General features: G+C 55.7%; 5 protein-coding genes and 1 long non-coding RNA gene across 31 annotated transcripts; 3 read left to right on the forward strand and 3 right to left on the reverse strand.

Moving 5' to 3' along the window:
- Window positions 1-1,498: 1,498 nt before the first annotated feature.
- GJC2 (gap junction protein gamma 2) lies at window positions 1,499-11,919 on the reverse strand. 8 transcript variants are annotated; one of them, XM_067732490.1, is made up of 3 exons: window positions 10,956-11,919; window positions 3,717-3,809; window positions 1,499-3,542 (listed from the first exon to the last, which is right to left on the reverse strand). In XM_067732490.1, the coding sequence occupies exons 1-3, from the start codon at window positions 11,238-11,240 to the stop codon at window positions 2,508-2,510; spliced, it is 1,413 nt and encodes a 470-aa protein (XP_067588591.1). In that variant the 5' UTR covers window positions 11,241-11,919; the 3' UTR covers window positions 1,499-2,507. The 8 variants fall into 8 exon arrangements, with proteins under 8 accessions (XP_067588591.1, XP_067588596.1, XP_067588592.1 ...); XM_067732495.1 differs by lacking the exon at window positions 10,956-11,919 and adding an exon at window positions 10,292-10,949; XM_067732491.1 differs by lacking the exon at window positions 3,717-3,809.
- Window positions 11,920-12,052: 133 nt separating this feature from the next.
- On the reverse strand, window positions 12,053-21,317 carry GUK1 (guanylate kinase 1). Of its 8 annotated transcripts, none has more exons than XM_067732503.1 (9): window positions 21,103-21,244; window positions 20,487-20,639; window positions 14,812-14,925; window positions 14,521-14,562; window positions 14,312-14,408; window positions 12,937-13,075; window positions 12,778-12,862; window positions 12,508-12,623; window positions 12,053-12,367 (listed from the first exon to the last, which is right to left on the reverse strand). In XM_067732503.1, exons 2-9 carry the CDS (start codon window positions 20,551-20,553, stop codon window positions 12,332-12,334), a joined length of 696 nt encoding a protein of 231 aa, XP_067588604.1. In that variant the 5' UTR covers window positions 20,554-20,639; window positions 21,103-21,244; the 3' UTR covers window positions 12,053-12,331. The 8 variants fall into 8 exon arrangements, with proteins under 8 accessions (XP_067588604.1, XP_067588612.1, XP_067588610.1 ...); XM_067732511.1 differs by lacking the exon at window positions 12,937-13,075 and adding an exon at window positions 15,534-15,585 and having other exon boundaries at window positions 12,508-12,593; XM_067732509.1 differs by lacking the exon at window positions 12,937-13,075 and adding an exon at window positions 15,534-15,585.
- Window positions 21,272-25,366, forward strand: MRPL55 (mitochondrial ribosomal protein L55). 9 transcript variants are annotated; one of them, XM_067732519.1, is made up of 4 exons: window positions 21,272-21,410; window positions 22,249-22,326; window positions 24,528-24,732; window positions 25,136-25,366. In XM_067732519.1, exons 2-4 carry the CDS (start codon window positions 22,301-22,303, stop codon window positions 25,283-25,285), a joined length of 381 nt encoding a protein of 126 aa, XP_067588620.1. In that variant the 5' UTR covers window positions 21,272-21,410; window positions 22,249-22,300; the 3' UTR covers window positions 25,286-25,366. The 9 variants fall into 9 exon arrangements, with proteins under 9 accessions (XP_067588620.1, XP_067588623.1, XP_067588617.1 ...); XM_067732522.1 differs by having other exon boundaries at window positions 21,345-21,410; window positions 22,246-22,326; XM_067732516.1 differs by having other exon boundaries at window positions 21,358-21,497.
- A 1,825-nt stretch (window positions 25,367-27,191) lies between these two features.
- On the forward strand, window positions 27,192-29,480 carry C3H1orf35 (chromosome 3 C1orf35 homolog). 2 transcript variants are annotated; one of them, XM_067732501.1, is made up of 8 exons: window positions 27,193-27,384; window positions 27,475-27,625; window positions 27,783-27,828; window positions 27,921-28,000; window positions 28,211-28,283; window positions 28,476-28,564; window positions 29,074-29,199; window positions 29,282-29,480. In XM_067732501.1, exons 1-8 carry the CDS (start codon window positions 27,291-27,293, stop codon window positions 29,337-29,339), a joined length of 717 nt encoding a protein of 238 aa, XP_067588602.1. In that variant the 5' UTR covers window positions 27,193-27,290; the 3' UTR covers window positions 29,340-29,480. The 2 variants fall into 2 exon arrangements, with proteins under 2 accessions (XP_067588603.1, XP_067588602.1); XM_067732502.1 differs by lacking the exon at window positions 27,783-27,828 and having other exon boundaries at window positions 27,192-27,384.
- A 1,293-nt stretch (window positions 29,481-30,773) lies between these two features.
- ARF1 (ADP ribosylation factor 1) lies at window positions 30,774-48,911 on the reverse strand. Of its 3 annotated transcripts, XM_067732513.1 has the most exons (6): window positions 48,754-48,887; window positions 40,421-40,558; window positions 32,675-32,859; window positions 32,489-32,599; window positions 32,256-32,380; window positions 30,774-32,095 (listed from the first exon to the last, which is right to left on the reverse strand). In XM_067732513.1, exons 3-6 carry the CDS (start codon window positions 32,820-32,822, stop codon window positions 31,934-31,936), a joined length of 546 nt encoding a protein of 181 aa, XP_067588614.1. In that variant the 5' UTR covers window positions 32,823-32,859; window positions 40,421-40,558; window positions 48,754-48,887; the 3' UTR covers window positions 30,774-31,933. The 3 variants fall into 3 exon arrangements, with proteins under 3 accessions (XP_067588614.1, XP_067588613.1, XP_067588615.1); XM_067732512.1 differs by lacking the exon at window positions 40,421-40,558 and having other exon boundaries at window positions 48,754-48,911; XM_067732514.1 differs by lacking the exons at window positions 40,421-40,558; window positions 48,754-48,887 and adding an exon at window positions 48,592-48,734.
- Window positions 48,912-50,392: 1,481 nt separating this feature from the next.
- On the forward strand, window positions 50,393-52,560 carry LOC137220859 (uncharacterized). Its single transcript, XR_010941815.1, has 3 exons — window positions 50,393-51,198; window positions 51,849-52,047; window positions 52,166-52,560. It is a non-coding gene; the product is annotated as an uncharacterized lncRNA (long non-coding RNA).
- The last annotated feature ends 12,424 nt before the right edge of the window (window positions 52,561-64,984 follow it).

The following is a 64,984-nucleotide window of genomic DNA, read 5'->3' on the forward strand; positions in this document are numbered from 1 at the left end:
AGCCCAACCCGAGTTATAGAGGGTGAGATCCTGATGTTACTCCACAGAGAGGATGGGGGAAGGCTTCCCTGGACACTGTCACAGTGAAATCCAGAATGTTCTTCCCCAAACACAAAGCCGCCCAGGGTCTCCCTGTCTGCTGGCTTAAGGCTTCTTTTCAGGCAGATGCTGAGGGCCCATGCCCCACCTTCCACCCCTTGTGGGACCCTGTCACCATCAAGTGTGCCTCATGGCCTTGAGATGTGGGAGCACTGACCATCAGGATCGAGGCCAACCTCTGGGTCCTGCTCGGAGTGGACACCTGCCTTCCTCACCAGCCCTCTCCAGCCACTAGGGTGGTTCTGAACCCTAAAGCCTCCCACTATTCCCCACCTGGAATGCCCACTTAACTCCCTGAGGTCCTGATGTCCTCCAGGCCCTCCACTGGCTGCAGGAGGCTGCTCTCAGGGACACGGTGGGCAGGGAGGCTACGGAGGGGCCACGGCAAGGGTGTCAGCCAACAATAGTGCCTTGCAGATATCCTTCACCAGCTCTGCTGCACCCAGTCACACTGATGGGAGCCAGGCATGGCTGGACAGACAGCGTGTTCCCCACCACAGAAACCCAGTATTCCTCATGACGACACTGCCAGCAGCACAGCCCCAAATGCAGGGATGCCAGTCCCATGGGCTTTCCTCTCTTGGAGAGGCGAGTGGCGAGTCCCTGCTCTGGGTCTGGATTGGCTTTCCTTCTGAGGCTCTGCTTCCAGCATTGACATCTGGGACTTCATGGGGGTGGGGCTTACCTGGGGGTGGGGTCACCTGGAACCCGGGATCAGCCAGTCAGACCCCACAAAGGAAAGGGACTCAGCCTGCATTTGGCATCTGACCAGAGGCAGGCTGGGTTGGGGTCCACCCAGGCTTGGGGCTTGGCCCTGGGACCCCAGAGAGGATTTGCAATCTGGGAGAAGCTCTCAGGGCCTGCCTTGGGCCTGAGGGAGGCTGGTAGACAGCAGGATCACTGAAGTCTAGACCAAGGTGGCTCCTTGACAGCAGCAGCTGTTTCCCCAACTGTGCTCACCTTTGCTCCCCACCAAAAGCTACCACTGCAGGCTTTGGCCAGCATCTGGATAATGCCGGGGCCTGAGACAGGACTGCCTCTCTATCCTTTGAGCTACCACCTTGGGCTCTAAACGTGCAGGCCCGGCTGTTCTTTGTTCTCATTCAGCCATATCCCTCCCCTCTGGGCAGAGCCTGTTGCCTGGCACAGAGAGGCACCAGAGTGTCTCCAAGGAGCTGCAGGGGCTCAACCTGGGCCTTGCTCCCCAGATGGTCCCTGCAAAGTGGTTTCCTCTCCCAGCCATCCTAGAGCTGAGCCATGTGTCCCCAGAGGCCAGCGGTGGACACGTACACACACGCATATATGTGTACTCACACATATGTGCACACACCACACTCCCACATACATACACAAGCACACACACACATTTATGCGGACATTCATACACATACACATGTGGTTGTAAACAAAAGTTAGTTTTATTTCACTCCCTTTGGAGGCTGTGTCTGAATTGGACAGGGGGCTGGAGGGAAGAGGCTGTGGTGGGAGCCTCAGAGCGCCTTCCCCTAGCATGGGCAAAGCCATAGCCCCTCACCACCATCCTGTTGGTCTGAGTGGTAAGGGGGACCGATGTCTTTTCAGAACTTGAAGTATGTCCCAGAGGAAGGGGCCACGCCAGGCCAGCACAGGAGCTGGAGAGGGCATGGTCCCATCCACCCTGGGGCCCATGCAGGGCCTGAGCCCCAGATCTGCCTGGGCAGGGAACAGGAAGCAGGGTGCAGGTCCACTGGCACTCGAGGCAGCTCATGCTTGGGGCCTAGTGGGGGTGAGGCAGGAGGTGGTACAGACCAGGGCTGGGCGCAGGGGCCTCTGCCCACTGTGGTCTCTGTTTTCCCTTCTGTATAAGGAAGACCTGGCATTGCTTCCATCTCTGCAAGAACAAGAACCTGGGCTAGAAGAGTGTGGGTGCTAGGAAAAGAGCCCCATTTGCTGGGCAGGGAGTACTGTGGACAAGCACAGTACTCCCCAAGACCCAGGCCAAGCATCCCTGGGCAGTCGCACATGGGCTACTGCCGGGAAAGCGGGGCAGGAGCGGGTGGAGCTCTCTCCTGGAGGGCAGCCTTGTCCTGAGGTGGCCAGGGTGGCTCTGGGAGGGTGGAAATGCCCCAGCCACAGTCCCACCTACCCATCAGGGCTTATGGACCAGAGCTGGGGACCATTCGTGATTCCCAGGCCTACCTTCCCCACCCTATCCTGGATGAAGATGGGGCTCAGGCAGGGAGGGGCAGTGATGCAGAGCAGGCTGGTGCCCTCCGCCCCCTCTCGAGGTGGAGAGCAGCCACCTGAGGGGGAGGAGGAGGGTAGGTTGTGCTCTGCCCCTTAGGCGGTGTCCAGACCCTAGACTTCCTCCAGAGCCCTCCACCTCGGCCCTGGTGCGGAGGGAGGAGGAACAGCAACCAATGCAGGCCTCAGATCCACACGGTGGTCTTACCCTCCCTGCTGCTGCTCGCACTGCCCTTCTCAGAGCCCATCCTGGGTTTGGCCCCTGGCCGGCCCTGGCCCCCGGCAGTGCCCCCCGACGTGGCACTGCCCGACCCGGAGGCAGGGGCACCGGCCCTCGGGGGCCCCCGGGCGGTTGCTGGAAGGCCAGGGCCTGGTGGGCTGTCGAGGTCCCCAAGTGACCGCCGGTCCTGCAGCGCCTGCAGCGCCAGGTTGGCCAGGTCCTGATCGTGGGTGCGTGCGCGCTCAGCCGCGCGCACCACCAGGCTGTAGTCTGGCGGGCAGGCCAGGCCCGAAGGCGCGGCGGGGAGACCACAGGGCTGCTGGCGAGGCATGGGGCCAGGGGTGGTGGGCAGGGGGTGGCGGCTGCGCACAGCGTCTTGCGCGCTGCCCAGGCCCAGGTGCGCCATCTCACAGAGGTTGAGCACCAGGCAGAGGCAGCTGACCACGTACATGACCAGCAGGAAGACCGTCTTCTCAGTGGGTCTCGACACGAAGCAGTCGACCACGTGCGGGCAGGGCTGGCGGCTGCACGCGAAGAAGGGCCGCACCTCGAAACCATACAGCAGGTACTGGCCCACCAGGAAGGCCACCTCGAAGGCGGCCCGCGCCACCAGCTGGGCAACGTACACGCGCATTAGCCCCTCGCGCTGGATGCGCCGCCGCCCGTCATGCTGACCTGCCGGGCCTGGGACCCCGGTCGCCTTTGTGTCCCCTCCTGCGCCCTTGGCGGCACCCACGTCCTCAGCCTCATCATCTTCGCCCAGGCCCTCGGCCGCGCCCGGATCCTCGTCCTCTTCACCCAGGCCCAGCATGGGCTCCTCTTCGCCCAGGTCTGTTGGCTCGGGCCAGCCTGGGTGGGGCGGTGGGGGCAGGGGTGCACGGGGCGCGAGGCGGCCTTGTCGGCGGCGTGAGGCGCGGCGGCGCTCGTCCTGTGAGGCGCGGGCCAGGCGGTGCACAGCATAGCCCAGGTACATTACGGAGGGCGTGGAGATGACCACAATCTGGAAAACCCAGAAGCGCACGTGGGACAAGGGTGCAAAGGCGTCGTAGCAGACGTTGTCGCAGCCCGGCTGCCGCGTGTTGCACGTGAACTTGGTCTGCTCGTCGGAGTAGATGGACTCACCGCCCACCGCCGTGAGCACGATGCGGAAGACCACGAGCACCGTGAGCCATACCTTGCCCACGAACGTGGAGTGGTTGTGGATCTCTTCCAGCAGCCGCGTCAGGAAGCTCCAGCTCATGTTGGTCATAGGGGCGGGGGATGGGACCTGCAGGCCATGAGCAGGAGCTCAACCTGGGGCGAGGGTAATGGGGGCAAGGGCTGGTGGGTTGGGAGGGTGTACAGTGGCACCTGGAGCGCCACCCTCACCTAGGGTCCTGACCCTGCCCTAGGAGGGATCAGCAAGAGGCCGGGGCCTCTGCAGCCAGAGGATAGACCCTACAAGGACAGACAAGGGGCCTCCTTCTCTGGCTGAGCACATACCCTTGCTCCCCCCAAAACCCGACTCTAGGTCCCTGTGGCCTGGAGCAGGGCCAGCCCTCCTGCCCTCCCCCAGCTCTCTAGGAAAGCCCAGTGCCGTGCAAGCTGTGTCCCTTACCCAGCCTCTGGGGACCTCACCCCAGGCCCTGAGAGCCACAGGGAGTCCACTGGGTGAGCTGCCTTCGTAAGGTCAACCAGAAAACGGACCAGCCTCGCTCAGAGTCTGGGCCTCACCTCAGATGCCTGCTCCCACCTTGCAGCACCCAGGTTGCTGGATTCCTATTGCCAGCATGCCAGGGGCCCACCAAGGGCTGGGCCTGCAGCCTGCCTGGCCCCCCAGCTCCTCAGCCACTCCATTCCCCATCAGCCCACAGTTCTCCAGGCCCCTAGACCCAGTGGCCCTCAGCCCCCAGCCTCCTAGTCTAGCCTTCTCATCACCCCCTAATCCCATCCATCCCCAGACCCAACGGCTCTGTCAGCCTCCAGCCCCTGTAGCCCCCAGCCCCACCAGTTCCAGACGCCCCAACAGTGGGCCCCCCTTCCTCCACATCCTGGACAGGGGCTCTGGTCCCCATCTCCACAAAGGACCACTGCCGTGCTGTTTGCGCCCCCCCACCCCCGCCACTGGTCCAGCTGTACCAGGGGCTGAGGCCTACCCTCCAGGCTGCTCCTCCCTCTTGTTCCAGCACTCCCATGTCCTCTGCACATCCTGGCTGGGGGGTGAGGGGGTGAGCCCAGGTGTCTGTTCAGCGTGGCACCATGTGCAGCGAGGCCCACAGACACTGTAAGGCACACACACAACCACACTCGGGCACCTGTGACACTCGGAGACAGCCATGTGGCCACTTACCACGTCCCAGACCAGTGCTCCTTCTAGATCAGCTACCCCTGAGTGAGCCTGTACCTAGAAGGGGCTCAGTGGGCAGGACCAGACACCCCTGTACCCCTGCACCTCTAGGGAGGGGGCTGCAGCCTCCTAATGCCCACCCTCCCTCCTCCACACCAGTACCTGCTCCTGGGTAGTTTGGAGGCAGAAGACCCTTGAGTATCTGATGCTTTTGGCCCCCTCCTTCTGGAACAGGCCTGGGAGGCAGCGTGGGCAGGTGTGGAATGGAACAACAGGGGCATTCAGGGCTCCGGGCCCTCTTTATGGAGCTGGGGCCTCTCCCGGGGCAGGAGGTGGGGGCAGGAAGAGGGGGCAGCCGGGGTTCCTGGGGAAGTGACCCTATTTCCTCACATCTGTGTGCAGCGCCCCCTCATAGCCACACACATGCAAACACTCACAAGTGCACATGCAAATACGTTCACTCAGACACACATGTGCATACATATATATACACACACTCACATGTGCAATGCACTCATGCACAGGCACACACATTTACAGGTACACAGACTGGCACATGCCCAGCCCTTCAGGGCCATCTTTGATATACCTCTGCCTCAAGGAGGAATGAGCATGAGGGTCTTGATGTCCTCAGCTGGCTGTGTTTCCTCAGCTCTAACTTCAGCTCTCCTTCAGGACCTGTCCCCAACCCTGACCTCAACAGTCCCACACCCCAGGAGGCTGAGGCCTATAGTCCCACCACGCAGGAACCCAGAAAAGGGATGGCAGAGCATCCCCCACTTCTCTCCCCTCCAAGATGGAGCCCAGTGGAGAAATGGGAGGGAGGGTGGGGGTGCCAGGGCAGTCCTGATCCCTTCTGTGTGGTATTTAACAACTGGCCCTCGGTGGAAAAGCCTTGGTGTAGTGTTTGCTGACTCCCGTGGTGTAAATGCGCCCACCAGGCCCATGAAAAGCTCGAGGAGACACTCACGGGGGCGGGGAGTGGGGGGTGAGGGCAGGGTTCTTGAGACCAGCTCTAGCATGGCACTGGGTGGACCCTGCCCTGGGGTGTGAAGGATGGCACTTTGCCCTGGGGGGCTGACCTGGGTGCACTCAGAGCCCCCCCAGAGATAAGTCGTGTGGAGGAAAGAGGGTGCAGGCCCTGCAGGCTGTCAGCAGAAGGGGACAGCCTGGGCAGCAGGAAGGGTGAGCAAACCTCCTCTCTTCCTTCCCCCTGTGCCAGTGGGGGAGCTCAGGCACCCTCTGGGTGTGGAGCAGAGGCTCTGGCTCTTCAGACCCAAGGGCCCGTGCCTGCGTGCTGTGTACATGTGTGTGCAGGGCCTGTGTCACACACGCAGTCACGGCGGGGTCATTCCATGGTCAGGGGGCTGATGCTGACCAGCTATGGCCTGGAGGAGCCCAGGCCCTCAGTGCCATGCGCAGGGGTCCCCCAAATCCAGACTTCTGGTGCCAGCTGCTGGATCGGCACACGGATGCCAGCAGGCACAGCAAACCGCAGAAGACCAGACCCAAAAACTTCCCTCCAAAGCGTCTTCCTCTCAGATGGGCTTATCCTGGACGGCTCTCCGCTCAGCACCCCCTCCGCTTCATCAGCAAAAACCCTGAACCGGACTCCGCCGGGTCCTGCCGCTCCCTGGGCCTGCCTCGCTTCTGCCAAGCACCTTAGGAAGCCCATCGACCTGTGCTCCTGAGACTCCCCCCGACTTTGCAGTAAAATGCCAAGCGCACCTGGTCCCAACGCACCAGCACCCGCATTCTGCTCCCACACAGGCGGAAACCACCCCTGCTGGGGCTTCTGCTACGCCGCAGTCCCAGGAGCGTCCACGCCCCGCCCACACTCCCGCTCCACCCCACTCCACGCTGAGCCTTGCCCCCGGTCCTGTCTCTCCACCCGATTGCCTCTGAGGCCAGCCCACCACCCTGCTATTATAGATTGGTTTATAGATTGTTGCCCAAGGTAGAAAATGTATGAGACCCCACTGATACAAATGATACAATAACTAACTAAATGGGGGAGAAGGGAATTCTGAATAATTCATGTAGTCACTGTGACCTCAAGGAGGGTGCTCTTCCAGAGAGCACAGCAAGGAGGGAGGGAGGAGTACAACCTGACAGACATCACCTCAGGCAGGTGGCCGAGGTCCCCACCTGCAGGGAGGAGCCAAGTTGAGAGCACAGACCTTGCTGCCCCAGAGGCTTCTTCCCAAACCCTCACCCCAGGCGATCATGAGATACATTGACACAAGTTCCAGCAGGGGCTTTTACAAACTACCTGACCTTCAAAATGCCAAGGGCATCAGTAACTAGTGAAGTCTGAGGGAGTCACCCCCAAGAGGGACCAAGGAGACACGAGGACAGTCACCCCTCCCCCTGGGGACCTTGGGACAGCAAAAGGACACATGGAAAAGTGAGGAATCTTTGGCTAATGGCAATGTATCAATATTGGTGCACCAGTTGTGACAAGCACATCACTGCGAACTGAGTTTGGGGGCAAATGAGAACTCTCCCTGGTCTCTTTATAGCTTCTCTGTAAATCACACGTGTTGTAAAATTAAAAACCTTATTTAAAATGGTTTCCTACTCCATCACTTCAAGTTCCCTCTCCCTGTCTTGTCCCATCTGGAACGTATTTCTCTATGTCTGGAAGCTTCAAGCACAGAGCTGGGAGTTTTGCTTGTGACCTGTCCTGGGGCTGTGGGATGCAAGAAGGACCCCAACACAGAGATGGGGCAGTGGGAGGCAAAGGCCAGGCCCATGGCTGCCCAGTGCTGATGGCAGGCAGCCAGTGGGAGCTTGGCTCTGGGCTGGGCCAGCAGGAGAGGAGGGTGTGTGAGGGGGTGCTGGCCCCTCAGGGAACAAGGCCCTGGCATTTGCTGGGACCTTTGTTCAGAGGGAATCTCATCCAAAGCTACATATTAGAGCAAGTGCGGATGGGGGCCACTCAAGTGGGATCCAGGACGAGGTTTGGGGAGAAGGGGCCCAGGTGCACCTGGGTGTCAAGGTCTGGGAGGGGGCAGGCCTGGGAGTGTTCAGTAAAGGGTGTGGGGTCGGGGGAGGGAGGGGTGACTGGGCAGGGTGCAGGGCACACATGGGGGATCCCCATGAAGGGGGCTGGGGTCATCTTCACCAAGTTGCCCAAGGAGGCACCCTATTGGGAGGAGAGTGATAGGCAGGCACCATGGGCTCCAGTGGGCATCAGGATGACTTGTGCTGGGGTGAGCTGGGCCCTGCACACCTGGTTCTGGCACCAATGGAGTGGCTCCTGCAGGGGTGGGCAGCTGGGCTCTCCCCGCTTCAAGCCCCTTTCACCCCTGGGTCTGAACAAAGGTCCTGGGCTGGTGGTGGGGGGAGTGGTCAGAGGCTGAGAACCAGAGATGCCCAGTGCCTCCTCCTGTAGTAGTGAGGTCAGGGCCTGCCCAGCCATTTCCTTTCCATCCCTGGCCCAGCTTCCTCCCATGTGCCCCCTCTCATGGTGGGTGGACTTCCTCTGGCTGAGGTGGGGCTGCCTGGCTGCCCCACCCCCACCCCCCCAGAGTGGAGTGCTCAGCTCACTAAGAGGACTGGTGGAACCCTTCCCTGGGAATCTGGGCATCTCAGATAACCTCTTTCCCTTCTTGAGGACTCAGATTCCTGCACGTACCTGGCACTGGGTGGTCCCTCCTCTACACGAGTACCTACAAGTAGCCCAAGGCGGACTCAGCCCTGGGAGACTTGAGGCCTTACATCAGGGACCAGGGGCTGCTCCTGCACTCCACCCACCTCCCAGGCTAAGGTCTCCCTCCTGCTGCTTGCCTACCCACCCACTGAAGTGCCCTGTGGGGGAGAGTTCTTACTCAGAGAGTGGGGCTGCAGCACTTGCCTTGCTCAGTCCCCAGTGCTGTATGCCTGAAGAAATCTGATTTCTCTCCACCTCCACTAGTCCCCAGGCCTCCCAATGGTGGCCTCCCTCACAGCCTGGCCTTAGGATGCCCACGAGGTCTCCCCCTTGTCAGTTTGGTAGTGGTTCTGTGGGTTGTCTTCCATGTCCCTCCCTCCCTGTGCCCCTGTCCCAGATGCCCCAGTTGTGTCCTGCCTGAACCCCCTGGCCACTGAGAGGTGTGCACCCGCCCCCAACCCAGGTGCCCAAAACCCAGACCCCAGGCCTGGGGACCCTCTGCCACATCCATCCACCCCCAGCAACTCCAGTGCACACCACAGCCTCCCACAGTGTAGACACCAGCTAGTGACCAGGTTCCCTTCCCAGTCCCCTACCCCCATCTCCCCTCCTGCAGGCACCCCAAGGTGGGGACACAGGCCCCACTGGGTTGGGTCCCAGGGAGCCTGGGGCTCTCAGCACAAAACCCATATCCTCAGAGGTCCTCAGGAACTTCCTGACCTGCTCCTGCCCACCTCAGAGCTGACCATGTCTGGACTCCCTCCCTCTAACAACTGCATACCCACACTTATACACGCATTTGCACGCCCACACACTTCATCCTCACGCTCAGGCACACACACGCACTGCCTTCTGCCTTGTACTGCTCCAATGGCCTTCCTGTGGGAAGCTCCCTCCACAGCCAGAAGAGTGAGGTGTCCCTACTGCATGCTCAGTGCCCCCAATCACACAAACGCTCAGCAAATGCCAGTGGGATGATTCAACGTCTGAGGCAATGGAGCCCTGCCTGGAAGCTCTGGGGAGGGTTGGTGTAAACCTGAGGTGGGAGGGCCCTCCTCCCTCCCAGGGCCTCTGGAGGTGCAGGTGGCTGGGCTGGTAACCACGTCCCATGGTGACCTTAGGACATGGCACTCTGGGTCTGTGGAGGAACGAGGGGGCCCCCTCTCTTCTCTGCTCCAGCCTGGAACCTGGGAAGTGAGGGGCCTCCTGCAGGAGTGGAGGGTGCGGTGGGGACAGGCCTAGGGAGTGAGTCATGGTGGCGCAGCCTGTACCGCTCCTGCAGCCAGGCCAGGAACTGCTGCTACAGGGTGGCCTGGGCCGTAGAACCCTGGGCTTTGGCAGCGGGAGGTGTCAGGAGGAGCAAGGGTGTGAGGCTGAACCAGGACCCCTGCCCAAGCTCGGTGCCCCCTCAAGGACCTCCCCAGGCATTGCTGGCCAAGGGCAGGACACTGTGCCCCTCGGACTCCATGGGGTGCCCACATTTTCAACCCCTCCTTCAACCCTCCACCCTGATGCAGCCCAAAACACCGCGTTAAAGCCACTGCAGGCTCTGCCCCCTCAGTGTGTGGCAGTGCCACTCTCTCTGCCCTGCATACCCCCCTCCTGCCCTGAACACCTGTTGTGTCCACCTGCTCCTCCAACAGCCGGGCATACCACAGGACCAGCTGCCGCCCGTCAGCCGTGCTGCCCCTTGTCGGGACCCCAGCCCAGTCCCGCTCCCCATTCATGTCCAGCCACCCTGCACGCAATCCACATCCAGACAACTCACATCTGTGGCGCAATGGGTGCTGCTCCTGGAGAACAGGAGTCTGTTCTGCTCTGCTAACCTCCAGGACCCAGATCTGAGGACGCAAGACCTAGCAGGTGGCCACAAGGGTTTAGGAGGTGCCCGTGGCCACATAAAGGCTAAACCAAGAGCAGTGTGGACAGCAGGCAGGTGTACCAACTACAGCTTGTCTGCCCATGTGGAAGAGTTGGGGCTCCCCAACCTCCCCCCAGGGCTGAATAGCTCAAGGCATCAGCCTCTGGATACACTGCAGCTGCCTAGCTGGCAGGGGCTGGCCAGTCCCACATGGCCTGAGGGGTCCCAGCTGCTCTGAGGCCCACCCCCTTCCCCCCTTGCTCATCAGCTGGCCTGAGCAGCTTCTGGGGGAGGGGGAGGGGCAGACTTCTGCCTCTACCTCCTCCTACCCTTGAGTCTTACTGCAGCTGAATCACCACCCAGACTGATGGCCCTGTGAGGGCAGTGGGCCTGAGATGGACAGACCCCCAGAATGGAGGGCCACCCGACCAGGCTCAGCACCCGTTATCTCCTGGGGTTGGCTGTTCCAAGAGAGTTGAGTCCAGGCCCCTGAGACCCTGGGCCCAGAGTAAACAGGGTGCTGCTCAGCCCCAAAGGGCACCCCAAACCTGGTCCCCTGGTGGTACCCTACCTTTTCCAGGCCAGGAAACAAGTCCTTCTGAGCCCTTCCACCTGCTGGCCGGCTGGACACCAGCCCTCCTGAGGGTGTGCACCCGGCTAAGTCCAGGGCCCGACCCGACCCAGGGCCACCTCTCACCACCAAGCACAATGTGGGGGGAGGGCCTTCAAGGGCTCCATTGTTCCCCCTGAGGCTCGGGGTCTGAATCCCTGATTGTCCCTGGGGCTGGATGGGTCCCAGAGAGGGAACCAGTCTCTCCCAGGCTGTACAGTAGGTCAGGAGGCAGCCCAGTCCCATTTCACTTGCCCCCAGGCCTAGGGGCTGCCCAGCGCCCCTCTGCCCACCGTCCAGTGTCCAGGCCCAGCTCCCGCCTGCCCTCCGCTGTTCATCTGGACTTTTGGATGGAGCCCAGCCTTTCTATTTGTCTGGGTTCCCTGCCTCCTCCAGGTCTGCATCCACCATCTGTCTGGGTTCCACCATAGGAGCATGGCCTGGGCATGGACCAGGGCTCAGGCGAGTGCCTCCTGTGCCTAGTACAACTCAGCTGCCCCAACTTGAGATGGGCAGCTTTTGGAGGTATCTTCTGAGACTCCACAGAGCCTGGAACCCTAACAGAGGCCCCCAGGTGTCTTCCCTGGGCAGGCCTCTCCAGGAACATTACGGCCGGCCAGAGCCCCAGTGGGCCATGCACAAGGCCCCCAGATGCAGAGGTCCATCCTCTGTAGTCTCAGTCCCTCCTCAGGTATGCAATGTCTGTCCCTCTGCCACCATCAGCCCAGCTCAGGGACCAGGAGGAGTGGTTCATGCAGGATGAGCCCCCAGGACCTTCTGACCCCGGCCTCAATGGCAACTCAAAGAGACAGTGGGGGATGAGGCCCCGCACCCACCTGGTGGGAGCCCTGGGCAAGTAGCGTGCAGCGGCTCAGGGGCAGCCCTCTCTAGGGGCCGGCAGCCCAGAGCAGCAGATGTCAGATGGATGCTGCTGCCCAAGGACCTCCAGGGGCTGGCCAGTTAGGGCGTGGTTGCCAAGAGCAGGGTGGGGTGGGGGGTGGGTCTGGAGTGGTATACCGTGGCCCCACCCACCCAGGGCCATGATCCAAGGGCTCAAGGACACTCTAACCCAGCAGTTTTTTATTTGGATGTTGGCCCAGCTTCCATGGGAGGGGGGTTGATAGGGCAGGGTGGGGAGGAAGCCTAGAAATGGACATGGGGAGAGGGGGTGAGAGCAAACTCCTCCAGTCACGGTGGGGGAGTGAGGGAAGATAGGCAGCACCCCAAACCCTGGGTGCTAGCTGAGGTGAGCAGAGCCACCGCCGGAGATCCTGGCCCGCTGCGGGTGGGTGCCAGGCCCTAGGCCCCACCTGAGGAGTTATAGCCGGTGGACCTGCTCAGGAGTGACCAGTTGCTTGAGCCTTCTTTATTTCCTGCCGGGGAGAAAGGAAGAGAGGCTGGGAAAAGGAAGAGGGTCTCGCCCAGGGCCTGGGGCCGCCATATCACCTGTCCCAGCCTATTTTCCCCGTTTGCCAGACAGAGGTCTGAGGCCCCACCTCCACCCCCAGCCCACCTCGGAGAGCGCCTCCTTCAGGGCCCAGTAGGCCTTGTCCAGACTGTCGTTGACGATGATCAGGTCAAACAGGCCGGGCTCCTCGCCTGAGGGTGGGGGCAGGGTCAGTGGAGGCTCTGGTGACAGAGGAGGGGGTCCGGGGACCCTTCACGTGGACCACAGTGCTGGGTGATGGCTCCAGCCCTCCTCTGCCCCTTGCTGGGTGGGACTGTTCTACTGTGGGGGTTGGAGAGGGTCCAGGGACACGGAGGGATAGGTGCCCACACTCACTGCTCTCCATGTCAGCCCGGGCAGCAGCCAGACGCTTAGCCAGGCTCTCCTCCGTCTCTGTGTTCCGCTGCCGCAGCCGCTGCTCCTGAGATGAAGTATGAAAGTCAGAAGGTCAGAGCCTCCAGGGTTGCCCCCCCGCCCTCCTCCCTCAGCCCCCACCAGGACATCCAGTGAGGGTGGCTGCACAAAGATGTAGACGGGCTGCAGGTCGGTCTTCTTGATGTTGCGCACGCCCTGCAGGTCCACATCCAGCACGCAGATGCGGTTCATGGCCTGCACGGCCCGCACAGCTGCTTTGCTGGGGGATGATAGGAGGGGGTTGCTCAGCTGTGGGCTCCTGAGGCCCTAGCAGACCCCACGGCCTCGAAGAGCCTCAGTGGGACCATCTACTGCCCATCCCTTGCTCTGGGCCTCTCTGGGGGTGCCCACAGGGGCCCACCCTAACTGTGGCATCTGTTCCCTCTTTCTGGAAGTACTCCCTGAGCAACCCTTGCACAAGGGGGCCCTCTGCTGGTCTGGTGTGGCAGTAGGGAGGGGCGCCTTCAGACCCTGGCCCAGGGCCTCTCCTTCTCCTGGCACCTGCTCCCAGGCCCCACACCACTCCATCACCCCAATCAGTCCCACCCGCCAATCATGCCTCCAGAAGTTTCTGGCATCACCCCCTGGATCGTGCCCTCAGGCTAGCGATGGCGACCACCCTCCCATATCCTGCATGCTGGGGCCCTGCTTGGAGACGGATGCCCTGGCTATGGCCCCCACAGAACTACACGGCACGCCCTTGGGCTTCCTCATCCCCGGCCACCCTTTGTAGGCCTTGGCCCCTCACCCTAGGGTCACCACGTGCCACGTGCTCCTCATCCACTGGGGGCACTGCCCCTCAGCAGGCATTGAGTGTCCCAACAGTGGCCAAATGACCCCACTTGGCAGCCCACCACTCTTCCCATCTGCACCTGGGGCAGAGTATGCTGGGTCCTGTGGGGTCCCTGCCTCACCCAGCTAGGTGGCTGAGGGACAGGCTATGCACAGAGGCACGCCTGCCTGTGTCAAGGCACTGCTTCCAGGCCTTGCAAGCCAGGTGCGAGGAGCCAGCAAAGACCCCGCTCTGGTGGGTTGTTGGAAGGGGCAGCTGCTGTTGTGCCAGGGACCCTCTCAGGCTACCCCAGGGGCTGGAGGTGGTGGTGGGGAAAAGTGCAACCTGTCGACCTATGAGACCCAGGTCCTCCAAGTCCTCATTGCATACCAGGCCCTCGTGTGGCCCACTGTTCTCACAGCAGCCTGGCCAGGTAGACACAAGTGGGGCTGGGCCAGGAGGGAGTGGCCCAGAGAGCCCTGACTGTGGCTCCATCCTGACCCCTGGGGGGCTGGGTCCCTTGCCCCAACTGCCCAGACAGCCCATAGAAAGAAACCCCCCACCTGGGGCCCAGTCAAGGGGACACCCGCTGCTCAGTGCCCACAGAGAGATACCCCTGCCTGGGCTGCCCACTCTAGGTTCCTGAGAGAACTGGAGGAAGGGAGGGCCCCAAGCATGGCTCACCTGGTCCCATACAAGTTCCCTGAGAACTCGGCATGCTCGATGAAGTCTCCAGAGGCAATGTCCCGCTGCATCACCTCCCTGGTCACAAAGTAGTAATCTGCAAAGGAGGAGGAGCTGATGGGGAGGGAGACTGAGGCCTCATGCATCACTCTGACAAAGGGAGGGCTGCTCCATTCCTGTGCTGGAGCACTGAGGCTGGCCAAGCTCACCTTTGCCGTTCTCCTCTCCTGGCCTCGGGTCCCTTGTGGTGTCTAGGAACAAGTACCAGTGACTGACTTGGGACAACACCTGGAGCCCCAGGCATCCCATCCCCAGGGCCTTGCCCACAGGGCCTGGCTCAGCCCATCTGGGGGTGTGGGAGAGGAGGCTCCAGGTTAGGGTCAGCAGTGTGGGGGCTTCCGCCCCACCGTGTGGGAGTGTGGGGGGCTTCAGAGCATGTCAGCAGGGGTCCCCGCCCCCAGCTTCCTTGAGACCCTCCCCCACCTCCCCTGGGGCCTCACGGGACACGCTGAAGCCGAAGATGCTGCTGTGTTCCTGCAGGAGTCTCTTCAGTAGGGTGCTCTTCCCAGCCCCTGAGGGTCCGCTCAGGACAACGGGCCTTGGTCCTGACATCCCTGTAGCGGGGGACGGGGGAGACAAATATCAGCAGGACCTTGCTCCCTATGGAAGTGGGCGAGGTGGCTGCAGTGCCCCCACCTCTGCCCCAAGTGAATTCACCCCAGAAACTGGGCAGAGCTGTGGGCAGTCACTCAGAGCCATGCTCAAACCCTGGCTATGCCTCCCTTTGGGCGTGCTACCTGGTAATACATGCACTGACCACAAATGTGTGGCCTCCCCAGCTGTCCACTCCTATCCCACCGTCAAGGAGCTCCTGGGAGGGGCATGTCCGGGTCCCAATTCCTGTGTCTCCTGGCACCACACCCCAGAGGTGCCCTTGGTCAAGGTCAGCGGAACCCAAGCTCTCTTCTGGGAACTTCCACTGAAAAGCAAGGGGCTGACCACAAACGACCACAGCTTCCTGACTCCCCTTCTCTGATCCTTGGGTCTCATGAAGCCAGCAGGAGAGCAATGGGTGCCACCCTCCCAGCTCATAGCACAGGGCTCAGACACCTGCCACAGGTGAACACGCCGAGGGCAGGAATAGTGGGGGAGCTCTGGAAGCATCAGCTTAGCCTGCTCTGTGCCCATCGGATCACCCCAGCACCCCTCATACAGGACCTACCTTCTGCGTGGGGTGCAGCCTCCGTGCTCACCTTGGGGCTGCTCGGGATGAGCTGAGAGGAGAGTGGTAATCCTTGCCTGCTCCCCACCCTCTAAGCACTAAATCCCTCCCAGGGCAGCCAGCACCACCTGCTCAGCAGAGGGCAAAGGCTGCTCCTCACCCTAGAGATGCGCACTTGCCCACCCAGCCACATGAACAAGACGGGCTGAGGAAGGTCAGGTGCATCTGGAGCCTCAGAAGACAGGAATTGAGGCAGGCACTGAGCTAGGGGGCTGGGAGGCTATGTGTTGCTCTGGAGGGAGACCCTGGGAGGGCGTGTGGTGAGCTGGCCTACACCAGCAGGGCTCTGTCTGTGGGGTGCCTGGTAAGGTGTGGAGGAGCAGTCAGTGGCCAGCAGACCAGCGATGAGGCCCAGGAGGGACAGGCCACTCTGCTTGGGGACACCCAGTCATCTAGCCCAGGGCAGCTCTCCAGCCGGGCCCCAGGTGGTCACTGCTTCCCTAATCCGCAATGAGGCCAACCTGGGTAATCTGGCTAAAGCATAGCTAGCTATTCTGGGACCATCATGCCATATGCAAACACCCCGGAGAAGGAGTCGGGAAACAGATACGTTCCCCTGCTGAAGAGAGATAGAAGAAATGGACCCAGAGGAGCTCATCAATTACCTGTCACTTCTAAGTGACCCGTTCTTAGTTCCCTTGTCTCTTCCAAGTTTCCTATGACAACAGTACACCGTTTTTATCTAGCAACGGTCCCACTGGACTCCCAATTCCTTTCTGGTGTCTTGACTTTCCCACCCAGACACAGTGCCACCATACAAATGCCCACATGTGTGTGTGTCCGACTCTAAGCCCACTGCTGTTGCTGCCCAATAGACCGCAGCCCCCGCCCTACCCTAAGGACTGGTGCATGGGAAGGTCTCATCTCTGGCTCACTGTTGGCCTTCACAAAGTTCCTTCCTTTGCAGAATGAATGTCCTGTGGGCAACCCAGCCCACCCCCCTGGGTCTGTCCTGACTTGACAGTGAGTGACCACGGTTGTGGAGAGAGCTACGTCGGGGTGGAGGGGCATAGGAGGACAGAGGAGATATTGGGGGCCAGTCAGCCCCTGAGTAAGGTTGCTGCTCCTAGAGGAGCCCTGGCAAGAGAAAGGCAATGGAGGCTGGGGTCTGCCACCACACTGCCTGGCCTCTGGACTGGGCCGAGTCACCGCCGCACACACACTGCCTCCCCACCTTGCAAGCAGGAGGGCTGTGGTTGTTCAGCAGTGTAGGTCTTCCCAGGACCCGGCAGCATGTAGGCGCCACAGGAATGTGAGTTTCTCCAGGGCGGGGGCAACATCAAGTGGACACATGGCAATGCTCACAAGAGATGGACCAGAAAGCCTACCTGGGCCTTGCTCACAGCAACAAATCCTCAACTCAGTGGATGCAGCTGGTGCCTTCTGGATCCAACTTGGGGTATCCACCTCCAGGGAGGGGAGGACCCATCCTGCTTATCTATGAAGAAGCCCCTCAGGAACACTATGCTCCTTTGCCAACTTGAACAGGTGCCCCGCCCTCACGTCCCACAGCCCTCAACTGTAAACCTGCCAGCAACACCCAGAGGCTACATGGTCTTGACCTGCCCTGTGCCTCCAGGCCAGCACACAGGCCCCTAACATGTTTCCCTGGCAGTTCCTGCCCTGTTCCCCATGCCTGCAATCATGGCCAGATGTTGTGGTCATAAGCTCTAACATCTGGACACTGCAAACCTGCATAGGGAAGACATGTCTTCAATCAGGACCAAACACTACACGTGGAAGTCCCAGCGCCTGAAACCCTCAAGGAGCATGCTGTGCACAAGTCTTACTCATCATCTTACCTGGCTTCTATCTGGCTTTCTACCCCATGTTGTGAACCCTGGGGGCATGGGCACGGCACCTGCATCCCACTGAGACATCCCATCCCCAGCCCAACAACCACTGGCAGTAAGCAGCAGGTATGTATGCACGCATGGGGATTGGCTGATGGCTGCAAAGTTCACTCCCTGCCTGGGTCCAAATCATCACCCTACCCTGCCAGCCCACTCCTCACAGGGTATCCTCCTGAGCCCCAACCTGCCCCTCAAGTCCAGGCCCCAGGCCTTCCCAGTGCTGGCCATCCATCGTGCCCTCCTTCAAAGGTTACACTACTGATGACAAGGGGAGGGGGCACCCACCTAGCACCACTGCCTTGAGGTGGGTGGGATCCAGAGCCCTTCCTCTCGTGGGGCTCCTCCCTGAGGTCACCTCCTCTTAGCACAAGGGCCCGAGCCACAGTGACCACATTGGAGTGAACTAGCCCTGCAGAAGGCACTTGGGGAGTCGCTGGGTACTGGGCTCCACCCAGTGATCATGGTGATAGAGTGCTCACTAAAGCCACCTTTGACAGGAGCACACTCAGTGTGGGACAGACCTCAGGGCCTCTCAGTCCCAGTGATCAAATGTGCCAGATACCCCTGAGCCTGATTTTGGCCCCAGCAGCTGGTAGAACTGATTGGCAGTTAGGAATGCTCTGTATCCTCTACTCCTTGACTATTCCACCATTCTGAACCCCAGCTTCCTGGAAAGAAACTGGAAATTTCACAAGGACAGCAATAAGGATCAGGGATGCAATTTCTGTAGGAGTCGCTGGTGCAAGCCTGTGCATTCTGGAATGCTCTCTGCTGGAACCCCTCACGAGGAGCTCCTCAGGCAGCCCTGGAAGGCTTGCCTCGAGAAGCATTTCCTGCTCTCCTTCTTGCTTCCACCTGCCTTCCCGCCCTGTCCCAAGGGCTGGGCATGGCCACCACCCCACGTCCCTCCCCACTCCTCCATGAGACACTAAGACAAGGTGCAACCCTCTGAGGATACACAGAAGAGAAAGTCAAACCCCATCAGCCCTCTTGCGAAACACAAGCCACAAGACATGAGTTGATCTGGGTTAGGATAGCTGGTCATGCCCTATCCCCCAAAAAGGCTGTGTGGGACAGGAGGACTACACTGGCCTTGGCCTCAGATGCTCCGTGTGTGGGACATGTCCTGGCCCAATGACCTTAAGAAACCACTTAACCTTCAAGAACCTGACTTGAAGTGGGAGAGCCACAACGCAGCCAGCGATTTTCTTCTCACCTCCTCTCCCGGCAGTGGGGTGAGCCCATGCCTTCCCTGAGAGGAAGCCTGTCCTTCAAAAGTGTTGGCAAGAAGCCACACTATGGAGGACTCAGGCCTGTCATGGCACTACACAGCTGCATCTGGATCTCTTTCCATCAAGGAGAAGAACCGGGATTCAGTCCCACATGAGATCCTCAGTTCTAGCCCTAAGGGAAGGCAGAGGGAGCATGAAAGGGAAAGGGGTCCAGGACATACAAATCGTGGAGCAAGAAAAAGCCCAAGCCCTTCTGGTTGGGGCAGCGTTCACTCTCACAGAGAGGGGAACAAAGGTCAAGCACACCCAGGGTCAGCCAGGGACCAGGGAAAAACAAGGCCTGGAACATGCAGGCTCAGGCAGGGACCAGGGGAAATCAAGGCCCAGCACGCACAGGATCAGACACGGACCCAGGGGGAACAGAGGCCTGGTACACAGGTTCAGCCAGGGGTCAGAGCCCGACTGAAGAGCACCTGCCTCCATACCAGTGCCCCAACAGCTCACCCTCTGTGCTTCCCCTTTTCTCCTTGAGAACTGGGGTCACTTCCTTCCACCCCCAACCACATCATAATACCTTCCTTCTTGCTCTTCCTCAAATCCTCTGAACGTGTTTCTTGGGCTATGCTAAATGTGACGCAAACGATGGAGATCAACAGTTCAAGTGTTTAAAAAAAAAAGTTTGGGTGTGGCTGAAGAAAAATGTACAACTTCAGAACTTGCAGAATGTGCTCCTCAAATAAACTGCTGATCTTACCAGTTCCAGACAAAGGTCAAGGGCTGGATCAACGTGTTCTCAGAGTCTAAAGGAAAGCCCAAGCAAACTACACCTATCACTGGTGTGGCACCAACCCAGATCACAAGCTGGCCTGGTGTGTGCAGGCAAGTGTGTGGAATTCTTACAAGAAAAGGGCAGGGTGGGGGCTCACGTGGCAGGAAATTCAGCTTGTCAATGATAAGACAGGAAGCCACACCCACCCCACATCCGTCCTGGTGGCGAAGGTGAAGGTTTTCCTGGGTCCCTCACAAGTCATGGTCTGGGAAGTGAAAGAGTGACAGAAAAGTCCAGAAAAGTCCACATTTGGCCAGGCATGCTGCCAAGGGGCACTCACAGGGGACTCGTGCAAGGCTGACCATGAGAAGCACATCTTGGCCTCCCTCCTCCTGTCCCCGTGGGCCTCATCCCACACTGGCCAATCATCACCTGAGCTTCCACCTCCTCCACCCCCTATCAAAAGACATTGATAACATGTGAGGTGGCACCCCTCACTGCTCCTCCTCAAACCAACATCTGGGTGGAGACTCACTCCCTCTCACTGCTCCCAAAACAATGTCTAAAATCAGCAGATGGGCAGCTCCAGCAACCTAGACTTGAGGTGTCTTGTCCTGAGGGAAGCTGAACCCCAGCTACCATGCCCACGAGTCAGGAAGGCCTGCCACCAATAACCTGCTCCTGCGTGGAGTACCCATATCTGCAATGTCCAGCAGCGCTGGGCTGTGGGGCTGGCCAGGAACCTGTAGCAGTCCCAGGGGCCCTCCTGGCTGGGAGTCCTTGGAGCAGTCAGCTCTGCCCACCTAGGACGCCCCTGCGTTGGCAATATTTGGGAACCAAACATAGCACCAAAGCTGGACCACCGGGAGGGTTTCCCAACTGTTATCTGTGCTGCTCCTCTTGAGCTCGGGGTAGACTACATATGTCTACAGGCCGGGTGAGCTAATCGGGACTTCTGCGACTCTGCCATACCAGGGGCAACCTAAGGTCTTTCAAAACCCTGATCTCGCAGGGTTTTCGGCTCTGCTGTGTGGCCCACCTTGGAGAGGGGTGTCAGGCTGCTCCCCTCTCTGCCCCCACGCATACTGCAGGGTCCACAATGGCATCCAGCACTAAGTCCTCAAGCTGCAGGGGTTTTACAAGCTGTTTGGAGCTTCCCGTGCCAGGAGAATTTCCTCCTACATTTTGAGGACTGACACAGGGGAACCAGCTTTTAATTTGTCTAAGTAAAACAGTAACTACCAAAAGCAATTCTAAAACACAGACACACGGGATACAACTTCAAAGCGAAGGAAAGCCTCCCTGAATTTGCAAACTCCATGAGAAGACACACTACCCTCTCCTTGTCTACCCTGCTTTGCTCGCTCCGAGACGGAACTCTGGAAACCACTGAGGACCGCCGAGGGCAATTTCGGTGCCTGGCGGGATGACAGAATTCACGAGCACAGCCCCACGAGTCCCTCAGGCAGGTCCACGACACCGGCGCTCAGCACGGGCTCTGGCGGCCCCTCGCACGCAAGCAGCGGCGGTCCCCGTCTCTCCTCCGCGGATTCAGACAGCGACACGCGAGGCCGGGACCGGACTCCCCAGGAAGGCCCTCCCGTGGGCCTGCGCGCGCCCGGACCTCCGCCCCCACGCGAGGGGCCGCCACTCACCGTCCGAGGGGACCCGGCCCAGGGCGGCCGCCGCCAGCCCGGCCAGCGGGCGCCGCAGCATGAAGGGCCGCCGCCACCGCCCGCGGGGACGTACGTCACAGAGTAGCGCGGCGCCGGCCCGGCCTCTCTCCGCCCCTCAGAGAAGCACTTCCTCGCGGCGCCGGACCCGCCTCAGCCAGCGGGCAAGCTGGTCAGAGCTGCGCCGGCCTCGCCCCGCCTTTCAAGGCTGTACGTCAGCGCAGCAGGACGCTGCGCCCGCCGGATGACGTTGTGGCCGTGCCGCAGGAGAACTGAAAGCCGCGTTTACGGTGATTGTGGATTGGGCTCTGGCCAGTCCGGCGCCCGATTGGCCAGTGGCAGCCTGGCCGCTGGTCCTCGAGGCCGCTCCGGAGGCGGTGAGGGTGGCAAGTTGGTGCCGGAAAGGCGCCGCGTCGCGCGGGTTTTGGAGGGCTTCCCCCAAGGGAGGGTCCGGGCCCCGCCGCAAGCCGCCCTCGAGGGCGAGAGAATGGGCGGGTATCGCTTGGGAGGTTTATAGCATTTCGTTGTCCTGCTGAGTCACGTCCTAAGGCGGAAGGAAGCCTGCAGATGCCCTGCCCTGACTGGGGATAGCGAGGCAAACCTTCTCATCTCGGCCGGGAGGGCTCTTTTCCTGGGGTCTGAATGTCTGATACATCAGGTCTTCGACATTTGAAACAACTGGTTTGTCACCGCGGAAACCTGTTTCCCTGGGACTCAAGGTTTAGTAAGCCGCGGCTGCCCTTTTGTAATCTTTACCTCGCTGGATTTTGTGAGAATGCAATGACCTTGGAAAACAAGGTATGAGCTAGTCTTCGCCGTTTACGTTGCATTCCATCCTCAGAGTGGCTCCCCTGACTCAGCAACCCACCAGAAAGGTCCCGGGCCCTGCTGCAGACGTACTAAGTCAGAGTTTTGGGGAGTAGGACTGGGGCATCTCCGGGTCAAAAACGTTCCACAGGTGATTCTAATGCCAGGTCAGGGCTGGAAGCCTGATAGGTTACTGGGCAAGACTGGCACTGACCTGGTAATGTCTCGGAGACCAATTTGTTCCTGGCTGGGATTTGGTGAGAATCAGTTAGCTGGAAAAGCCTGCCTTTTAAAAAGATCTCTCATTTCTTTGCCTAGCAGGTCACACACTGGGCCAGTGACTGACCCTGGGCTTTCACGTGCTGCAGGAGGAATGGTGGCCAAGGGCAGACTGCTTGGGTAAGCACGGACTTCCAGGCCTCTCGGGACTGCTGTAATGGGGCCACCCAAAGAATGCCAACTCAAGAACCTTAGGGTCTGCTGCCTCAGGAAAACCTCCAGAGCCAGTGTGTTTATCTGGAGAATACATACAAGTACATATGTGTGGACACCTTAAGTGTTGAAGGAGGAATGGAAGTGACTTGTGAGTACCTGGCACCAAACAGATGTGATGGTGGTCACTGTCCTATTCAGAGCCTGCGGGCCAGCCATGGAGAAGATCATGGCCTTCCTTCTCTTACCACCAGAACTGCCTCCCCGTCTGCATGTTCCTCGCACTCCCTGGTCTCCCCCAGGTGAGAAGTATTGATGGAGGAGAAAATGAATGCAGGTTTTGAATTGTTTCTGTGGAATCTAGGGAGAGGGATGTGGCACCTGAAGCTGTGGGTTAGTATGAAAATGGAGAAGGGACTCGGGCTGCAGCGTTCCCAGGAGGGCCCTCATTGCTGGAGAAGGTTCATGTTAGAACTGCAGCTGCTGTTTGGTGGGAAAACATCCACTCTTTCCCCTCAAGCGTTGACTCCAGCCCCTTCCAGAAGCCTCCTGAGTCACCAACCCCAGGTTCTCTGGAGCAGCTGTGCCCTGGGCTCCCTGGTGCTGCTTAGGTACAGGCCCTGCCCAACTGACTGCAGGTTCCTCTGGTGCTGGAGTTTGCCCACCACCTCCTTTCTCCAGTCTTGCACTTTTGGAGGCAGGGACTGGATTCATTTTGCCAAAATTTACGAGCACTTAGCTAGGGAGGGTCTGGGACTTGATAGCAAATAAGATGCAATTCTTGCCCCAGGCCATCAGGCTAGTGGAGGAGATGGGCCCTCAGCCTGAGGTGTCAGCTGGGGAGTGCAGGGGGTGGTTGGAACCACAACCAAAGCAGAGGCTGCCATACTGTGGCTGTGCGTGGCCCATGTGCTCATGCTGGCTGCTTTGTGGAGAGGGAAGTCCTGAAAGTCTGGTGGGAGCTACTGAAGTGATGTGAATATCAGGTTTTTAGAATCACTACCCACAAAGCAGGAGAACTTAACTGGAATTGAAATGGGGACCAGGTGGGAGGCTGTTGGGAAGGTCTGCAATGATGTGACTGCCCATGCAGTGAGGGGTTTGGGAAAAGGCACATGGTGAGTGTGCAGGATGCCTGTCCACCGTGAGTGTTCAAAAGAATGCCAGGAGAAGAAGGTCACTTCCAGAGTACCCGACAATTCCAGGAAATTCTGGTACTTGTTTGAATGCATTCTTCCTCAAACCTGTGAGGGAAGAAACGGATGGACTGAGGCACAGCCTGGGGCTCTGAATTCAAGTTTGCATGAAAGCCAGCCTGGAAGGGACTTTGGGGCGGGGGGTCACAGGGAAAGGCTGGGACAGGGAAATCGAGGTCCCGAGTGGGTGAGACAAATGTGGGGTCACGTGGCTGGGTAGAGTGGGGCATGAAGAGTACCTAGCCCTTTCCTGTCACCTTGGAGCATGTGCTCTGCTGTGTGCGGGAGGGCTGAGCGCCCACCACACTCAGAAGCCAAGTGGACCAGTTGTCTCGGTCTGCTTGGGCTGACCTAGCAGAACACCACAGACCAGGCAGCTTAAGAAAGCTGGAAGTCTGAGATTAGGGTGCCAGCAGGGTTCTGGTGAAGTCTCTCTTCCTGGTTCAGAGATGGCTACCTTCTTGCAGTGTCCTCACATGGAGGAGAGAGTTAGCTCTCTGGTCTCTTCCTCTTATAAGGGCACCAATCCTACTGGGGGGACCCTACCCTCACGACCTCATCTAATCCAAATCACCACCCAAAGGTCCCACCTCCTGACACCATCTCACGGGGGGTTAGGGCTTCAATGTGTGAATGGGGAAGGGGGCGTGGGATGGACTCAAATGGTCAGTCCAAGCACCAGGTTTGCAGTCCCCTGGAAGTCAGCTTCCCACTCAATGTTGTAGTCTAGCACCCTAGCTATGGGGCCAGGCCTCACCAGAGACACCCACCAGGGTCCTGGCTGTGGACTCTGTCCTCACCCATCTGAGAGCTTTGTGGGCTCACCCCTGCAGCCTCTTTCTGGATGTGGGGTGGAGCTACTCTGACCACATCCTGCCCTGGTGCGGGTTGCTGTGTGCCCCCATAGGAGCTGGGCTGCGTGGCCACTCTGGTCCTGGCACCAACCGCTGACCAGCACGTGTGTGTCTGCAGCCTGCTCTGGCAGCGTGTGGTGACAGGGGCTGCCCTTGAGAGCCGCCGCCAGCTGTATATGTCCTCCCAGCGGGCTGATTGCAACAGAGCCTCACTCACTCGAGTGCACCGGCAGACCTACGCACGCCTCTATCCTGTGCTCCTGGTCAAGCAGGATGGTTCCACCATCCACATCCGCTACCGGGAGCCTCGACAGATACTCACAGTAAGCTTCCTTCCCCAACATTCCCCTGGGGTGCAGGTCTTAGCCTGTAGAAACTGCTCCTCTAGGGGTTCATGGGGTCAGAACCCACCATCACTGGACTGGGGAGGGAAGGCGAGTCATGGGTCAGAATTGTTTGAGGAGAGGGAGGAGGGTGACCTGGAGCTCACTCCACACATCAAGATGAGAAAGCAATAGTGAGGTGTGTATTCAAAAAACTATCACGTCTTGAGAAAACAAGCAGAAAAAGTTTTTTAAAAAATAAAAGCTTCAAAGGGAGAGAAAACCCAACAGAACACATAAGACCTAGACTGTGTGGTAGATGATAACAAGGTGAAGTGGAGACCCTGGAGAACATCCTAGTACACTCCACCTGAGCCATGTACACATCCCTTCCTCCCCGCAGATGCCCGTGGACCTGGACTCTCTGTCCCCAGAGGAGAGGCGTGCACGGTTCCGGAAACGAGAGGCCCAGGTCAAAGAGAAGGAGGAGGAGCCAGAGCTCGGTGACGACTTCGATGTGGAGCAGTACAAGCAGTTTTGGACCAAAAAGTGATGGTGCCTGGAAGCTGCTCTGACCGAGGGGGTTGCTATGGAGCAGGGAGGGGCATGTGTCTTTAAATCATGTGTTCACGAAGCTGTGTCCATCTTGTCTTTCCTTTTCATGTGCCCTAGCCTGAGGGTCTCTACAACTGAGCTGAATGGAGAGCTTAGAATCAGGTCAGTTGTGGTTTTAGGATGAGGTCCAAAGGGCATGTGATCCTTCAACAGTACTGAGGTCATGGGTGCTCTTCCTACTGCAGGGAAGCCTGGCCACTGCTGTACCTGCCCCTCTGGGTCCTGGAGCCCCCTTGGTTCTAGCGCTGCCTTCAGCCTCAGGGCACCAGGGACTCTCCTGGGGAGCACAGTGGCCACCAAAAGTAGGTGGGAGGAGCAGGGTGTCTGGGATCCAAGGACATCTGCACCTAGCCTACAGCTGGCCTGCCCTACCCGTCACCAGGGCTCCCTCAGCCCTACCCAGCACGCAGTGGGAAGGTGCTCCCCATCAAAGGGGCCAAAGGGACTGGCCACTCCTCTTTGTTAACGCCACTGAGGTCTGCAGTGCATTGTAGCTACAATCTGCTAGGCCTTCCAGTTGACTGCTGCCTTTCTGCTCCAGGGGTTGATTTTACCCTGGCAGCCTTCCTGCAAGACCCAAGGGAGCAATTCCCAGCCTTTTTAAGGCAGCTGACCCGGCCCAGGTCTGAGGCTGCTTCTCGTTAGGTCCTTGGTTGTCAGGCTCCTTTTCATAAACCTGAGGGCCAGTTGTAGAGCACTGTCATATAGTAGATGGTGGGGACGGCGTTCTGTTCATGACCTGGGAGGCAGGACCCAGCAGCCTGTGGGAGATGAACCCTGTACCTTATCTCTAGATCAGATCTGGTCCACTCACCACACCAGCACTGTACAGCTGCACGGGGACGTCCACTGCACTGCACCACCCCCCCGCCCCCACAGCAGCTGTCCACTTCAGGCCCTGCCAACCTGGCTTGCTCAAGGATGCCCCCAGCAGCCGTCAGGCAAGTGAGGGATTCCCCGAGAAAGCAGGTTCAGAGGAAGGCCAGGTGAAAGGCCTCTTCTCATTTAATGTCCTGCCAGCCCATCAGGTGAATTCACTGAGTAACCTGAAGGAGGGCAGTGTCTTGTGAAAGGACTAATACAAAGGGCATACAGAATAACACTCTTGACACCTTGCTGTAAATTCCTCAGAGAACATTTGTTCACCCGACGGTTTCAATTCAGCAGGGGTCGGCTAATAGAGTGGCACCCCTCCACTCACTAGCACCGTTATCACTGAATCTAGTCTGGTTCGCTCTGGTGATAAACGGAACGCGCTTGCCCTACAACTAGCTCAATTTACTTCGGATACTGAGCCATCACCTGACAGCAGCAATGACCGAAACGGTGCCGAATGAGAAGCATCTGCCAACACTTTGTGGGTGACTGAGGCGTTCTCTGCGCTGTCTGGGGAACGAACGCGATGAGGTGTGCTTCCTTGGGAACTGGACACAGCCGGTACCCCCGAGGGCGGAGGACGAGCGGTGCAGGCGCGACCTGACCTTGGCGGCTCCCTGTCTCTGGGGCAGCCTGCTACCTGATCGAAACCTCAAGCAGCTATAGCCGGGAAACTCAGTGCGGGTTTGCAGACGTCTCTCCAGTGCCTGCTCCTCTGCCGGCACAGCCAAGGGAACACGGCACACAATGGGAACAGTGACTCTGGGGCGTCACCCACATTATGTGACTTCTAATAACGACTGTCCTGTCATTGGGGTGCCCGGGTCCAGCCTCCGCACCTTTGCCAGCGCCACCGCTGGGCCCGCGGCAGTGCGCAAGCGCTCGGGGGCCGGCACTGAGGCACAGGCGCGCCAGGGCGGGACACCTTCGGGAGGCGGGGGGGAACAGAGCGCAAGCGCACGGGTTTGGCGCAGGCGTGACGTCACCGCGTGCGACGCGTGAGTGGGAGCGGGGACCTGTGGGGCCTGGGTACCGGGAAGTCCGGAGGTAGAGGGTTGCCTGTTACCATGTTCGGCTCCAGCCGGGGCGGCGTGCGCGGCGGGCAGGACCAGTTCAGCTGGGAGGATGTGAAGACTGATAAGCAGAGGGAGAACTACCTGGGTGAGTGGGGCGCAGGGACCGGGGGCTCGCGGGCTGGGGGTGCGCCGACCCGCGGGCCGTGCCGAGCACTCGGCGCTCCGTTCCCCGCAGGCAACTCGCTCATGGCCCCGGTGGGCCGCTGGCAGAAGGGCCGTGACCTCACCTGGTACGCCAAGGGCCGGGAGCACAGTGCGGGTCTGAGCCGGGAGCAGGAGCTGGCGGCTGTGAGGCAGGCGGAGCAGGAGGCGCTCATGGCAGCGCTGTGAGTGCGCCTTGAGAGCTTGGGCCGGGGTGGGGGTGGGGGCGGGGGGGGCGGGGGGAAGGGGAGGGTGTTGGTTTACCTCCGGGTGGGGGCGCGGCAGGGGCAGGGGCCGAGGCGAGGCCCGCAGCTACCTGAAGCTCACGCGCGGCCCCCGCAGAGGCTACAAGAACGTAAGGAAGCAGCCCACCGGCCTGAGCAAGGAGGTGAGAGGTGGGCCCTCCTGGAGTGCGGGGGCGGGATTGGGAGGGGTCTGACCCTGCGCTGCGGTGAGCACTTGCACTCCCCTCCCCAACAGGACTTTGTCGAAGTCTGTAAGCGGGAAGGCGGTGACCCCGAGAAGGGAGTGGACCGGCTCCTGGGTCTGGGGAGCTCCAGGTGCGGGGCCAGAGGGTCCTTGGGGGCCCCAGAAATCGCGAGGGCGTGGCTCCTCGGGGCTCCGTACTGTCAGCCGCCCAGGTGGACGCTAGCACGGGTCGTCTGGGCGCACCACTTCTCTAGGGAGGCCTGGGGATGGGCGGTCCTCGCCGTGGGTGTGTCTGTGGGGGTGTGTCTCACCATGGGGGGATCTCACCCACGTCCCCGTAGTGGCTCTGCAGGTCGAGTGGCGCTGTCCCGGGAAGACAAAGAGGCTGCTAAGCTGGGGCTTTCAGTGTTCACGGTAACTACCCCCAAACATCCTGGGATCCCATGGTGGGGTGGGGGGCGGTCTGAGTGCCTCTTCCTGTTGAGGGCCATGGGGGCAGGCCGTCTCTCCTTGGGGATACCCTCCCAGCTTCTGGCTGGTTCTCGCCGGTCGGTATGCCAGGGCGCCCCGCACACCCCCTGAGTGGCTTGTGGCTTTTCTCGGCAGCACCACCGCGTGGAGAGCAGTCGGACAGGGACCTCCCCGGCCTCGGCCAAAAAGAAGCCTCGGTCATCAGAGGAGAAGGTGGAGCCGGGGTAAGGCCTCCCAGGGCACAGAACTCACTGTTTTCTCGGCATGTTGGCTGCTTCTCCAGTCAGTGAACTCCCCAGCTCCAGCCCCTTTTTTCTTTTGAGGAGCCTCTGGAGATTCTGAGCCCTGGGGCAGCCTCAGGACTGCCTACCAACCCCCTGCAGGGTCAGGGGCCCTGGAGGAGGATGCTCAGACATGGGCCACTTGTGCGAGGGTCTGGGGAGCACAGGAGGGGGTCACCACCCGGCCCCAAGAGTGCAGGGGCATCCCAATGGGAAGGCTGGAAGGAGCCATGAGATTGTCAGGTGCTGCCCTGCAGACCTTTCTGCCGTGGTTGGAATGTGTCTGTGATGCCCACCATGGTAGCCACTGGCCACACACGGTACTGAGGAGTTTCCTTTAGTGATTTGAGGTTGAAATGGCTACACATGGTCAGTGGCTACTGTGGTGGCCCCACCCCGGCTAGACCCCCAAAACCCCAGAGGCTCCTGGCACTCCGTATCATCCTTTGCAGCCCTGAAAGCCACAGGAAGAGCAGGAAGGAGAAGAAAAAGAAGAAGAGGCACAAGAAAGAGAAGAGGAGGAAAGAAAAGGAGCACGGGAAGGGGCCGGATTCCTCACAGCCCCCTGCTCCCATCCAGTAGGTGCAGCTGCCTGGGGATGGAGACACAGTGCTGGGCAGGCAGGGGCCCTCACGCCAGGTGTCCCTTGGTCTCCCTTAGGCATGACTCAGACTCCTTGACTTGCTGCAAGAGGAAGCGCAGGCATGACAGCGACTGAGGCCCAGGGATCTGGAGGGCTGGCCTGTGGGGGTCACCCCAGGTCCCCAAAGAGGCTTAGTTGTGGCCAAGTATGGCTACTTCTATTCTTCTTTGTGTTGACTCATTCTTTGTACTTAAATAAACTTATTTTAAGTGGAAAGTGTCTCATACTAAAGGGAAGGTTGTTGTCATGTGTCACAATAGAACGTGATGTGTGACAATGTGGTAAATCTCTTGAGTTCCAGCAAGACTACCTGCAAGCCCATTGGGAGGGGCACTGTCCTTTTGGTGGTCAGCATCCTGGGGTCCCATGTTGGCCTGGTCCCCTGCATCAACTTCAGGTGTACCAAGAGCTCTGGGTCATGTGTGGCCAGCAGGGAAGGCAGAGGGGCCAAAGAGTGCTCCGCTGCAGGTAGGTGAGCATGCTAGAAGGGGCAGCCTGGGCATTTAGATCATGGGGAGCTGGACTTGTACCTGGAGCCACCCTTGTCTCTCCAGGCCACCAAGGGACCTCTTAACCACTGTCTCACCCCCATCCCCTTTGTGTGTTATGGCACTGGCTCCCTCCACCCGGCCCCCCATCTCCAAGGCTGGGAGGCATACATACAACCTGGCCCTCCACAGAAAAAGTGAAAACATCTTACAACCACATTGGAATAAAGACAAAACCCAGCCTGGATTCATTATGGAGGTTCTTGGTTTGCTTCTGATTTTCAAAGAAATGAGAGCTGAAGGCAATTCTGTCTTCAGAGCACTCAGCACTGGTTTTCAACCTGTTTGTTAGAGCAGATCATTATTTATGGTGGGGCAGCCTGCCTTCTGGGGGAAAGGACACCTGGAACTTCGCCTGCCAATGCCTGCACCCAGTGGGGGGAACAAGGGTGCCAAGAAGGGCTCCAGGTCAGAGGGACAACCCCTGCAAAAGTGGGACAGGGTCTATGGCACAGGTGCACAAAGCACCCAGCCAGGCATGGGTCAATCGCTGTGGCAGTGACGTGGAGCTTGGCCAGGGGTTCCCGCCCCTCCAGAGGACAAGCTGGCTGGCTTGGGGGGTACCACAGAGGGTGGATGTTAGGAAGGGTGGGGGGTTTCCTCCACATACCACCTGGCTCTAGCCTTTTGGGCATACTCCATATGGTGACCCTGCCGTTCCTTTCACAACCAGGCATTGCCAAGACTGGGACCAGGGGGCTGGACTGCCAGCATGAGACCAATGAGGTGGTCACCACAAGGGCACTGGGACATACCCACACCCACCCATGGAAAGTGAAGCAGTGGGGGACGGGGGTAGGGAGACAAGGGTCGGGTGGCAGGGAAGGGATGGGCAGAGAGAGGGAACAGGGCAAGTCAGATCAATGCTGCCCTCCCTAAGTGAGGAGGAAGCAGCTGTCCCTGCCCAGCTTCCAAGAGGCAGACTGTCAGTCAGGGGCACCCAAAAATGGGAGAGCCATGAAATAGTTAAGAGATTTTATTCTAATAGCTGTAATTACAGTGCCTGTTTGTCGAAATGAAAACTGAAAACAAGTATACAAAACAGTTGATTACTAATTGTGTATTGAAAGCATTAAGAGGTTCCACGACACCAAATAAACCAGTTCTGAGGTTTTCCCCAAGATAAAGTTTAACAGCTCCAGCTTCTTCAGTGTTTATCAAAATACAAAAGAAAAAAGTAGAGGTTATCATTTTTCGATGGCAAATCTGACCCTTGCAGGCTGAGGGAGTGAAAGCACACATAGACAGGGGCTCCGAGGGGCTGGGGCTCAAGGATGACCACCCGCGCTCCTGCTGGTGAGACCCCAGAGAGCCCGGAGCAGGCAAGCAAGGGGACTGCAGGGCTCCCGCTCAAACCAGAGCGTTCCAACCAAAGTGCCCATGCTGACCCAAGAAAAGGCTGGGGTTCCTCCAAGGGGTCTGAGAGTGGTGGCTGCAGCCTCCAGCCCATCTCCTGGGCAGCCATGTAAGCACAGATACAAGCACAAACGCTATGGGGTGTGGGATGACCCAAGACAGAGCAAATCACAGGGACCCTATTGTGACCATGCAGAATGGATCATAGCTGGTTCTGCCCCGTTTCACGTTCCCAACGGGAAACAGACCACTGGTGGACTGGACTCAGGCCATTACTGCAGAACCTACACTAGGCACATTTCTCCCTTCTGTGTGTTCAAGTGTTCTCCTTATCTTGTATTCGTAACTATTTTAAAAAATGCACTGAGTTTGGGTTAAAAACCAACCACCAAAATGGATCTCAACACAGACGTAAAGCCCAGAAGAGGAACATCGGGCTTTTCTGACACAGCGACTCCTGGATGACCCGTGTGCCTAAAATCCCTTCTCAGTACTAAACAGTGGGTTGATTTTCTTTTTACAATAAAAAAAGCTGAGTAATATTGCATAGGAGTACCAGAAACTGCCTCATTGGAAACAAAAACTATTTACATTAAATAAAAACCCAGTTGCAGGCTGCGTCTGCACATTTACAGCATGGTGAAGCACACTGTGACCGACCATGGAGACAGCTTCTGGCACTCACACCACAGGGGCACGTTTGCCACATGAGAGTAAAGCGAGGGCAGAAGGAGGGAGTGTGAAGGGAGGAGAGAGGAGTACAGCTCACTTCTGGTTCCGGAGCTGATTGGACAGCCAGTCCAGTCCCTCATAGAGCCCGTCCCCGCTGGTGGCACAGGTAGCCTGAATGTACCAGTTCCTGTGGCGCAGAGAGTGCAGACCCAGCTTGTCCGTGATCTCAGCTGCATTCATGGCATTGGGGAGGTCCTAGGGGGGAGGGTAGCAAAGCAGGCGTGGGTCAAGGGGACTGCACGGAACCCTCTCCACCTGACCTGTGACCCCCGCCTCGTCAGACCTCCATCGCTGAGAGGCTGGCTGCCTAACGTGCACCCACCACCAGCACACAGGGTGGCTCAGTCATGCGTACCTGTTTGTTAGCAAACACGAGCAGAACAGCGTCCCTGAGCTCGTCTTCTGCCAGCATCCTCATAAGCTCCTCTCGGGCCTCATTCACACGCTCTCTGTCATTGCTGTCAACCACGAAGATGAGACCTGCATAGGGAACAGTAAGCATTAGTGTAGGCACCTGGGACACTCCCAACCTCTCCCAAAGGCCACAGCCCCCCTCCTGAGGGTTGTAATGGGGTGGCCCACCCTCACCTTGTGTGTTCTGGAAGTAGTGGCGCCACAGAGGCCGGATCTTGTCCTGGCCACCCACGTCCCACACAGTGAAGCTGATGTTCTTGTATTCCACGGTTTCCACGTTGAAGCCTGGAGGAGACCCAGTGTGAGGCTCTCCCTAGGGCTACCACTATCCCCTAGCCTCCCGAGGCCCAGCCTCCTCACCTATAGTGGGAATGGTGGTCACGATTTCACCCAGCTTCAGTTTGTACAGGATGGTGGTCTTTCCCGCAGCATCTAGGCCCACCATGAGAATGCGCATTTCTTTTTTGCCAAAAAGGCCCTTGAAGAGGTTTGCAAAGATATTCCCCATGCTGTAGACTGGTGGGAGCAACACTGGCCAGAGAAACCTGCAGATACAAGGAGTCCTTGTGTCTCTTTCTGTGCTGCCCAGGGCCAGCAAAGCAGCAGCAGCTCAGAGACAGACTCACCCACAGACAGACAGATGGACATCCTGTTATCTCTCCTGAAAACTCACAAGGCATAAGCTGATGAAATTCTGGTTCCTATCCAAAAGAAAAAGTCCTGCCTGCCTGCCTCTCGAGCCCTAAAATCACCCTTAAAAGGGAGAGAATGGGAATCTTAGAACAGGGCTGACCGGATTTTGAAGCAGCTACTGCCATTATATCAGGAAGTGACGCCCAAGGCTCAGGGTAACTTACCTCTAAGTCCTACAACCTGCCACTGTGGGGTGCAATGTCCAACATGCATGGAGAGGTGTGGCTTTCAAATGAATGCTAGATTCTCCATAATCTAATACAGAGCTTTTCAAGGGGCCATAAACAACCACTCCAAGGCCCTACCATGTCTCCCAACTGCTCCAAGTCTCAGTGAAAAACAGTCCAATGTTAAGGCAACTAACACACAAGAAGCTAGGAGGGCCCATGGCAGAGACCAAAAGAGACCAACCTTTCCCAACACGCTGAGAGCTTAGCACACCCTGCAGGCAGGACCGGTGGAGTGAGAACACCTGGGCTCTAGGGCAGCACACCAGGGCATTCAGTCTAAGGGTGAGCCCACAAAAATGACCCTGGGGAGCCTGCCAGGGGACACCTTCCCAAGAGCTATGGTCAGTGTTGTCCCAGAGAGGAGAAGGCCTGTGTGGTACAGCAACATGCTTGTACGAGAACACGTGTGCTGTGTTTGGGCTCCCACCAGGCTCTCCTCACTCAGCAGGGCAGAAACACTAGGATACCACTGAGCTGGCTGGACCCAAGGTCAGAGACCAGGCCCAGACACCCAGACCTATAGGAAGGAACAAGTGACCACAGCTGCGGGAGAGTGAGGCTCAAGGAGGAGAGGATCTCCTGTCCCAAAAGGCGCCCAAGGCACCAGAGCTGCCCAGGCCTGGCCTCTCCATGCTCAGTACTCTCCTCCTTCAACTGTTTTATTTGCAAACAAGGCCTTAGGAAAAAACGGTCACTTTCTCAAATGCTTAGGAATCTGGACTTTAAAAAATAATTAATTAATTAATGGCCGAGGTGGATCTTTGTTGCTGTGCGCAGGCTTCTCACTGCAGTGGCTTCTCTTGTTGCAGAGCACTGGCTCTAGGCATGTGGGCTTCAGTAGCTGTGGCTCGCAGGCTCTAGAGCACAGGCTCAGTAGTTGTGGCACACAGGCTTAGCTGCTCCACAGCATGTGGGCTCTTCCTGGACCAGGGCTCGAACCTGTGTCCCCTGCATTGGCAGGCGGATTCTTAACCACTGCGCCACCAGGGAAGCCAGGAATCTGGACTTTTGGCACCTATGGTGAAGTCAAGCTGTGGAGAGCTGGGCAGCCTTCAACTGGGAAGAACTCTGTGTGAGTGTTGACAGAAAACCAAATGAACCACAGAGAACTTGTTCCAAGCAGGCAGGAGCTGCTTGCACCTGACCTCTGAGAGGGTGTTGGTGGAAGCCACTGTCAAGGCTTGGAAGGAGCCTTGCCCTGCATACCTGACCCTCCTAGAAGTAACAATGAACTCCCCAGTCTTTGGACTTTGGATGGACATTGCTGGGGTCAGAGGCCAGACCCATGAAGGACACAGATATGGGCCTGCCACAGGCACGCCCCACTGCACTCCACCTGGGGGGCGTGCCCCAGATCCCCACCATTCCTTATCACCTCTGATGACAGGCTCAGGTGGAGTCGCCAGGCCTCCACTGCAAGTTACTTTCTGCCTTAGTCATCAGTGAGTATTTGGTGACTAAGTCCACGTCCTGCTCCTCATCCAACTTCCACCTTCTAGTTTTAGCACTCTGACATTTCCTGGCTGAATTATTACCATGAGGACTGTCAAATGGTGATTTTCTATTGAGTCATTCCTTCCAGCTATTAGTTAGTTAGCATTCTACTGCAAGGAACCACTTCTCCATATATTGATATAGTGTGAACTTGTGCATTCCTAGTTTACTCAGTAGGTCAGAATCACTACCCCACTGTGACTTAGATGCTCCAATGGTCCTAGAGGTGTCCCGTGGAGGCGCTTCCAGCAGGCTTCAGTGCACTTTCAACACTTTAATGCTTTTTGGTTTTGAATAATATTACCTAGTTATAAAAGTAAAATTTAAAAATATCTTTACTATATTTCCTTTTCTGCAGACAGCCATTTTTCCTATAGATGATGATAAATTATGGAAGACAGAATAAACTGAACACACACATTTATCTCAGCTTACTCCTGAAATCGTTACCAATGAAGAAATAAGTGATGACTGACTCAAAAGAGAAAAGTGGGGGGAGGTGGAAAGAGGTGACAGAAGTCAGCAAATTTTGGTGAGGTCTGACCCTGACCGAGTGCTCATCCTCAGCTCTGCAGGAGAGCCAAGGGACCTTTTTGGAGCGGCTGAACCAGGGGCCCTGACTCCACTATCCAGGCAGAGGAGGGCATGCGGTGCACTGTACTGGAAACAGACGGATATGGGCAAAATCAACAGGGAGGCACACTTCCCTGCAGACCCTCACATGTAACCCAGAGGCCTCAAAGCAAGGACCTATGGATTCTTGCACCTGGAGGCCCTCAAATAGCCACGTCCCTATCTCCCTTTAAGAAGCCCCCAATGCAAGTGACTGAAACAAAGAATTTGGAGAGAAGACAGAAGACATTTAAAAAGAAAAAAACAATAACAAACAAACAAAATCCCCAACCCACACACAGCCTTGGCATCGACATGGTGGGGACCTGGTGCCCACAAAACAAGAACAGGGCATTAGGACACAGATAACAGCAGACCTCACAACCAAAGTGAAAAAAATCCACACACACACACAAGATTTAAAAAAGAGGAAACTGGGACTTCCCTGGTGGTCCAGTGGCTAGGGCCCCGAGCTTCCAATGCAGGGGGCCCAGGTTCAATCCCTGATCAGGGAACTGGGTCCTGCATGCTGCAACTAAGACCCAACGCAGCCAAATAAATAAATATTAAAAAAAAAAAGGGAGGAAACTAGGAGCAATTTAAAAGACCAACATCTACCTTGCGTACGGTGATGACTTTTTAGACACAACACCAAAGATATTATCCCATGAAAGAAATAACTGATAAACTGAACTTCATTAAAATGACAAACTTCTGCTCTGTGAAAGACAAAACCAGACTGAGAGAATATATCTGCAAGAGATATATCTGATAAAGGACTGTCATCCAAAATATACAAAGACCACTTATAACTCAACAAAAACAAATTTAATTTTAAAATTAAAAAAATGGGCCAAAGATCTTAATGAAAACCTCATTAAAGGTTTACAGAAGGCAAGTAAGCAATGAAAAGATGCTCATCATATGTCCTCAGAGAAATGCAAATTAAAACAATGAGCTATTACTGCACACCTATTAGAATGACCAAAAGCCAAAATCCAGAACACACGCTGGCAATGGCAAGAATGTGGAGCAACAGGAACTCTCCTCCATTACCCGAGGGAATGCAAAATGGTACAGCTGTCCGCAAACAGTTTGGAGGTTTCTCACAAAACATACTCTGAACATATAATTCAGCAATCATGCTCCCAAAGGAACTGAAAACTAACATCCACACAGACACCTGCACACTGATGTTTACAGAAGTTTTATTCATTCCAAAAAGTTTTATTCATTCAAAATTTTGCCACAATTTGGAAGCAACCATGATGTTTTCCAGTAGGTGAATGGATAAGCTGTGGTACATCCAAACAATATTATTCAACACTAAAAAGAAAGGCGCTATCAAGACATGAAAAGATGTGGAGGAGCATACATGTGCATTACTAAGTGAAAGAAGCCAATCTAAGAATACTACACACCTATGATTCCCACTATATGACATTCTGGAAAAGGCAAAACTGTGGAGACAGTAAAAAGATCCTTTCAGTGGTTGTGAGGGGTTAGGAGGAAGGGAGGGATGAATAGGTGGAACACAAAGGATTTTTAGGACAGTGAAACTATTCTGTGTGAAACTGCGATGGTAGATACGTGTCAATATGCATTTCTCCAAACCTACAGAACACACAATACCAAGAGTGAACCCTAAGGTAAACTATGGGCTCTGGATGATGATGTATCAATGTAGGTTCATCAACTGTAACAAATGCACCACTCTAGTGGGGGATATAGTGAGGAAGGCTATGTGGGAACTGGAAATCTCCATGCCTTTCCCTCAATTATGTGGTGAACCTCAAACTGTTCCCCCAAAAGAGAGACATAAGCAGCACTTTTAATCTGTAATTCTGTATCAGCCAAAGGGCAGAACAGAGGTTAGAAATGCAAGGCTTCACACATGCCTTCTTCTCCAGGTTGCCACAGGCAGAGGGAGCCCCCAAGGTGATGGAGGGAGACACAGAGGCAGGCCTGAACAGCAGCCAGCGCAGGCTGCAGCAGGAAGGAGGAGAGTTCCAGGAAAAGAGGAACAGTTACCTATGTGGTTTAAACGTGGGGTTTGGCAATTCTAGGGGAATTGGGAAAAACTAATCACAGGTACACAGAAAAAAACCCAAGGATGAAAATGCCAAGAAGTCATTTTAAGATTTCCTGAGGGAAACCATAAGCCAGTCACCACTTGACTCAGCAGTGAACAATATTTACTCAGTCATGATACTTTGACTGTCATTGCTGGGTATTGGAAAGCTGAGGCCAGAACTTGTGGTCTCAAGGGCCAACCCTCACTGTCCAAAGCTGACACACTGAGAAACAGTATTAGCACACTATTTAGTACAGTGAGGCATGAAAGAGGCTATCCCTGGGAGGCAGGATGGAAGACTGCTGTTTATACTTGTTTTATACCTGTTTTAGTGGTACATTCCTACAAATTGACACAAAAACCTGGGCACTAAGGGGTGAAAAGGTTAAGTGTACTCTCCCAACTCCCACATGGGACTGATGGAACATTCCAGGTAAACTGGGCACAGCAGCAGGCCCACACCCGCATGTCAGCCTCAAAATGCAGTCAGTCACAGCCATGGCAGTCCAAGAGCCTCCTCCCCTCCCCACCCAAGCATGTCTGCCCACTCACCCCTGGCCTGCCTTGGCCGTGCAGTCTGCTGAGCCCTGATTATCACTGTGGTCCTTGCCTTCCACACACAGTTTTTTAACTTACTCAAGTCCTGAAGCCCCAAAGGGGAAGTGGGCCATATATTTGGTGGCTGAACCTGGATGGGGATGAGCACAAACTCTAGGGTTTAAGACGCTACACACAGCACTTGGTCTCTCCCACTATACAAGCATCTATCTATAACCGCCCTGCACCTGGTCCAGGGGCCCTGGCAGCTCCTGACCTAACACAGTATCACAGTGGAAAGGTTCAACAGTGACCATGAGAGTTGTTCCGTGGCCTCTCCACACAGGTTCTAACTTGTAGGATGCCCAGCCTAGGCCTATTTCACCCTTTCCTCTACCAGGATCCCTAGCACTAAGGTCAAAACCTGTTTTTCAGGTTCATGGTAATGGCCGTGAGTATTTGTAAGCAGTGAAGACTCTGATTTTCTCAAAAGAGCACTTCCCCGCACCTGCCTGAGTTTGCACCTTCGAGCTGGCTCATAAGATGCAAGAGTAACAACAGCACGTCTCTTTCCTGAGACAGAAAGCTCTGAGCGGACACAGCCCCTTAAGAATGGTTTTTTCCTTTTTCTGGTTAGGACCAGAAACAATGATAGGGTGGCAGTTCAACATTATAGCAAAGAACAGGACACAACTGGCTGCCTACACTCCTGCATGCAAAGACCTACTAGGCTACAGGCCAAGGCCAACAACAGGCCTCTCTGGGAAAGCCAGTGCAGGGAGGAAAAAATGTAGCATGAGTTTACACCCGTTCCACTCCAGTAAATGAATCCAGAGTGACTGGTTTAGCTGCTGAAGAGAAATATATGTACCCACGAGCTCTACCTGTGCCTGCTGCATCTCCTAACAAGCCTCAGAGGATTCAAGATAAGCATGGGACAGCCCTCCCCTACAGAGCCGTGCAGCTTACTTCTGCAGAAGGAAAGTTTGTCACATTTTCTGAAACTGTTAGAGCTGGTTTACTTAACAAAATCTCTGTATGCATATCAAGATGACCTAAACTGCTGGGAATCAGTAGGAAGAATAAACCACTAACCTAGAGCATGTCTTGGGAAACGAAAATGTGACCCAAGGAGGCAAAAAACAAGGGTTTGGATTCTATTCTGTGCCTCAGATGTGATGGGCTGTTCTGGTCCCTCTGTAAATGAGAAATCACATGGATGAATCCCCTATTCAAATGAACAGCTAGGTGACATCAGAACTTTTTTCGTTTTGCTTTTTTTTAAAAAAAGTCAAGTTTATTAGGTGTAAATTACATACAGTAAAATGTACAGCTCAATAGTTCATAATGTCAATTTTAATATCTAATTTGAGAAAAATTAACAAAATCTTCCTGAGGAATTGATATACATTATAAAACAAGGGTTTCATTCATTCTTCAAGCAGTCAAATATGTGCTTAGATTATCAACCACTCAAAAGTCTAATTCATCCCTGACATGTAGGATTTAATTTTAAGGGGTGGGGGTCCTCTACTTTCATAGGCAATATGATCACATAATATAATCTGCTACAAACTGCTTTTTGTACATCAACTTGTAGCTCCACCCCATCAGCTAAATAAAGCCTTCAGTCATTACTCTATTAGTCCAACATTCCATTTCTGTAGCTCTAACATTTTTCTGCTATTGGGTAGAGCGTTACATGTTGTAACTTTTTCATTAAAATTAGCATAAGAATACTGAATGTGCCAATACTAGTGATAGGCAGATACACCTCACAGGCCTAACACAATTGTGATGAAGGTAAGAATCAACAACACGCTCAGAAGGAAGAATATTCAGCCTGAGACACTCAAAGGATGTAATTAAGTTGACTGAATTTTTTTTTTCCTTTCAGTTTTATTCAGATATAACTGACATACTGTATTATTTTCAGCTGTACAAAATAATGACTTGATATGTGTATATTATTGGGAAATGATCACCACAAAAAGTCTAGTTAACTCCCATCACCTCACACAGTCACCCTTTTTTTCCTTGTGATGAAAACTTTTAAGATTTCCTCTCTTAGCAACTTTCAAATATAAATACAGTACGGTAAACTACAGTCACCATACTGTACCTCATATTACAGGATTTATTTATATTATGACCAGAAGTTTGTACCTTTTGACCACCTCCACCCATTTCATCTACACTGACTCTGAACTTTCAATACAAAGAAAAAGAATAAATGAAAGAACATGCAAAAACATTCTCGAACTGTATAGTTCTGGTCTGCTCCTAAAGGTGAATTCCAATGAGAGACTGTTTTTTGTTTTTCACAACAAAACTTTTAGGATGTTTTGCAGGAATCAATTAGGCACTAGACCTGGCCTCTATGCAGCAGTCCCGTTCCCAACAACCCCCCCACCGCCACCCCCAGAGGATGATGAGTACCAGAAATCCATAGACTAGTACACTAACCCTGGTCTCCAGATGCCCTGCAAGTTGCCTCCCAAAGCTGAAGGAAGGGGTTTCCGGTCAGGTCTGATTCTTAGGAGGAGCAACCAGTGAAATTCAATTTAGGTCCCTCTTGGCCAGCTTAAGATTCAAGGTGAAATCCTTAAAATGACAACAAGAAATGAGTTTCATTCATGAATGTAGCTCTTGGTCTACACTAACATGAACATCCAAGAGTCACTGTCCATTGTCTAACGGAACAAGCATACGAACCACAAGGCGAGCGTGGAAACAGTGAAACTGCAATTAATCCTACTTACCAATAACTACAAAATCCAAAGCATTTAACTGATGAATATATTTAGTTATCTTTTGCAATTCTCCCTTATTCATAGTCTTAAAGTTTTACTATTTTTTAACATAACTGTTCTCAAAGCCCATTACCAAAGATACTTACTTACACTGACGTGAAACCTACAGATGGGCGCAAATAACCAGATGGTCTACCCCAAATGAAAACAATATCCATGTAGGACCTCTGAACACAAATGTCATGCAGCCCCCAACTGGAGTAAAACAAAGAGTGGATGATACCCACAAGTTGAGGCCTCACTCAGATGCTACATCAGGAGCATCTCTCACAGTTCTGTGCATTCATCCTGGTGGCAGACGCTGGCTGCTCCTTGGTATTTTCTTCTCCCAGATCTGTCCCTGGGCTTGAGGCCTTCCAGAGTAAACCTACATTCCTGGCCCCCTGTAGCTATGCAGGACCATTTGAGTATGCTAGCCCGTGGGATGGGGCAACAGTGATGGAATGGTTTCCAGGTCCTGCAGACCTGGTGGTGGGCGCCTGGGCCCCCCACTGTGGTGGGGCCAGTGCCATGGACCCTAACGAGCACTTCTACTCCAGAAGTCAGGGCATATATACCCTCCATCTGACTCCAAACACACTTAAGTCTAAAGAAATTGTTACTGGAAAAAGAAATCAAAAGATCGAAAAAACAAAACCAAAAACAAATTTGCATCAACCTCAGAACATTAAAATGTATAACAAATTAAACTGAAAATGGAGGAAACAAAGCAATTTATGACTAAAATGCAAAGCAGGATTAGAGAAACTACAGGCAACTGTAAACCACCCAGATACCCTGAAAAGTGTTGACCACCAACTCCTTACTAATTCTGCACATCAGTGGTTCTTTGGAAATCAATTAGAATTGTATTTCAACCCATCCTAGTGGCAAACAGAGCACCATTGGTTTGGAACTCCTCAGCAAGTCACTCAGGCCTATATTCTGACCTTGGCTGTGCTCCCAGTCCCCTCTCCATACTGATTTCCTATGCCATGCCCACCGAGCCCTTCACTCAACCTCTGAAGCCAAGTTCAGATGCCATCTTCCACAGGGAAGAGTCCTTTCCTTTTTGTTGTTCTCAGCATACCCTCCACACACTGTGGGGCTAACAGTCAGCACACTCATGTAAGGAGTAGCTGTGTGATGAGCACAGCCCTGGGCACACAAAAGCTCAAGAGTACTCAATGAATCCAACTGACAGATGGTGAAACACAAGTGGAACACAGTGCTCATCCTTCCAACCTCACCTCAATGGCAAACAAGGCTCTGGGCCAAGCAATGTCAAAGACTGATCCACAGTTACACTATAGTCCTTTCAATGCAGCTAAAAGCTTCAACATGAGCACAGAGACTCTCTCTCTCTCTCTCTCTCTCTCTCACACACACACACACACACAGCTCCAGCTGCTGAAGTCTCAGTCCCCATGATCCTGACAGAAAGGACAGGCACACCTGTCAAATAACACAGTCCTATGTTTCAGTTCCAGTAGTGAGAACAAGGAAGGGAAGGCAATTCAGGATTCTGATTTCTGTTGTGAAGTATATCACATTAGTTTGTTTTTGTCACTCCTTTAATTATATGATCACCACAAACATGCTAAAGCCCCTATGGTTTCTGTTCTGGTGTCTTCTCAAGGAGGCCACCTGCACCCATGGTGCAGACATAGGACCCTCTCCAGGCACAAGGGTGGGGCTCTGGAGAAGCCAGCGTTGCTCGGACCCCTTTCCACACCCTTGAAGAAAAAGGGAACTGCAACCAACCATGAGCTGTCAGAGTGCCCAGTTCTTCCTCCTCAAACTTCTCAGAGTGGCAGGCAGCCCCCTGAGGCTTTTTCAGCACAAGGGGACTTTGTGAGTGATTAAAATGATTAAACCAATCTCTAAAACTTGATTTTTGCCTGCAGAGAACTTTCATTTTGAAAACAAAATGTAAAAAAAATTACAGCCCCACCTCTTTTTCTGAGTGATGGGCTTCCCAGAAGACACAGAATAGCAAAGTGCAGCAGTGGCTGAGAGCCTCTGTTAGATCCTCCTACCTCTGAAGCAAGCCCCCTGCCAGATCTGCCCTCCTGAGACCCTTGTTAGGAGCACCCAGAGGTGCACCAGCTCAGAGCACTCGGGGAAACCTCTGCCTCACTCTCCAGGCAGCTGGTCTTGGCTGGGAGGACAATGTCCTTGTGGGAACTTCTCGTTGTTTGGCCTGAACAGCCACAGCTACCTCTCAATAGGCCTCTTCCTACCTCTGCTCACATTTCAAACCCTGGACAGCCCTGGACTCAGGGAAATTTCATTCATATACCTGCTCCTGCCATCCTCTGCTTAAAACCTCCCAGCAGTCCCCATCACCCGCCTCAGGTGACCAGCAGTCCCATCACACTCAGTGTCTTGCACTTTCACTCCCTAGTACTGCCCCTATCCAGCCATTCACTCCCAGAGGAATGCAGTCCCCTACATGGGACCCCAGTTGAGGCTTCCTCTCACCTCCAGACTTCTCTTCTACTACCCCCTTAACACATGGGTTTCCCATCAAAATCTAATCCTCAAATATAAAGGACCCACTCTTTCCCACTTTAACTCTCTGCAACTTCCTCCCAGTTCTTCAGACCCAAACCCCAGAGACACTCACAATTCCTCTCTCTGTCCCTCTCATCCTCAAATCTGTTTACTTTACTGGCAAGTCCCATCACCTCTCCCTTTGAAAAGGTGCTTCCCCATCACTATCCACCTGGTCCCAGGCACCTCATCTCTCCTCTGGCACTCCCAAAGTCTGTAGCTTCCACTCTGCAAGGTGTTCTCAATGCCAGCAAGAGGGTCCTGTTAGGAAAGGTCAGACTAAGTCAGGCTCTTTAAGAAGATCAGAGCCAACACCCCCATGGCATTTCGCAGCACCACCCCTGCCATCCAGAAAGGAAACTAGCAGACAATACAACCAACATACACACCAGACTGCAAAAAACCCATGTTGCCCCAACTAAAATGTAACACGGAAATGAAAGATGGTGTCATATAACACATGACCTTCAGTATTGGTCATGACCACACTACAAGTTCAAGGGAGGTAGTCAGAGAACCACCTAATGAAGACTGCCACAAATACACCAGCATCTCAGATACTCAGAACCTGCTGTGTCCATGAAATGTCCCACCACCGGAAACAGAGAACAACTCTTCGTAAAGTTCTGCAAAGAACAAAATACAATCACCCTTAATTTACCTGGTAGTTTCTTTCCTAGAAAATTCAGAACATCTACTAAAACCAAACACACACACACACACACACACACACACACACACACACACACACACGTTGACTCCATACATAAACAGAATTAGGTTTAAGATATAAACAGATTTTTCACCTATATGAAAGTCATGCTGAATGCATTCTTGCTGCTAAACGTACTAAATACCAGTATTGCCTCTCACCATTGGCAGAGCCCAAAATCCTCCCACAAGTTCCCAAAATACCCTTTCTGTGGGGCTATCCCTCAAAGGACCACTGGTACACACCAGCAGGCTTCTCTCCTTTCTTGTGCTCCTGGCAGGTCTCCAAAACCACTAAGTGCACTCCCACCTAAGGGCCTTTGCACTTACTGTTCCCCTGCCTGGGAGAAGCTTCTTGTTTCTCCCAAAGACCCACAGGACCCCCACTCCCTTATACCTCTACTCAAATGGCACCTCCTCCCCTATCCTCCTGATAGGTCTGACTCAGTGCCCACTCCTTTTACTGTGTCCTGTTGGCCTGCTTTTCCATTCCATTCACTGCCATGGCCCTGCGTCTCCACCCAGCCTTATACTTTGCCAGTGAGTACTCCTCTGCCCAGAACTCACGCACCTTCCTCCACCCATCTCTCTATCTCCACCTGTCTTTTTCTCTACTGGCCACCTCCCTGGGCACCCAAGAGATTCACTGTCAAGAAGAGGAGAAAAGAATCATAAAAGAACATTTATCAAGGCCTTAAGTATGAAAAAGTAGAAAGATTAATCATACACATATGCTTTTCTGAAAAATTAGTTTGTCAGAAAAAAAACCCTATCAACTCAATGATGAATTTCATACTGGTTTAAAAGTATACATGAGTGTGATGGAATCTGAACATTCCTTTGACATTCCAGTGAGGAGGAAATCTGGGCTGTAGAGACACAGATAACTACTCAGGGCAAACACGTCCATCTCAGCAAAGTTCAATACCACAGGAGAGGTGTGTACACAATCTGCTTCCTAAACCTGCCCTCAGGTACATGCAACCAGTGACTTAAAATATATTTTCAGTGATCTCCCCAGGAATCTGCAAGATCTCATATCACTTTGACAAAAGAGAAATGCTAAAAGCTATTTTAAGCAAAGTTACATCACCAAAATTGACAAAAGATACAGTATTTTAAATATAAATTAATAGATTCAATCAGTTAGGAACTGCATGCTCATCTACAGATGATAGAATACTTGACAGGAAAACACACTCTTAACAGCAATTTTTAAAGACATCCTTTATTCTGAAACCTGTGATCAAAACACAGGCACATCTAACTTTGCCTTCGTTCCTACTCTTCACATATAAGTCTAGACAGAATCTTGAAACTGCTTTCTTGGCCATCTGTCCCTAAGTCAAACTGATAGGACACTTAAAAACTTCACGTTAAAAATTTCCAGGACCTCAGAGACCTAGTACTATTAAGCTTTCTGTTTAGCTCCCACATACATCACTGCAAAAATAATTTGATGTACAATACAAACTGAAAGATGTTGGCTATTTTACATATGACTTGCTCTTTGGAGACAAACTCTTCTAGCTTGCTAGCATCCCTCTGAGTAGCAAAACTTACTAAATTCTGATTAAACATTAATTAATGTTTCTAAAATATACTGTACATCTCTAACTTCTGAAAATGTGCATGGATCATAACTGGGGCTTCTGTTAATTTATGCTGTATACTAACAGTTACCCCTGTAGCCTCAGGTGTGTAAAAATGTTTGCCTCCTAAAGAGAATCGCTCCCGAATGCTATGTGTGTAAAATCTGCCTGTCTTGTATGCTTTTTTTCTGTCTCTTCTTTTTCAGTGAGTGATAAGTCCCACTCTTCCCTTTCTATGTGATGACAGGCTGCCAAGCTCTTGTCTCCGATGTATGCAAAACCCAGGAAACATGGGTTTGTTAGGAATATGGAGGTTAGTCCCTGCAACAGATAGCTTCACCATTTCTTCCCACTCATATAAGGAAGCTTGGCTGAAAGAACTGGGTGAGGGCCTAACAGATTCTCCTAGGAATAAGGAGCTTTGATGTTTTTGTGTTAAATTCTGCCACATTTTTTCTAGCTAATCAGGCCATCTGAACCATCTGAGAATGTTGAACTACCTTCCAGAATAGTGATAGAGCTGTATAGAGCTATAACAGATACTATATTTTAAAGACTTTATAACAATCACGAGAGGATAAGAACCTAAGGATGAAGTATTCCCCTCTCCCTGGCTCACACTCTGAAATTAACCTCACCCCCTATTCTTTCACACTCACACATTCCCAAGCCCTCCTTTACCTGCCAGTAGGAAGTGTTACACCCAACCCACTATTAGGTCAAAAACATTTCCAAAAGACCACTTCAGATGGTGCTGGGAGGACATCTCTAACACCATCCACACCAATGACGAGCAGACAGACCACAAAAGAGGTAAGTTCTTATTTAATGTTAAGATCCCAACTGAAAGGAATTTTTCATCTTTCTTTCCCAACCACCTCTGACAGATGTGCATTTTATTTCCTTCTTTCTCCTAATCCTACGAAGGTTGGAAGGTCAAAGGGGAGAATATCTATGGGACAACGTGTACAGAGACCAGTCATAAATGCTATGGCAAGCACAGGCTAGCTGGGTCTGAACACCAGCTCGGTAAGTGATCACAACCCTCAGGAAGGCTGCAGAAATGCTTGGTGAGCCTGAACTGTGATCAAGAGCAGATTTAAATTCATATATCTCAAGGCAACATTGAATTTGAAGAATTTGAAGGAAACTGATTTAACTCTCTCAAACCAAGTTAATATACTATTTATGAACTTGCACAAGGGTTTTTCCCCTATGTTAGATTTATTCCTACAGCCATTCGATCCTGGAGATCACCTCAGTGGCTGATGGTCCATACTGAATTCTACTAAAGTAAACAGAAAAGTCCAGGTGTACCTTCCTGTAGTTTCAAACCCTGTCTGATCTCTGGTAGTGGTGGCTTAGCAGGTCTGAACGCCCTCTTCACATTGTGCAAGAGGCAAAGCAAATAGCTAAACCACATGATTTAAAAACCAGAACTGTGAGAAGCACAGAACCAGTTTTTGCTTTCTACTAACCTTCTTACAATGATGAGCAGACAGCATGTGAGTCAGCTATTATCCAAACCAACTATTTTAAATCTTTCTGAAGTAGCAATTTTGAATACCTGTATCTGAAGTTAGCCCTCACGGGAAACAGCAGGTTTCTAATGCCCAAGTGACAAGGATCTGTTTTCAACAGGACATGCCCAGTGAACAGGCACACTACATTCTACACGTTAACTAGAGAAAACCTTTATGGCACACTCTAACAAAGTGGCCAAATTTGTGATAAACACATACACACTCAATTCTTCATAATTTTGGACCCAGCTAACAACACCACGCATTCAAAGTTCTTCCAGTTCTGGCTACTCTTGAGTTTCTGAAAACTCCAAGAACACCACACACAGCATGCGCCATGGCATCTCACACTCCTTCAGACACACACACACACACTGCCAGAAATGTAGGAGCAACCACGCAAACAGCCAGCAGAAAAAAACGCTGACCACCAGTTCTGAAACAAGAACTAGAGCTGACTACTCTAACACCAACTACATCAGCTACAACTACATCAACTACACAGCTCTCAACAGTGACTTCCGGGGCCTCCCCAAATCGTCCGAATTGCCTCTGTCTCCTGCCAATGATTTCTTGTGCATTTTTGCTCGATTCATTTAAAACAGCAACTTGGTGTTTTGAGGAGCTCAAAAGTGCTCAGTTGATTAGCTAATATTTTAAGGACTTTATAATTGCCAAGCTTTATTAACAAAGCTACCGTTTTACCTCCCGTAACCACCTGGACTGGGCAACAAGAAAGCTTTAGGACGCTCTGCTAGGGAGGCCGCCTCAACCCTGGACAGGTCGTTCCAAACGTAGGTTAAAGATTCACCAGCTCGGAAGTGTGTTCTAATCCATGCCAAAGGCACCCAGGAAGCAATCCCGGGGTTGCAGCAAGCTTGGATAAAGGGGCCCTACAGTGCCGCCAGCGCGTCCATCGGGGGCTTCCTTGGGCCGCAGGCACTCCCACTCAGACCCCAGCTCCACAGCACCCGCCCTGGAACCCGGACCCCGAACCCCGCCCCACCTCGCCGGCTCCGTGCTCGGAACAGACAGGAACTGGGCTCAAACCCTGGCCATCGTGTGACCTTGGCCGCGTCCCGGGCTGCGGGCCTCAGTTTCCTGGTCCTCGCGACCCCGAGGCAGGAGGCCTCGCAGGCGGAGCAGGAAGCGAGGCTTCCTGGAGAGCCCGCGTTGCGGGCCGGACTTCCGGGCGCCCGCCCCGGCGGCTCTGGGGGGCTTGAGAAGAGGGTTGCGCGACCAAACCCCTCACCGGCCTCGACTCGGCTCCCGACCCAGCTCGACCCCTACTCGACCCCCATCCCAGCCTAGACCCCTGGCCCAGCACACAGCACCCAATCTGCCCCGCCCCGCCTCGGACCCAGGCCCGGCTTCAACCCCCAGACCGGCCCAGGCTCTCCTCAGCCCCCGGCCTCTATTCGACCCTGGACCCTGCCGGGCCTCGGCTCCCCGCCTCTACCTACCTCACTTCGGCTCCCCGCCTCGACCCACGGCCCGGCCTCAACTCGCCCCTCGCCCGGCCCGGCTTCACCTCGGACCCGTCTTGGCTCTCACCGCCCCGGCCCAGCCTCACGCCGGGCCTTAACTCAGCCCCCGCCCCCCCCTCGGCCCGGGCCCAGCCTCACCCTCGGCGGCCGCGGCACAGCTGCTGCTCGGAGGCAGGCGTTGGTTTCGCTCCCACAAGATGGCGGCTCTGACGGCAGCCACGTCAGTGCCTGCTGCCGCGGGGGACGCTGGGGAACGGGGCGGTCCCACCCGCAGTCCCGCCCACTCCCCCGCTGCGGAGTGCACACGCAGACTCTGGGCGGGCGGTGGGGACGGGACCGCGGACAGGCGCGGGGCTCAGGGACGACTCCTCTCTCACCGCTGCGCTTGCGCGCACCCCTCCTTCCCCCGCCCCCAGCCCCCCCTCTCCCTCAGCCCCGGCAGAGTACGGCTGCGCCTGCGCGCGCCTCTCAGTGGTCGGCCCCGGGGGGAGCTCTCGCGTCCGTTTCGCAGATGCAGAGGTTGAGTCCCGGGTGGGCCCTGCGGTCCCGGGAGGGCGGTGCCCAGCTGCCAGCTCCCCTCCCCAGCCTCAGCTCGGGTGACTGCAGTGACCCACGCAGCCCCATGCGCGCCCGAGGAGCCGACCTGAAGAAGCAAGACCCAAGATCAAATAAAGCTGGCGTCTAGTAGCACGGGCGGAGCCGGGAGCCAAGCTGGGCAGGGAACAGCGCTTCCCCGAGGTAGCCACCGAGGCGGGTTCCAGGTGACAGACGGGGGAGCCCTCTCCTCTGGGAAGCCTCCCTGAGCTGATCAGAAGGGAGAGGGGGCCTGTCGTGGTCCCTCTCCACGTTCTCCCGGCTGGGGGTCTGACTGTGGCGCCCCGCCAACCCCCAGTTCCGCACCATCCCTCCACCCCTGTGCTACTTGAAGTCTCTCCCCCACTACCCTCCTGCTGCTGTGAAGCGTCTCCAAATCAAGAGTCATTGGTGAGATTGCTGGGGGCCTCTTCCCCAAGTGCCCTGCATGTTGTGGAGGGCGCAAAGCAGGCCATCACCTGGGTCTTGGCCCAGGAGCCTGCCCAGCAGAGAAAAGCCTTGAGGTGTTGTGCAGTATGCCGGCAGGCTCCTGTCATTTCTCTGCCCCCCCTCACCCACCCACTCCTCTTGGGCAGGGCCTCCTTACTGGGCTGGGGTGGCTAGGACCTCACCAGCCCTCCCCAGGGCTGCCCAGCCACACACACACACACCCAGGGCAGCCCTCCTGCCCCAAACACTGATGACCTCTTCTCCTGAGAGGCTGAGGGCCCTAGGCCCTGTTAGCCAGACCCTACCAGTCCCCTGTCTCGAAACCCAGCCTCCCTCAGACCTCACTATCTATGGAAGACCCAGCCTGTGCTCTGCACCTCAGCTGCTGCTCCCCCCCGCAATGCTGTAAACACATCATAATGCTCACTCAAAGTGCCTTCAGGGGTTTATATCTCCAGAGAGGGGCACAGAACCTTCTGGTGGTGCTGGCTCTCTACCCCCAGAGAACTGACCCACAGCTGACTGTCTGCAAATGATTATTGTGTCCTCAGAGCTTCCTTTAAAATATATATAGAGAGAGAGAGAGAGAGAGAGAGAGAGAGACAGGAAGGAGCATGTGAAAGATACACGCACAGTTTAAAAAATAAGATGGATTCCTGTGTAATCCCCAGGTTACTGAATTTACCTTCCTCCTGATTAATATGTTCTCCTGGTTTGGTGCCCCCCCTCCCTTGGGAAAAGGAGGCATCTTCAAGCCAGACAGGTATGGGAGGCCCATGGTGGGCACCTCAGGGGAAGGATCCCTGCCCTTGGCAGGAGACCTGTTAAGAGAGGCAGGAGGTGTCAGGCAGTTGCCTAGGGAGAGTGAGGCCCCAGTGCCCACCAGGACCTCCCTGCCCCCTTCCCTGGAGTCCAAGCGATGGAAACACGGGATGGACAGAACAGGGTGCCTACCCAGCTTTGGCCAGGAGGGGGCGAGGTGAGCTGGCTAGAGGGCTCGCCAACATCCATGGCCACCTCCATTGTCAGGCTCAGAGTCCCCAGCCCAGATCCTCACCTTCAGCTTGACCCACGCCAGGGGCCTGCCTGGGGTCTGGTGTCAAGTTCCTTCCCTCTGGGGGTCCCTGAGTCCAAATACAAGGTCAGACACAAGGATGCTGAATAAGAAGGACCCCTGGGGAAGGTGGCTAGAGGGACAGAAGTACCAGCAAGAGCAAAGGGACAGAGGCAGGAGAGAGAGGGAATAGGAAATGCCAAGACCCCAGGCCTGGCAGATACCTCATGCAGCTTCTGTGTGTGGCACCTGTGAGGTGGACAGCGTTTGTGCCAGGTTATTGGCAGTCAGAGAGGTTGCAAGCCCACCCAAGGTCACACAGCTAGGATTGAGCCCCTGGAACTGGGACTCCAGAAAGCCTGTTGCCAGCACCTTCATTATTCCTCTGGCCCTACCCTGCCTCTGGAGACATTGGAGCTTCAGTACATCTGCAGGCTGCAACATTATCTTGGACTCCTCCGGTGATGGGGAGCTTACTACTTGTGAAGGCACTCAACGTCCAGGACGTAACTGCAGAACTTTATCCTCTTAAAGAGTTCCTTGGGTGGGGGTGGGGTGGGGATGGGGGTCCTCTGCCTATTTGCACTCCCCTATCTGCTCCTGGCTCTGTTGGGCTGGCCTCTATAGATTTCCTGAGCCCAGAGGAGACCCTGAGATAGGCTTCTGTTCAGATAGAGGTGGGGTGTGGAGAGGGCCGCACCCTTCCCTCTGCTCAGCTCAGATCCCTTCTTCTCTAGGCGCACTCTCCAAGCCCACCCTCCTACATGTCCCTCCTGGTGCAGGTGCAGGGATTATTACAGCTATTCTGATGGTGTGGGTCCCAGGAGGGGACTTACACACCCTCCATGTCCATTTTCCTGCCCCACCCCTGGGCAGCTCCGCCCCTTGTCCTGGGCCTGGGCTGGAGTCTGGGGGTTGCCAGGTCATGTGGGAAGCCTGTGGTTGGCACAGGGGTGGGCTCACCCAGAGCCACACAGCGGTCAAGGGGCAGTGTGAGGACCCCCATAGCCCAGTTCCACACATGTGAGAGGGCTGGCTCTGGGGTCTCTCTCACCTTCGGACCCTTTGAGCATACCTGCTCCTGCCTCAGTTTCCCCATCTCATGCGGGCCCCTCCCTCCCTGCATCCTCACTATGGCCCCCTCACTCTGGCCCAGCTCACAGGGACAGGCCGGGACCATTCCCCACCCAGGGCCTTTCTCCCTTTGCCTGGGGCACTGTCTGGGAATGGGCGGTTCCTGCACGCTCACCTCAGCTCTCCTGGGCACCATGGTCCTCCCTGGAAGGCCAGCTCCACTGGGCAAGGATGTTTCTCACCTGGTTCTCGGCCTCACTCCATGCCTGGGCAGACAACAGGTAAGGCGCGTACAGGGAGCCCCGCTCAGTGAGCCTCGCACAGGGGTGCCAAAAAGCACATCTTTGTTTTTAGGACCCTCTGACTAACATTTAGCTTTTCCTCCCATTTTGAATATAGGTGACATTCCCAAACAGCAGTATGTGCTGGACCTATGACATCAGCAACAGAAACCTCAAGACATTTTCATGTGTCATAGCTGTTGCAGGAACCATGAAATCTTGTTTCTGTTCCCTGCTCAACTGAAATTACAGAGGTTGTCAGCCTGCAGCCAGCCTTTTCATCTCTGGTGCTGGTGACAATACTGCATGCCGTGCCCCCTTCTGCACAACGCTTCACTTCCATATCTTCTGGCTTTATGGAGGTGAACGCAGTTAGAAGGACACACTGGTGGTGTGTGGTCTGGAAAGTCCTAACCACACTTAGTACGTCTTGGAAGCCATCACCCTTGTCAAGGTAATGGAAACCTGTTGCCCCTGAAGTCACATGCCACAAAAGTCTTAAAGCTTTTGATAACTGGATCTGTTTCTTTTGTGATGGTGCATCATTTATTTTAGGCAGTAATAAAACCTTGTTCTGAGAAGGAGCCCATGGGCTTCACCAGCCTGCTAGGGGGTCCCTGGTGCCTACATAGCCTCTCTGCTCTAACCTCTGGAGGAGGTCAGTAGGGGTGGGAGAGAGGCCCCACTTGGGGATATGTAAGACAGGCTGCAGCGCAGGGGGCCAGCAGAGATGTCTGCACTGGAATTTGAGGGGCAGGAAGAGCCCCAGTGACTCAGGGGCTTTCCCTGGTGGTTCCTACTGTGTGGCCAGGGAGGGGCTGGAGGCCAGGGAGCCAACAGGAGGAGGCCACCAGGACCAGGCTGACCAGGGTGTGGAGCCACAGCACCCAGCAAGGTGGTGGGCAGGGGAGGGAGGAAGAGTGGGGCCCTCATGGGTCTGGGGGTGGGGAGACACAGATTGTGGGGGGGCATGCAACACTAGTCTCCACCTGTTCTCTTGGGACTCACCCCTAGGTTTGAGGGGGCTGGTGTCTGTGCCTCTCTCTGGGGGCCCTTCTCCCCTTTCAATCCCCGGACAGAGGACAGCAGGAGGGAGGGACTCCACCTGGCCTGGGAGGCATCTAATGAATTCAGGGTTCCAAAAACCCTAGGAAAGGGAGAAGTTGGTCCCCGCCCATTCTGCGGTCTGGTGACTAGTTCCACAAGTTCCACAAACCTTAGTGGCTTAAAATGACAGTCCTTATATATGCCACCTTCTTGGGGGTTAGGACCTAGCGGCATCTTGGTGACATGTACTGGCATGAAGTCTTGCGTGAGGTGCAGCCAGACAGCGGCAGTGCCTGGGTTTACACCATAGGCTTTGCAGGGGGTTAGAATTGCGACCCCCAACATCACACCCATCCAGAATCTCCGAACGGGATCTTGTCTGGAAATGGTATCTTTGCAGTTGTAATTAGTTGAGAATCTTGAGATGAGATGACCCTGGATTAGGGCGGGCCCTGAATCCAATGACAAATGTCTTTATAAGGAGATTTGAGACACAGACAAGGGGAGATGGCCACGTGACAACAGAGGCAGAGATTAGGGTGATGCCGCCATAAGCCAAGAGACGCCTGGGGCATCAGGAGCTGGAAGAAGCAGGAAGGATCTGCCCCTAGAGTCTCTAGAGGATGCACACTCTACCTACACATTGATCTCAGAGCTCTGGCCTCCAAACCTTGGAGAGAATAAGTTTCTGTTTTTAGCCACCACGTTTGTGGAAGTTTGTCATGGCCTCCCCAGGGACTCATGTGGGCTGGTTCCTGGGGCTGAAAGGATGGGGGCCCCTAGACACCCCTCTTTCCTTTCACCTGCCTGTCCGGGTGGTATCTGCACACATCAGCCTGAGGGTGGCCGACTTCTAGCAAGTGGCCACCTAGCCTGCCCAGCTGGGTATGTGTCCCCCACTGGGCATGTGTCCTCTGCTGTGACCGCCACACCTTGAAGTGGTTCTGGGTCTTGGGGTCAGACCAGTCCCTTCCCAGGTGCCCCCTGTCCTGCAGCCCTCAGCAGAACTAGGGGAAGGACTGGAGGCAGTCCGTGCTGATACTGAAAGACACTCCCTCACCCTGCTTCCTTCACTCATCACTCCCAAAGCCCCGTGTCTGGAGGAAGCCAGGTGTGGAGAATGTCTCTGTAGCTGCAGTTATTGCAAAACTGCCCTGAAGAAAGATGGGCAGCTGTGGGGGCGGGCTCATGTGCCTGCCTGCCACCGCCTCCCCCAGCCAGCTCCAGGCCCAGGCCCAGGTGTGGATTATCCTCAGAAGAAGGAGTCAGGATTCACAGAATCTCTCAAGGACTCACGAGCATCTTGCTTGCCATCCCACTGAGCAAGGCTAGGGAGCCTGGACGACAAGCAGATTGGGGTCTGGGTTATGGAGGGCTCAGGCACCCTGGTTCCTGGCACCTAGCAAGTGGCCCTGCTCAGAAGCTGCATGTGGTCCCTGTCCCCCTGAGTGAAGCTGAAAGCCCCCCATGCCCACGGCCTTCTGCCGTCTGGCCCCCTCTCGTTCTAATTTGCAGGTATCAGGCAGCTCAGCTGTGCCCAGGGTCCTGTCCCGGGGCCTTCGCACTGACTGCTCCCATCCAGGTGAGCTCGCTCCTTCCTTCCTCCTTCCGAGGAAGGAGGTGCTCCTCTGTACCCCCTATCCATTTGAAGCAGCCCTCCCTGCTTCTCTCAGCCCTTCACTCCACTCTCCTCCATTACACATGAAAGTATTTAATACATTTGTTTCATTGTTTTTGTCTATCCTCCACCACCCAGCAGGGCCTTTGCAGTGGACACACCATAGATGCTCAAAGATGGGAAGGAGAGCAGGGGGGGCAGCCAGCAGGGGACAGTGGCTCAGAGAGGAGCTGCCTGATCTCGGGCCACACAGACTGGATAAGAGGTCACAGGCTCTGCAGGCACAATGCTGTGTCCTGCCAGGCCAAGGGCAGGCAGTGCTCACTCTTGCCATCTGAGGTGTGCCATCATCCTTTGGAGCAAGATTGGAGCAAAGGCGGTCAGGCGGGGGCGCTCCTGCCTAGGCAACTGCTACCCTGGCTGGGAACCTTCCGTGCTTTAATTAAAACTCATCTCTCTGCCTGACCCCACTCTGCCATCACATTCTCCATTTAATTGGGGCCCTTCAGAGTGGCCAAGGTTAATTAAAAAGCCCAGCCAAAGGCCTCACGGTGTCCCAGCATCTGCTGCCAGGGTCTGCCCGCGTGCAACCTGCCTCATACCCCAGAGGGCTGGCCTCACACCTGCCACCCCACATTGGGGTGCAACTCCATGATCCCCACTCTGGTCTCTCCAAGAGAGTGAAAATCCCTCAGGGATCCTGAGGCTCTGAAGTGGCTTGCTGTCCCCACCAAGTGAGGGCAGCCTGGCTCTGGGGACACCAGCCTGTTTGTGCCAGGTCCTGATTCCAGCCTGGGGGGCTGGGTGCTGCTTCTGGCTCCCAGGTCATGGTGGGCCGGCCCTGCCCTTTTCAGCACCCCATCTCTACCTGCAAGCCCAGCTGGGCACCTGCCCTGGAGAGTCCCCTTCTTGGGAGGGTGTCTCAAGCCTTTTCCTGCACAGGCTGCTACCTCCTACCACCCCTTGTTAGAACTGTCTGTGAAGGACAGGCCAGGGTGGCCCTGGAAGGCATCTGGCTCCCCAGGTGTGCTCAAGGGGGTGGGTGCCCTGTGAGGGAGGCCAGTAGGCAGGCAGAGGCCTGCCAGATGAGAAGTCAGGGACATCAGGATCTGGGATCTGATCCTTCAAAGGCCTGGCTCTAGAGAGGAAGACATGGATAGGCCAAGGAAGGCGAGTCCCTGACAAAAGCAGGCCTTGTTCTGCCATAGACGGGAATAAAGAAGGCCTGAGTGTCTCACCGCTGCCCAGTGCCTGAACATCAGGCAACAGGCAGAGTCCAGGCCCAGAGGCCCAGCAGAGCTAGGCTGAGGGCTGGGGGAGCCTGAGCAGGTGGGCCAGGTGGTGTGAGGAGGCCCAGCATTGCTTCTGGGCCTGGAGAGAAATTATTCCTCATAACTGAACAAGGAAAATATAAAAAGAACACCTGACCCTGGGACAGACCCAGAGCTGGAGACTGCTGGCCATGCTGGGGTATCAGCTGGGCTGGTGCTGCTGCCTGCCAGCGTGTCAGGCCAGGCTGGGTTCGAGCTGCAGCTGGAGAGCTGCAGGGGGAACCCTGGAGAGGCCTCTGGTCCTATTCCAGGGCCCAGGTGTGTCCTCATGTCCCTCAACCCAAGGGCCTGCTCAGGGACCCCAAGCCCTGTGATAGGGGAGATAGGAAGTGGTCGCACCTGTTCCTGAACCTGCTGGCTGAGGAAGCATATCAGAGTGGATGGTGGCCTGTCCCACTTGTCATGTCAGCCTTGGGCTGGGTTGCAGGAGCTGGACCCTGTGGGTCAGCCCCGACTGGCTCACAGTTGAGGGTCAGCCCAGGGGAGGGGCTAAACCCGGGGTCAAGAACAAAACTCCTCTCTTTTTGTCCATCATAGGGCAGGCCGTGTGACAGGGAGAGGCAGAGAGCGGGTCTGAACCACCTGTGAGTGTGTCCTAGCCTGAGGTATCCCACCTGTGCTGTGTGCAACCCCACCTGTAGTATGCTCCCTTGTATTGTCCCCACCTGCAGCATCCACACCAGCAGGGTCCCCATTTGTATCCTCCCTACCTGTACTCTCTCCTTCCCACCTGCATCCTCCTCACTTGCAGTGTCCTTCTCACCTGCAGTGTCCCCAGCTGCACTACCCCCACCTGAGTCCCCAGCATACCTGTTATCCTCGGCTACTCTGGGGCAAGCTGAGCTGAGCTGTCTGGGGGAGGAGTCCACACTGTCCTCCTAGTCTGAGTGGGTGGGTGCTGGGTTGGAGCTCTACCAGCTTTCTCACACCAGCTGTGGGCTGGGGTGTCCATCCTCCCCATCTGAGAGGCTAGAACGCTCTAACCTCCACAACCCCCAGGAGTAGTTGCCAAACAAGCACTGGCAGGGCTGTGGGTCACTGGGAAGTGCCAGGGCAGCTCCCCAGTGGTCCAGTGGGTGGGAGACTTGGAGCTGAGGCGCTTAGGCATGGGCTGGGGACCAGGGAGCTGTTGCTGCACCCGCAGGGGTGTCCAGGAGCCTGGGTGAGGCCACCCATACCCCATACCATGGGGGACATCCATGAAAACCAGCCTTCTGGAGACAGGCAAGGAGCAGACCCAGACCCAGCTCTGAGCTGCCAGGCTGACTTCTGACCTCAGAATGACCCTGATCCTGTCCCAAGCAGCACCTGTCCTTCCTGGACACTTGCCCAGCTGGAGCTGCCTGCGCTGGATGCAGCCCCTTCCTGGTGGGCTTCCAGAGCAGGGGTGACCCAGTGTATGGATCCTGCCTGTCCTCAATGTGCCGTTGACTCTGAGAGGCTGGGACAAGGCCTGCCTCTTTCCCAGCCTCAGTTTCCCTGTTTGCAATGTGACCAGAGACCTGGGACACCTTTCCTCACAGCCACCTCCTGGGGACCCTGATATGGGAGCTGGGGTGAGGCTCCATGGTGGGCATGCACACAGGGACCCCCTGGTATCGCTGCAGAGACAGCTGATACTGACGCCACTTGTTGTAAGGGTGGCCCATTGCAGGTGTCCCAACCACTCCCAAATCTCCTCCCAGATAAGGGGCATTCCCCTCAGGCATTCTGATAATCTGCCTTACTCAGACTGGCCTGCACAAGGGCTGGAGCTGGGGTGGGTGGATCTGTTGGGAGCTGGGTCTAGAGCTGGGGAGATAGCTCAGCCCTAGGAGCTGGTCAGGGCCCCTGCAGAGGCCTGTAGCCCTGGGGACGGGCCAGCTTGGCATCAGATCCCCCCACCACCAACCCCCACATGCAACACATACACAGCTTCTCCTCTGCCTTGCATGGGCCCCTGAGGTGTGGCTGGCACTGACCTTCCATGTCCCCAGGGGACAGTGATACAGGAACCGCAAAGGTTATGGCAGTGAGGTGGTGAGAAGGCTGCAGCAGAGGCCAGAGGAGACTTGAGACTGGAGGGATGGAGGCAAGGGTGAAGGAAGGTGAGAGTGAACTGTGGGTGGGACCAGAAAGTATATATGAGGTCTCAGTTTTCCTTAAGACTCTGTCCTGACTAACGTGCTGAATGCCCTCGGGCAAGTCATGTCTTGCCCAGGTCAGTTTCTCCATCCATGGATTAGAGGTCCCCCTTTAGCTCAGAGTGGAACCAGTTTGTGATGGGTGCAGGCTGAGGCACTCCAACTCCAACTCATGGGCACTGGGGAGCCATGGAAGTATCTTGAGAAGAGGAGGGGGCTAGCTTGGGGATGTGCAACCCATGTCCTCTGTTCCTGAGGTTCCTGTTCTCTGGCCCAGACCTGGGAGCTAAGAGCACACTCAGGGAAGAAGCACATGTGATCTATGGGGCTCCTTCCAAAATCCAAACATCAAACAGCCTTCCCCAGGGCTCCCGGCTTTGCCTCTCTGAAGGTTGCAGGCTGACAGGCTGGGCGAGCCAGTTGAGGTGAAATGAACCCCTGTAAACTATAGGCAGCACAGGGAGCTAAGGAGCCGGGGAGGGCTGTTGAGCCCTGCTGGAGATTCTGCATAGGCCTGCCTGCCTCTCTGCAGTCTGGTTGTTAGGCAAGGGGCAGACAGGTTGGGAAGTCCCCCTTCTCTCCCAAGACCTTCCCATTGCTGTCCTGGAATTCCACCATTCAACCTCTTGCATTAAGGCCTAGACCTCCCCACATTCCTGTCTTTAGTTCTGCAGATGGCCTCTGGGGTTGGGAGGGGGTGTGTGTGTAGAGGGTCCTGACATCTGCCATAGGAACTTGGAGAAGGTTGAAGGAGATGGAAGCCTGAGAGGAGCTTGGACAGGAGCTGTGACTGGACACAGAGCCCTGGGGAATCTGAGGGTGCTGATGAACCTTTGGAGCTCCCCTTGGAGGGTCCTTTCTTTCACAGAAACTCACCTCCTCCTAGAAGCCCTCCTGGATTAATGGCAATTCCTCAAGTGTTGGCCACCTCCAACCCACAAGTGCCCAGCTGGCAGGATTCTGGCCAGTGCTGGCCCACTGCCGGTGGGTGAACTAGCTGGCTCCTCACCTCAGGCTGGGATGCAGGCATCAGGGGTTGCTAGAAGCAGGCCCGCCTCCTCCTTTAAGAGTGGAGGGAAGGCCCTCCCAGCGCTGGGCCTCCATGGGCAGGAGGGCGTGCCATCCCTACCAGCCCAGCGCCTCCCTCCCAGCCTGCCGTGTTTGGGTGGACGACTCTTGGTCCTTATACCATAAACACCAATTTGCAGGGCCCTGAGAGCCAAATGACTGTTTACTGTGCGCTCCAGAGACTCAAATAAAAAAAGAGAGAGGGAGAGAGAAAGAGAAAGACGTGATTGAGGAGCCAGCCTGGATCTAAACATCAATTAGCACCTTCTGACTAGCTTCTGTCCCAGCTGCCAGGCCAGGCAGTGGTGGCTCCCAGGCTGGGGCCCTCCCCAGGGCTTCCCCAGTGCCCTGGGCAACCCCCTTCGTCCTGGCATCTGTAGGGATGGACTTCTCAGTAGTATAGGATGCCTAAGGGGCCCAGACTGAGGATGTCAGAGCCATAGAAACAGCACCACATGCTCACCTCCTCTTGGGAGCCCTCCCAGATGACCCAGAAGATATAGAAGGGGCCATCACCCAAATCTCTGGGGCCAAGGTGAGGGAGTAAGGGGGGGTGAGGGGTGTGGCAGGTGGGAGTACCCTCTGTTAGCTGCTTCCCGTCCCCCTACTCTATGGTGGGAGAGGGAGGGAGAAAATGGGGTAGTTTTGCCTTCATAAACTCACACTGGGGAGAGAGACCTCACCCAATAGGTCTCAGTTTACCTGTCAGTGCCTATGAACAGAAGGGCTGGCAGCACTCCCACCCCTGCAGGGATGCTGTCTTATTCCTCCAAGCCTTGGACATCACCCTGGGAGGTTGCCTGCAGGGACAACTTCAAGCCTCAAGTCCAGCTTCAGTCTGTTCAGTCCAGACTGAAGCTGGACTTGAGGCTGGAGGCTGGAGGGCAGTGTGGACGGGTAAGGTGTCCTGTTCCTGCTCAGGCCAGGAGGCCAAGGGGCTGCTGGAGAGGAAGCTGCTGACTGCCAGGATGCCTTGTCCTTGGGTGTCCCAACCAGAGGGTTTCACGAAGGGACACAGGTTTCTAACAGGGAAATGAGTCACAGGCAAAAGGGCCAAGCAGCTTGGGGAGGGACAGGGGGCTGGGGTGGGGGTAGGCCCCTGAAGGGGAAAGCTGAGGGATTGGGGCAACCCAGGCCATCAGGCCAGACCCCAGGATGGGCTGTGTCATGTCCCCCAGACCAGACCCTCAGGACAGGGGCAAAGGCCTGGCCAGCAGGGCCTTAAAGCCCATCCAGCCCAGGCTCTGCTGTAGGCAGTGTGGGCCATCACTGTGTGGGACCAGGGAACCTGGCCAGGGGTCCTCAGTCCTTTGTACCAGGCTTGGTGATCCAGAGCTGGCCCTGCACCTGTTGCTCTGGGAGTCCCAGCCCTGGAGGTTCTGGCCCAGCACGGGGTGCTTCAGAGCTTTCTTGAAGTGTGTGGAAACTGAGGTCCTAGGACCCAGAAAGTGGGAGTATGGGGAGGAGGGGGAGGGGAGGGCCTGTGGGGGCCCCAGGAGGAGGGGGCTGGCCACACACCCTCCAGGACTTCAAAGCTGCTGCCCTGGGGGTGTGAGATTTGCAGGGGGCTGGGCCAAGGGGGGCCCTGGTGGGGTGAGGCCCTACTACCTCCGGGCCTTTAATATGGTTATTCCTCTCCTATCTCAACTACCTGTGAACAGGCCCACCAGGCCCATTTCCTCCTTCTTCAGGGCTGGCGGGAGGGGCTGTAAACTCCCTGGAGAGGTGCTTCTGAGGCCCAGGCAGGCTGCCCTGTGTTCTGCCCTCCCTCTGAGTTGAGGGTAAAGGGCAGGGGCTGAGGGGCTGGGCCATGGTTCATGGGGACATGCTGATCTTGGCAGGTGAGGGGGGCCAGCTGGGCTCTAGAGGGGGCTCCGGATAGATCCCACATCAGCAAAAGGCAGGAGCAGAGAGGCCCTGGGGAGCCCCCTCATCCCACTTCCTCTGGCACTAGAGGGAAACTGAGGCCCCGGGTGGGGTTTGCTCCTGGCCAGCAGAGAGTTGAGAGTTTTGCCTCCTCATTCACATAGGCTCTTGCTAGCTCCCCTCGCCCATTTACTGGGGCCTGTCCTGTGGATCTATGGGCCTCTTCTGGTGGGGTTCTGCCCCTCTCTGTCCTGGAGCTGTGGCGATGGGTAGTGGGAGCCTGGTGCCTCACCTGGTAGAGAGCTGAGACCAGGTAGGCAGAACCTACCTCTGCATCAGCTCCCAGGGTAGCTCCTTTTTGTTTCTGGGTATCTGGGCTCTGCTTCCTTAGGAGGCCCGGCTCTGTCCCTGCTTCCTCTCTTGGCATCTCACCCTTGTGACCTTGTGGCTATGCCTCCACCCCCTGCCCAAACTGTCTCCCCTACCCTTTCATCTGAGGAGCCCCTGGCACCTGGTTCCCAGCAGGTACCAGTTAGGGCAACTCCTGCCCGTACCCTAACTTAGGTGCCGCACCATTTGTACTGTCCGTGCACTGTGGATGTGGCCCATAGGCAGCTCGAGTGGGGCACCTGTCACCCCCCACCTCCAGGGCTGAACCCCTGTGTGGAGTGTCTGACCTGGCTCTACTGCCTGGTGGGCTGTGAGGGCTTGCGGATCCTCCCGGCTGGTGACTCACACCCGTGGGTGAGATTGGCCACCTGCACTCCAGTCTCGGACACTGTCCTGTGTGCTTAATCACTGTCTCCCTCTTTATAGAGTGTCTGCCTGCAGTCTGTCTGGACCCAGCCAACCCCTTGGGGCCCCATTTGGGAATTGCTGGTGGTCAGCTACAGTCCCGGAACAGTGGGTGACCTGGCCTGAAATGGGCCTGGTGGGGGGGGAGCAGTGAGCCCCGAGCCAGCAAGGCCATGGGCTTGGGGCGGGACGTTGGTGTGCCAGCCCGGGAAGCTGATGCGTGATTTGGAGTGTGAAAGCAGGGGCTTTGGGGTCCAGAGCCCTGCGTCTGTCTCTAGTCCCTTAGCCTCACTGGGCCTCTTCTGGCTCTGTCTTCAGTAGCTTGGAGCCTCCAGCAAAGACCACTGTGGCCAGTAAAGTGGTGGGGTTGGTGTTCCCTGAGTCCTGTCTTGAGGGATGAAGCCATGTTTCCTTCTCTCCTCCCTCCCTCCCTTGATGGGTTCCCACTCCATCCATCAGGCAGCTCCCCATACCCTACCATAACTCTCTCCCAGTGCAGGGCTCTGTGTGGAGTGGACATTCTTGCCCACGATGGGTCTGCACAGCCTTGTCCAGGACCCCTGCCCAGCCAGCCACGACTCTCTGTTGGCAGAGGGTGGCCCTTCATTCCCTACTCTCAAGGACACCATGTGGCCCTGATGTCTAGCCACGGAGCCAGCTGAATTGGGTTTCCCTCCCTCTGCTTTCAGCAGGCACGGGCCTCCCAATTACGAGGCTCCTGTCTGTTCCCAGCCCCCTCCCTTCCAGCATATGGCTCATGCAGGGTGGCTATGCTGGGCCTGACCTTTGAGTGGGTGGGGCTAGGCCTCCTCCCCTAAGCTCCAGCATCATCTCCCCCCGGCCCCCACCTGTCCTAGCCTGTCCCTCCTCAGCTTTCTCCCTCCTTGTGGGTCTGGCTGGATATCAGGGCAGCGTTCAGAGGTGGTGGTAGTAGTGGGGAGAGGGGCATGGAAGGACGCAGAGAGAAGCAAGGACCCTGCTCCTGGCTTGGAGAGATGAAGGTGTGGCCTTCACCCCCTGGCTCCTGCAGCCTGAGTTTTCAGAGGCCCACCCAGCTCTGCATACCCCAGATACCCTGGATGGATGGATGTAGGCAATAGCCATGGAGGGACAACGTGAGGCTTCTGCCAACAGAATGCCTCGTTTGTCCTTGAGGCTCTCCCTGTCTGCCTTGGAAAGATCCCCATCCCAAGGTTCTGAGCATGATGCCAGGATTTGGCCAACCATACATTGAGAGACTGCTGACCTCTGCCAAGACTTGCATTCCTGAGCTATGCCCTATGGTGGAGGGGAGGCCAGGGGTCCAGGGTCAGCTCTAGCCTCTGGCCTGAGGATGGACAGAGGCAGGAGGGAGCCCCTGGGAGTTCTTGGGTTCATGCAGCAGCTCTCTGCCAGTGAGGGATGTCCCTCATGACCTCCCAACTGGATTCCAGCTGCATGAGCTGGACTTCTAAAGTGGCTTTTGCAGGAGGTAGAAGGAGGCCAGGCCCAGAGAGAAGCAGCTGCTTGATTTCCAGGCTTCAGGCTGGTGAGCCTCAAATGGAGGGAACATGTCCATCCTCCCAACCAGACTGGGCTCCTAGAATGCCCCTGGTGGGCTGAGAAGGGAGCCCCACACAGGGGCCATGTCCCCAAGCCCAGGGAGCATGGCCACGTAGCTGGTGCTCAAATGTCAACTGAATGAAGCATGTTGTGGATGTCTGGGGAAGTGGCTTTCAGCTGACTTGGTGGATGTCCTGCTGCACCACTGACTTGCATGGGGTCTCCTCCCTGGGGCTGCCATGGTCCCCTGCTCACTGCACTGTACATCCCCTTTTCCCTTTCTCTGCACTTCCACTGGGGTCTTCTGCCCTGGTCTCTAGTCTACCCCGCCCCAGACTTCAAGACCACTGGCTGCTTCCTCCTTTCTTTGGAGTGGCCATCCTTCTTCCTTCCCCTGGAATTCTGGCTCTGGAGGCTATTGCAGAGGCCCCAGGAGTCTCTGAGCTAAGCATGCCCACCCCACCTCCCATCGTGGCCCCTTCCAGAGGGTCACAACCAATCCAGGCCCCATGCCTTGCTGACCCACCACCAAAAATCCAGCACAATCCACAGGTTTGTTTGGTTGTTTCTTCTTGTCGTTTTTGTTTGTTTGTTTTTACTTTCCCCATAGTTTGAAACTCACAAGCTATGACTAAAATAATTTCTTTCATAGAAAGAAAAAGAAAACAACAATAACACATCTGTTTGTCTAGTTCCTATGTATGGTGGATATAGCAGCATTGGAAATAAAATTAAAACCAAAAATGCAAAATTCAAGGCAGAGGAAGGTCGTATCCCTAGCGAGCCGTGCAGCTTGTCCTCCCCACCCCCCGCCCCAACTGTCTCTTCCCCCTGCCTGGAGGGTAGGGCCTTGGGGACAGGGGGCTGGGCAACATTTCACAGTGGCAGAGGCTGAGGAGGAGAGGTCTTGGCATGGCAGCACCTGGCAGGAAGCCCCTGTGGGCATTGGTTGAGAGGTCCATCAGTCTCGCTCATTCCCAGACAGGATGGATGAGTCAGACGTGAGCAGAGCCAAGTCAAGCGGCCAACCAGAGGCTCCACAACAGTGGCCAGTGGCGGGTAGGTCTGATGTACCATAGCCACAGCAGCAGGACCTGGGGGTCCGTCCTGGCTATGAGGGGCTGGGAAGGAGACCAGTCCTCTGGGGTCTTTGGGTCCTTTGTCTGCAGCACCAGTGTGGGATCACCTCCCGACTCCCAATCTCCCAAACAACCCAACCCAAAGTGAGCCTCCAAGGCAGGGTATGGAGCTGAGTACGACCTGGACAGCAGTACAGGCCAGTGGCTCCCTTCTTGCCTTCTGCTTACAAGGGGCTGTGAATGAGGGAGGTGGAGAGAGGTGCTAGGCCATGAAGGAGGCAACAGCAAGACTGGAACAGCAGGTTTTGCTCCTCTTCTGTGGATGCGATGGGGTGCAAGTGGGAATGTGAAGACAGGGAGGAGGGAGAGCCAGGCGCAGGAGTTTCTGTCAGCTGCAAAGTAGAAGGCACAGCAGACCAGGCTGAGTGGCACCTTGCCGGGGCCTGGGTGTCTGATGCCCAGCACAGG

Source organism: Pseudorca crassidens, chromosome 3, assembly GCF_039906515.1.
Source record: "Pseudorca crassidens isolate mPseCra1 chromosome 3, mPseCra1.hap1, whole genome shotgun sequence".
In the NCBI taxonomy this organism is placed as follows: domain Eukaryota; kingdom Metazoa; phylum Chordata; class Mammalia; order Artiodactyla; family Delphinidae; genus Pseudorca; species Pseudorca crassidens.

Excerpts from the sequence above, each read along its gene's own strand:
- GUK1 (XM_067732503.1), bottom strand. The coding sequence starts at position 20,553 with ATGCCATTGTGGACCCTGCAGTATGCGTGGGGGCAGAGAGGGGAGCAG. Across the intron at positions 13,076-14,311 it reads GGGAACTTGTATGGGACCAG|CAAAGCAGCTGTGCGGGCCG; the intron begins GTGAGCCATGCT and ends ATCATCCCCCAG. Across the intron at positions 12,863-12,936 it reads CACCCTCACTGGATGTCCTG|GAGCAGCGGCTGCGGCAGCG; the intron begins GTGGGGGCTGAG and ends ACTTCATCTCAG.
- ARF1 (XM_067732512.1), bottom strand. The coding sequence starts at position 32,822 with ATGGGGAATATCTTTGCAAACCTCTTCAAGGGCCTTTTTGGCAAAAAA. Across the intron at positions 32,600-32,674 it reads GACCACCATTCCCACTATAG|GCTTCAACGTGGAAACCGTG; the intron begins GTGAGGAGGCTG and ends GGTCTCCTCCAG. Across the intron at positions 32,381-32,488 it reads CTACTTCCAGAACACACAAG|GTCTCATCTTCGTGGTTGAC; the intron begins GTGAGGGTGGGC and ends TTCCCTATGCAG.
- GJC2 (XM_067732487.1), bottom strand. The coding sequence starts at position 11,240 with ATGGGACTGGGCTGCCTCCTGACCTACTGTACAGCCTGGGAGAGACTG. Across the intron at positions 3,810-10,955 it reads TGTTTCCTGGCCTGGAAAAG|GTCCCATCCCCCGCCCCTAT; the intron begins GTAGGGTACCAC and ends CATGGCCTGCAG.
- MRPL55 (XM_067732515.1), top strand. The coding sequence starts at position 22,498 with ATGGAAGTGACTTGTGAGTACCTGGCACCAAACAGATGTGATGGTGGT. Across the intron at positions 22,662-24,527 it reads CACTCCCTGGTCTCCCCCAG|CCTGCTCTGGCAGCGTGTGG; the intron begins GTGAGAAGTATT and ends GTGTGTCTGCAG. Across the intron at positions 24,733-25,135 it reads AGCCTCGACAGATACTCACA|ATGCCCGTGGACCTGGACTC; the intron begins GTAAGCTTCCTT and ends TCCTCCCCGCAG.
- C3H1orf35 (XM_067732501.1), top strand. The coding sequence starts at position 27,291 with ATGTTCGGCTCCAGCCGGGGCGGCGTGCGCGGCGGGCAGGACCAGTTC. Across the intron at positions 28,284-28,475 it reads TGGGGCTTTCAGTGTTCACG|CACCACCGCGTGGAGAGCAG; the intron begins GTAACTACCCCC and ends TTTTCTCGGCAG. Across the intron at positions 29,200-29,281 it reads CAGCCCCCTGCTCCCATCCA|GCATGACTCAGACTCCTTGA; the intron begins GTAGGTGCAGCT and ends GGTCTCCCTTAG.